Below are 72,089 nucleotides of genomic sequence, written 5' to 3'. Positions count from 1 at the left end.
CTTTCTAGTATACCGAACGCCTAGTGTTGCAATCAGATAATAATAAAGATATCATTAAATTAAGCAATTGAAGCTTATGTAAAGTCTACAGGGTAATTCGATCTGGCTTAAATGGAAATGCCTTAATAAGTACTATTAATATACACTGACTTAATAAGTCTTAGGCTGTGTTGACACCAAACGCCATGTGCAGTAAACATGTTTACAATAAGTTTAATGTAATGGACACCGGTTTCACATTAGATTTGTTCACAACAATACACCTAGTTTAATTACCTGTACTTAAGATCTGTTTACACTTGTAAACTATATGTCATTTAAATGCTGATTACATCGAATCGAAGTTTTGAAGTTTAATGATTGCTCCTTTATAAAAGCAATTTCGATTTTTTGTAGTACTTGAAGATACTGAAGATGTCACGATTATGCAATGAAAAACGTAGGTTGCAGCATAGTGCTTACAGACGAGGAAAAGGGATTGAGATGTATAGGATTACTGCATTTATTTCTTTTCTGTTTGTTTCAAATACTACATTTCCTCCAAGAAGTATTAAGAATAGACAAAGGAGTGACAACAATACCACATCTGTTTGCTTTTGGCAGTCGATGTGTAGCAAACTTTCAAAATGAACCAAGAACAATGACGAAATAATACCATGCCAATACTTCATAAAAACTACGACTTGGGCTTTAAAATAACAATGAAAAGTAATGTTGTTTTATTTCAATGCATTTTGACCGGATTGGAAGTACTTGCTAAATGATGCAATTTTTCGCACACTCTTTTTATAATGCATTTATGAGTGAATCGCAGAACGAGTTAAAATCAGTGGCAAATATTTCTTCGTACTTCCAGTCGATTCGGGAAGACATTTTCAAATAAATTTTGTGTTTGGCAATGATGATGATTGAGTCTTGAAAAGAGGTTGATAATTTGATAAAAGCTATATAAAGTTTTTTTTTTTATAACAAAGCAAATTCTGTAAAGAGTTTTATTAATAATTGTTATGAATATCAATTTTATTCAAAAAACGTTTCTTCTTTGAATAAACATGGTAAAATTCATGTTCTAACTACCTAGTTTTATATACACTTATCTCACACAAGGCCTACTTTGACTATTGACTGCATGTAGAAAAAAACATGATTTAAACTACATGTACACATTGAGTTTTATCAATTGGAACATAATTGTATTTTGTTTACGTGTGAATAATTCACTTTCACAACACCGAGTTTAAGTCAATGTGAACACGGCCTTAATGTGTTCACAATAACTTGGGATTTTGTACACCAGACACTCTTTTCGTCTACCGGAAACGCGTTTGTGTTTTTTTACTGGTGTTTGTCCTGTAGTTCTTTTTTGTTTGTTTGTTTGCCATGTCAGTTTGTTTTGGACATATGACGTGGATATTTATGTTGGTATATTCCGTCTGTCTTTGAACGAGGGTTGATCTTATATAAACTGATTAGGTATTATCAACACAATCTGTAGCTAATCGGTTTACTTCCAGTTTAAACGAAACATATAAAAGTGTTCTATCATAAATGAAACAGTGACAACACAGATGATTGCATGTCTTGATGATCACTTTGGTGGTATTTTATCACAAACGAGAAAGGTAAGGATTGTCTTATTTTTCCTTGATCATATCTCCATATCAAATATTAGGCAATTTGATTAAAAAATCTTTCATATTAACTTTGAGCATTTATTGAGAGTGTCAAATAGTTACAATAATTAAATTTGAACTTGCATTCTGACATTAAAATCACTTTTCAAAATGAAATGTCACAACTGCATCCATTAAACCGAAAACATTAAGTTGAAATACCACCAAATTATGGTACGTCACATCAAATTGCATACGAAAAATGGTCGAAAAAACATTCCCTTGAATTTTACAGTTATAGATAATTAATCCTACATTTTATTGAAGTAAATAAAGGCAACAGTAGTATACCGCTGTTCAAAACTCGTAAATCTATTGACAAAAAACAAAATTGGGGTAACAAACTAAAACTGAGGGAAACGCATTAAATATAAGAGGAGAACAACGACACAACATTAAAATGTAACATACACAGAAACGGACTAAGCATAAGACAAAAATCCGATGAGAATAACAAATATAACATCAAAACATTTCTGGGTCATTAACATATATCTTTGGTATTTCAAAAAACCATATCCTTTTCATTTTGGGTTTCTATAGAATATTTTGGAAACTTGAGGTTACATGGTTACTAATGCTTACATGTACATGTACACAGGTCAAATAAGGGGGACATTTTGATTGGTTAACTTCCAGTGATTGTTTTTCTCTTATATACAATGGAATGTTATGTGAATTTTTTTATTTAATACTAAACAGGATAAACCTTTACTCATGACAAGTATTTCTTTCTTTGAAACAAAGATAAATTCTGCAGAATTTTTTGAAAAGTGCAAATTTAACAAATACCTTTACAGGAAAATCAATGGTGGCATTCCTCCTTAAGATTTAAAATACAATTTTAAGTTCTTGATTGATTATTTTCCAAATTATCTACATCAAAATGTTTTTGTCTAAATGACTTGCCTATATTCTACTTGTGTTTGTATGTTTTTTTTGTTAATTTTCCGTGTTAATTTCTTAATTGACTTTGTTAATGGGCCAATAAATTTAATATAAAATTGAGAATAGAAACGGGGATGTGTTAACAAGACAACAATCCAACCAAGTAGCAGAAAACAGCCCAAGGCCACCAATGGTGTTTCACCACACCGATAAAATCCCTTTACCCGGTGGCGGCCTTCAGCTTTCAATGTTTTGTATACCTTGAAAATACCGTTTCGGTATGCCCAACCCAAATATATAATGTATATAACAAGTTAATTAACACTCGCGTACACAGATCATTTACGTTCGTCGGTTAAAATCAATAGTTTATACAGAGATACAAATTGACAATCTAAATTTACATGTTGCCTGGTCGATACGGATTCTATTTAAGGTAAGCCATGTTTTCTTTAATGATTCTTTTTTCGTTGCTATAAATATTCTTTATGTATATTACAATCTTTTGGTGGTTTTCGAATAAAATACGATTCTTCACTTTTTTCATTTCGAATAAATAGTCTTAAAATCTAGAACAAAAAGACTTTTGCATATTGCAAATTTGTTTTGATTTCGTGAAAGCAAAAACAAAACATAATAGTTAAAAAAAAAATCAAACCCAAACATACGATAACGACTGTTCAAATCACGACTTAGACATTCAAACAGTGAATACATAAATTATAAACACAAAAGCGATACCAATTTCACGAAATAAAACTATACATAAATTATAAACACAAAAGCGCAACCAAATTCACGAAATAAAACAGTCAAAAGGAAATGCAAAAACTGGGTTTGAGACGATGAAAACTTAGCTGTATTTTTCCAATTCCTGGACCTTATGGATAATTGAAAAAAAAACAATAAAAAAACACTGTATTTGTTAGTCTTGTATGATTTTTACAAGGTACCGTAAATACCTATCTAACACTATCTTTGAAATTAAACAATAAGTAGATAAATAGAAAAAAACACTATTCTTTTAATTTTATGAAACGTAAAATCAATACAGAATCTTTGATGAAAATCTATGATAGAGAATATGGGTAGAACAGAGTGGCGAAAGACACCAGAGTAATATTCAAACTCATAGATCCCAAAAAAATTGACAACGAAATGGATAAAAAGAAAAAGACGAACAGAAAAAAATGTTACACAAGACACAACATAGAAAACAAAAGACTAAGCAACGCGAACCTCTCCTAAAACTGGGGGTGATTTCAGGTGCTTCGGAAGGGTAAGCAGATTCTGCTTCTGATGTGGCTACCCTCGTGTCGGTAATGTCATTGCATGTTTTAACTCTCTCCTTGTTGTACTGTCATACACATGTGACTTAGAATCAACTTAAAAGGATTATGCACGCTGTATCTGCAACTTATACTTAATTAGAGCTTAGATTTAAAGTGTGCACTTATGTAAAATAAGACTACTTTTACGGCTAAAGCTATGCCACTTTTATTATGAACTTTCATATCACAGAATGAAAAGTGTATATGCACCACTATTTTTCTTACAGGTCAGGAGATAGGAATGTGCGGTATATGTCAACATCTATATGTCTCAAACTTCTAGGATTTTAAACTTATAGTAAATAATGTTGTTCCTCCACCCTCCCCTGTCACGTTGGGTCAAGCTAGAATTCAATTTAGCCGCTATCCATTTGTATTTATTTTGTTCCTGTATATATTGTGAAAATACATTAAATACTATTGCATGTATTCATATATTTACATGTTTCTTTTTGGAAATGCATGGCTTAGCTTCATTTTATAACACATCGTCTTATTAAAATTTATATTAAACATTCAATAAGCTTTTTTAGAATCTCTTTGTGAACTATGTATGTCATAATACATGCTTGATAAAGGACTCCTAGAAAGAAAGCTTTGTCATTTTAAGCAGAGTAACTTTCGCTCCATGACAAAACAGCTGCTATACTGATTTTCTTTTAAGTTAAGTCCTTTTGAAATGATAGAAATCTTATTTAATATATTTTCTTGTTGTTTTCATTCTATTACATTCATGTCTTCGCCTTAAACCATTATAAATTCTTCAAAGGAATGAAAAAAAATCTTCAATCCCAAAAAAATTTGTTTGTAATAAGACCTAAAGAGACTACAACATGTTAACATCCGGAACAATGTTCTATTCTGATATAATACACAAGTATATCGTGTTTTATGATATGAGTCATACTCAATTGACACATCTATTCCAATTAACTGAATAACACTAATAACGAATTCAAAAACAAAGCTATTAGTAAACCAACACTGCAGACTACAGTATATTGGTCGTGTTAAATCAAATTCAGATTAAAATAGTGTCCGTAGTGAAGTATTGATTATTCAATCTAGCAGTATTTCAAATATTTATTCAAACGAAATAAAAAATTACAGCTTTTACCATGTCGTTAAAATTCCATGTTTGTAGAACCATTAAATTTTATATCATGTAGCTGTTTTCAAAGGAAACTTTATTGGTGAAAGCTTACAACGTAATGCATTGTTTCGATATAACTCATCATACAGAAAGTGCTTGAGTTAATTTAAAATTATTTTTTTTTACTTAGAGGATAATAAAAGCAACTAGTACATATTACAACACAACGTGATTATGTAAGTAAAATAAGAAGACTTGTACTGCAAATAGAACACCTATTAATGTAAAAAATAAATCCGATACAATTGACTAAACGTCATCGTGCAGCCTTCAACAATGTGCCAACCCCAAACGAAAATCAGCCTTCAAAAGGTATCGACAATCAAATGCAAACCGATTTAAAAAGCACGTGCAGCAGACCAATTTTAGACAATAAAGAAGGTAAAATAAAAATTACATCAGCAACAAGCGACAATAACATACTTACAGTATCCTAGTTACTTTGGACAGAGACTAGATGTATAGGGGGACACAACATTACATTCGGAACAAGATAGTTTTTTTCAAAGTACATCCAATCTCAATGATTACATCCATTGTTTCGATACTTATGCAAATATGATAACAAATAGGAAAATTAGAAACAAACATAAATAATGTCAACATGGTAATATCTATCATGTCTGTATTTAATAGACGTATTTACACTTGTATGCAAATTTGTCCGCCATTACGTAAAATCACACAGGTTCCCGTAAACTTTGACATCATAATTCAAAATATTTGACGTCACAATTTAAAAGTGATTGTTGCTTGACGTCAAAAGGTGATTCGGAGTAGATCTAAGGTCATTCGGAGGCAAGATTCAGCTAAATACCAAAAGTGTAAATACGTTTATTAGTTTCTAGAATAAATCTTTTTATCATCTAACACAAAGAACACACTCCCAATAGATTTGTTCTTTGGATTTTAGTGTAGGTCTTTTCTAATGTTGGCTTTGTTTACTATAACAAAATAAAACACCTAATGACCGATATCTTTTTATAATGAAGGGCGTAATAAATTAATCATTGATGTCTTGTTTAATCCTCATTACAGACTTATTTGCTAGGAAGATTAGTTATATAATTAGGGCTGTCAAATCCCTAATCATGTAGATCGTGTGAATATATATAGATTTGTATAAATTATTTAATTATGACTTTCATACGCACTATAATAATATCTATATGTGTCCATAATAAGCCGATTTTGTTGACAGAATGAGCATGATGAGCAAGTAAAGAAATGTCAAAATAATTTAATTTTGGATGTTACACTTTAAAAATTATCTGATTGGCTAAATTTTTTTTTCGTCTTTCAGCTTATGAACATAATGCTGACATGTGACCATGAAATCAATAAAATGATTTTATGATTTACTGGAAAATAAAGGCGAAAGATACACGAGGAACGTTCAAACTCCTAACTCGAAAATAAACTGACAAAGCTATGGTAAAAAAGCAAAAAAAGACCAACAGACAAACAATAGTACACAAAAAACAACATAGGAAACTAAAGATAAAGCAACTGGAACCCCATCAAAAACTTGGTGGTGATATCGAGTGCTCCGTACGGGTTAGAAGATCCTGCTCCACAAGTGGCACCCGTCGTGTTGCTCATGTTAGTATAAACTAAGTCACATAGGTCACATACGATAAAAGGGAACGAAATTATAGTTCATTAAGATCATTTCATTCCGACAAAGCAAACTATTGTCAGCGTATTCGATTAAAGATCGCTAGAACGAATGCCGAAGAACACACATTTAAAGTAAAGCCATATCAATGTTTAAATTTATTAAATACAAAATCAGTACTAGAAGCAAAAAAAAAAACCCAAACATTTCAGATAATTATTCTTCATGCGTTAGTTTATTAAAGAATGATGAGTTGTTTTGGAATTTTACTTTTCTGGTAGGTTTATAGACAACATTAACATAAAAACAAGGATGTAAAGCCCTGGTTTTTGTTATCAAAATCTAAATATATTGAAGCACAACTAAAAAAACCAAAATTCATTGTATTTGATTCTAAGAAGAAATTAAGGAATAAGGAAAATAAGGAGAGCCGTAGTGCAGTGGTTAGCGCATCTTACTACTAACGCAAAGGTTCATGGGTGAAAATTTCAGGGACTGAATTTTTGCCTCTCCCTTAACACCATTTGCGAGTATTATCTTGAGAAACGATGATAGTCCGTCGGAATGGGGCGATTAATGGCTTATCCGTGATAAGAGAGAGCCATATCTCTTGCACGCAAAAGATACCCCTGTAAATTTCGAAAAAAAGAGCAGGCTAATTCCGCTTCAAGGCAGTACTCGCACTCGCAAAGTTGAAAGAAATTAATATTAGTTACAATAACTGGTTTTCCAATCCACTATAAATAAATATGTTTAAACTAAGAAGAAATTAAGAAAATTTAGACAACAACAGTTTCATTGATATATTCCTAATTATAAATCAACTGTTAACAAAACTTTGAATTTTTGAAATACTAAGGCCTTTCTACCTAAGCAATATATTTCCTTAGCTGTATTTGGCCAAATTTATAGGAATTCTTGGTCATCAATGCTCTTCAACTTCGATCTGTATTCTGCCTTTTAACATTTTATTTATTCGAGCGTCACTGATGAGTCTTTTGTAGACGAAACGCGCGTCTGGCTTACATATAAAATTTCAATTCTGGTATATATGATGATTTTATTTACCAATGTTCAAATCTCGAAAATAGATTAGAAGACAAACAGATATAATTCAAAATGTCAAAATCAGAAAGGGGACACAAAATATATAATTACAGATAAGTCGAGAAGTCTTTTGTCTGAAGATCTAAGACTGCCAAAACGTGTCATTAGTTATTCTAAAAATAACTATATTGTTTCAGTCAACCATTTCGCGATGTTGACTGTAAAAGAATATGGAGTGTTAATTTTAGTCGTTCTACAACATAGGTTTGTTTAAGCAGTTTTGTGATAAACCGAAGATACATGTATGTTGCTGTTTAGAAAAAGGACTTTGATATCAAGAGTGTCATAAGTTTTACTTTGATGCCGTCCAACGTTGTCAGTATATATCGAGGGGGACGTGGTGCGGGTGCGGTTGTTGCGAATTGAATTAACTATCATTTAGTTTCGCTTTTAGTTTATTCAAACTACCGGTTCGGTCCAATCTAGTAAGGCAAAATTTTGCCCTGGAGATTTTAACGCTATTTGACGGTATTTTGTCACATATCAGCGTACAATATCCGAAAATTTCAACAAAAAGACGAACTTTCTTGTTGTATATAGTATATATTCATTGCGTAAAATTTATACCTCTTTTAAATTTCAGCAAACGAATTCAATTCCGCTAAACTTATGAATAATTGCGCCACATCAACGCCATGATACAAATGACGGTATATACATGAAAACAATTCCTTAAAATTGCTGGTTTAAAAAATAAATAAATTCGATCTTTATTATTTAATTTGTGATAAAACTTTTCATAATAGTTATCAAAGGTACCAGGATTATAATTTAATACGTTTATGCGTTTCGTCTACATAAGACCCATCAGTAACGCTCAGATCAAAATATTAGTAAAGCCAAACAAGTACAAAGTTGAAGAGCATTGAGGACCAAAATTCACAAAAAAATGTGCCTAAACTAGTAAAAAAGGCCTGTGAAAATATGAGTTTTATCACTACAAGTTTACAGCTTATGTGACGGAAAACTGTTATCATACGCGTAAACTAATATAGTAAACTGAAAAACGATATTCTACCACACTCGACCGACCGGGTTTAACTATAGCTTTGGGTACCCTTTTGTTTTATCAGCTGTTCAATTCTTTAGATTTTTCAAACGTTGTGGCTTTAAGTATTTCAGAAGAGAAATAAATAGTTTAAAAGCAAACACCACATAAAATCAATAACAAAAACATCATTAATTACTAATAATTTGGTAAAGCCATATAAGAACAGTGACATTTGTTTTAAACCCATTGCTAAACAAATGCAACAAGTAAAATATATAGGTAGCGTAACGAGGTCAGTGGATACACGAAGGGCATTAAAAAAAGCATAACAGTTGTATATAATTGTTTTTCTTTCATTTGAGGACAACCACAGTGAGAAGCCCTACAACCATTTAGGAATAAAATGAATGTAGGTATCTTTATTGTTAATATATTAAAACATTATATATATTATATACGGTTTATTGTTAATGAATAGGGGGTAAATGATGGAACGTGAGTACGAAAATTTGTGCAAAGAATTCTATTTTTTGTTGACAGTAATACTAATGATTTTTTTTAATCCCAACTGGAAAACCGTAGCTGTATTTGATGAATCAGACTTCTAGTGTCCAAAATTATAAGCATACTATCTCTGATAAGTTTATTTTCTTATTGTATAGTTGTTTCATCACACTATCCTATATATTCTTAAATGCTTTTTATTTTAATGTCAACTTAAATAATACGGTTTTTACATTTTTTGGAGCGCAGAAAAGAAGTAAAATTCACTTAAACAAAAGAATGCATGATATTACGCATATGAATGAATGAATACTTTATTCTTTTTCTCTTTAAACAATTGTTACTAACACCCTCTAATATTTCTTCCAATAACACACGGCACTAAGAAATTGTGCAAAGAATTGTATGTTTTGTTGACAGTAATACTGATGATTTTTTTAAATCCCAACTGGAAAACCGTAGCTGTATTTGATGAATCAGACTTTTAGTGTCCAAAACTATAAGCATACTATCTCTGATAAGTTTATTTGTTTAATAGAATTTATAGAATAAAGCTTTATATTTTTTTTTACCAGGCAACAGATATCATACTAAAGGAGCCAAATGTAAGCAATGCGATCTCGACAGTATTTTCTTCTTTAGCTGGAGTGACAGTTTTAGTGGACATCAGTTATATCATTGTCTGTTTTAAGGCATTGAAGAAAACATTTCACACTCTTACAATTTTAGCTATATTTTTTAGCGACATTATTTTGGGTGTTTCAGCAGCGCTCTTTTCGCTAGGATCTGTATTTAAACATGAAACAGTTGGATCTTGTGTTCTACAGATATTTCTTTTTTCATTTGGCATTCAATCAAACTATTGTTTGATATTTCTGCTGTGTTTGCAAAGATACTTAGTAGTGAGGTCATTCAACTTTGGGACCATTGGACATTTTGAAAAGAACAAATTTATTTATATTGGAGGATCAATGGGCTTCACATTCATACTTTCGCTTTGTGCATTGATACTGATACCACAAGAGGAAAATATACAGGTTTGCAGACCCCAGACTGTATATGGAGATAGATTTTACATTGTTGTACTTGTTATATGTTTACCAGTTACCGTAATTATATTTCTGTTATTTATAATGTCTATTATCACTAGTTGTCGTTTATGGAAAATATATTTCAAAGGAACGATTGCACCGATGCACGGAATAAGAGAGGGACCAAATATAACAGGGCAGGTAAGGTCCCCTCACATTACAATAGGACAAAGTTGTCAGACTTTACAGAACAATATTTCACTTGTTCCAAGACAAAGGAACAGCAAGGAAGAAATTACTTCAATTCATGATATATTTATTCAACAAATTAATTTGAAACCCGTAAACAGGGGAGATAACATTAACAAGGAAAAAGGAGAATCAAGTAAGATGATTTGCAGTCAAAATCGCCGTGCCTTTGACGATCCAAACTGTTCGAACTGCAAAAGAGCTGAAAAGAAAATAGACAGTGTCCGAAGTGAAAGTTTACGCGTTGAAGAAAGAAACTATATGGCGTTTCAAATGACAAAAGAAATTCCAAAAAATCCATCGAAGTCCATATCAACGAAAAATGATTGCATTCACAAAGAAAATATGGAAACAGATACGGTTGGTTTGAATCACAACGTTTCTATAGTATCCACTGAATCCGTGAATTCATTTGATGTCAACACACATTTCAAAAAAACGTGGGAGATGCGTGCATTTGTAACAACACTCATTATTGCTATTCAAACTGTAATATTAACCGGACCTTTTGTGGCGTCGTATTGGATAGAGATTTTATCGAGTTTATCTTTAACATTGCAGACAAAAATTATACTTTTGAATCCATTGCTTCTCAACTCATTTTCAAACCCTTTTCTATATGCTTGGAGAATTCCAGAAATTCGACAGGAATTCGGTAAACTTTTTAGAGTAAACACCTAATCATGTAAAAATTAGAAAAATACAGTAAATGATTTACTGCCTTGAAATGTTTAAAAGGTATTTACATTTTTCAAGGTTGTCTGTTTTGAACAATCAATCATGTGAAAATTAAGGTAAAACATTACAGTATATGATGTACTGTCTTGAAATGTTTAAAAGGTATTTACATTTTACAAGGTTGTCTGTTTTGAACAATAAATCATGTTTAAATTAAGGTAAAACATTACAGTATATGGTGTACTGCCTTCAAATATTTAAATTGTATCTAATTTTACAAGGTTGTCTGTTTTGAACAATAAATCATGTTTAAATTAAGGTAAAACATTACAGTATATGATGTACTGCCTTCAAATGTTTAAAAGGTATTTACATTTTACAAGATTGTCTGTTTTGAACAATAAATTATGTTAAAATTAAGGTAAAACATTACAGTATATGATGAACTGCCTTCAAATGTTTAAATGGTATTTACATTTTACAAGATTGTCTGTTTTGAACAATAAATTATGTTAAAATTAAGGTAAAACATTACAGTATATGATGAACTGCCTTGAAATGTGTAAAAGGTATTTAAATTTTACAAAGTTGTCTGTTTTGAACAACTAATCATGTTAAAATTAAGGTAAAACATTACAGTATATGCTATACTGCCTTGAAATGTTTAAAAAGTATTTACATTTTACAAGGTTGTCTGTTTTGAACAATTGATCATGTTAAAATTAAGGTAAAACATTACAGTATATGATGTACTGCCTTGAAATGTGTAAAAAGTATTTACATTTTACAAGGTTGTCTGTTTTGAACAATTGATCATGTTAAAATTAAGGTAAAACATTACAGTATATGATGTACTGCCTTGAAATGTGTAAAAGGTATTTAAATTTTACAAGGTTGTCTGTTTTGAACAACTAATCATGTTAAAATTAAGGTAAAACATTACAGTATATGATATACTGCCTTGAAATGTTTAAAAAGTATTTACGTTTTACAAGGTTGTCTGTTTTGAACAATTGATCATGTTAAAATTAAGGTAAACATTACAGTATATGATGTACTGCCTTAAAATGTTTAAAAGGTATTTACATTTTGCAAAGTTGTCAGTTTTTAACACGTAACCAAGTAGAAATTAAGGTAAAAAAAAAATACAGTATATGATTTACTGCTTTGAAATGTTTTTCCATTTTGCAAAGATTTTTGTATTGAATGTATTATGACTTCAGCATATGTGATCATTGTCTGTTGATCAATATCAAAAGGGAAAGTATATATCATAAAAAATACACAAAACAGATTATTATACATTACGAAACAAATTCAGAGTGTGGCATCAATTGAAAGATAACATTTCCAAAGATGTATGTGAACCACTCGAGTCGGAAGTGTATTAATCTATTAAGTTACATCTGGCCAACCCAGAACAAATTTATAGATCATTGAGGACGCAAAATTCCAAAAAGTTGTGCCAAATACGGCTTAGGTTATCTATTATATTACGAGGATAAGAAAATTCTTAGTTTTTCGAAAATTCAAAGTTTTGCTTCAGAAAATTTATAAAAATGACCATATTATTGATATTCATGTCAACACCGATGTGCTGACTACTGGGCTGGTGATTCCCGCGGGACGAAACGTCCATCAGCGGTGGCATCGACCCATTTAGTGGTGTAAATAGTTATCAAAGGTTCCAGGATTATAATTTAATACGCCAGACGCATGTTTCGTCTACATAAGACTCATCAGTGACGCTCAGAAAAAAGGTATGAAAATATCAATTCGAAAATCATTTCATGTAAAAAGAAAAAGAAAAAAAACTTTTCAGCCAAATTTCAAATCTTTCTAAATTTATATTTGAAATACATGCAAGCCTCTATCTTTCTTATTTTTAAGAATTTATCAATTATTAATCACATCATTTTTCTAAAAAAAGACGTTAGCATTATGATTTTGTTTATTACCCGTTGAGCTGAATGTGGAATATCTTTATTATTTACACTCATTAATAAGAAAACAATAAACAGCGATTAAAAGCATTAACTTACAATAATAATGTATCCCAGCTCCCTTGCAGAGCTTTGGCTATATTGGTTTTTACTTTTTTGGTTAACACGGTCTTAATCTGTTTATCCCCTTTGGGTTTTCAAAACGATTTGCCTCGAACATCATTGTAAAAACATTGAATGTCGAAATGCGCATCTGGTGCAGAAAAAAAATGATATTGTTTATGTAACGCGCTTCTAGCGTATCAAATTATAAGCTTGATACTTTTGATTACTGTTATGTTATTACTTTTTTTTATATATTTGTGACCTTTTTCCTTTGTAAATTATTTTTGATTTTGAAGTATACCTGTACATATTCCATGTATTGCTATGAAATGTTCATCGATAAAATGATTTAAGTGTTCCTTGTTTTATTGTATTGAAATAGAATGTCTCATGATTAATTGTTAATACTAGTATTTACAATTTCTTCCCTTATGCAATTTTGCATATTTTTATAAAACCGGAAACACGTGTTATATTTTCAAAACATTTGTTTTTGAGTTTTTAATAATGAATCATGAGTTGTGAATTTTGAACGATCCTTCTCGGCTTTCGTACATATTGTCTTGACTTGGTTAATTCGATCAATCAAAACATGTTCAAACTAAACTGTAAACTTTACAGGTAATATGGAGAAGGTTTTTTCAAAGACCAGGAAGGTACAATTTGTATGTCAAAATGACTATGCTAACTAATAGTATGTTTTGGATACGCAGGTACAACCTGTACGTTATATTGTTCTCACTCCGAAAGTATGTCTTTTAAACTTTAAGCTTACTGTTAAAAACTTCAATCCCTCTCTATCGGGGTAAAGTGTGTGGACTATAAGTTACACGCCGTTTCTCAAACCACGCCTCTTTTGGGGAGATATATGATATTCATAGATAATTTCATTTGTTGACATACAGGTTCCTAGATATGATCTCTATTTTTTCATCTCATAACATAACTTGGGTCTGTTACCACTATAAAACATACTATTGCGGTTAAAAATGAATTCTTAAGTGGCAAAAAGTAAAGGTAGGCATATTATATAATTGTAGTATAAGTTTATACTCTAAAAAGTTCAGGGCATATACATGTTGAAAACATGCCGCACAGCCCTATTGGTTGACCTCTGTATCAAATAGTAGTGCATAACCATTTCCTATTCTAGGATAAACATTTTCACGAAACTTCATAGTAAAAATGTCACAGTTTAAGCCGCAAAGGGAGTTCCTATGAGAAATTAAATTTTGTCTATATTTTCAGAAATGCAACCTATATGTGTTTATTTATTTTACATTATATCGTTATTTAACATTTAAGGATGTACTTAGGTTAGGTAAAGCGATTTTTTTGTCAGATATTCGGGGTTAAACATGCTAGCGGGATCCCCCCTCCCCCTAACCTGGGACAGTGGTATAACAGTACAACATAAGAACCTTATTTGACAAGGCATGTTACCCATTATGATTATAAATAGAGGAAAGTAAAGAACCAATTATGGGAAGAATACTGACAATATAAAAGACTTTAACAGTTCCTTTCTAATTGTGAAAACATTTTTTAACAAATCGATTCACAGTATTGCATATGTAATCGTGTTCTTTTAAGACAGGCAGTTAGTTATTTCAATAAGCAAATAAACTAGGTATAAAAACGAACAGTTAGATACCATAAACATACTTATGTACAGAGTCGGTAGTCTGATCTTGTTTTATAAAATGATACAAAAAGCTAGATTAACGAAAAAAATTCAAAATCATAAAATAAAAAAATACCTTCTGCATATAAGATTTTTGACACACCAGTTCATAATAAAAATCCAAATATAATAGGTAATTAATACAAAATTACATCATCTAAAATCATATTAGTTTAATAAACGATAAAGAATATAATAAGTGTGGATATAAATCTTCCACAACTACACTCTTTGGTTGAGAGAGTGGACCCCCTTCTTTTTTAGCTCAATTTTCAGTTATTAAACTAAATTGGTTATGTGAATGTAGGTCTTCAGAATCGACGTGTTGAATCATGTGAGAAACACATCATTGTATATTGCAGTGGAATGTGGTCAATGGATTTTCTTATTGAGAGTTATAGTAATTTGAAGGACATATATTTGTCACTTCCACAAGTTAAACTCAAAGAAAATAAATAATAGAGGAACTGCTCATTTAGTCTGGCGATTTTAACTGACAGTTAAATCTTGTTTTACTATGAGTTGTGCTTACAACGATTGATGCCTTAGTATTATAACATAACCACAAATATGTATGAATAAAGGCAACAGTAGACTACCGCTGTTCGTAATTTATAGATCGATTGAGAAAAAAAAAATCCGGGTTACAAACTAAAACTGAGGAAAACACATCAAATATAAGAGGAAAACTACGACACAACAGCAACACAACACTAAAATGTATCACACACACACACACACACACACACCTACACACCTACACACACACACACACACACACACACACACACACACACACACACACACACACACACACACACACACACACACACACACACACACACACACACACACACACACACACACACACACACACACACACACACACACACACACACACATGAAGTTATGTTCTGTAAGAAACGGATAATACTGTCCGTATTTCTACAAAATTGTCATAACGATGTTGTGCAATCGTATTTTGTCTTGTGTACGTAAATCATAAACGTCATCTTTTTCATCGAAAATTACATTTATTTAAGAATTGAATGCTTCTTTTTGTAAATTTATTGGGGTGTAAAAGCGTTGACCGAAGTACATTTTGTATGCAGCGGAAGCGCTTCATGCAAAAAATGTACGCACGGTCAACGCTTTTACAACCCTATAAAGTTACAAAAAGAAGCATTCAATACTTATAATTACATTTTTTTTATCTAGGATCATGAAAAGACGATTTCTATCAAGTTTTATTTAATTCACCTGTGCACTTTATTGTGAGACCTCGTGTCATCATGAATGATACATTTTATTGTCTAATGCAATTGTTTACGGAATAACATGTGATGTTCAGTTAGCCAATCAGAATAACGATTTATAATGAAATATACATCTAATGTTATTATAACAGAATAATACATCAGACAGGAGTGATTTTAAGTAAGTGAATTAACAAATGCTGTCTTACATGCGAAAGGTTTAACTAGCTATACAGCCAGGTTTAATACACCATTGTCAACATAAGGATATGCCTGTACCAAGTCAGGAATATGATAGCTGTATTTTGTTCGTCTAATATATATGTTAGATTTTTTGATTGTTCGATTTGATAAAAGTCTTTCCATTTTTGTTTTCCCTAGAATTTGATATTTTGTTATATTTAACTTTTAAAAATCGTTTGCTGTGTGTGTATTTCTTCTATATTATTTCACAGTTTAGTGGTAATCTTAAATATAACTGAACAATAAACAACTGACATACATATATATGAGGTTAAGGTAGCTGCAAATCAAGGTTTTATTCTAATAATACCTGAACCAAGTCCGCAATAGGCCAGCTGTATATCTGGTAGCTACCTATGTCTGGAACCACTTAAGCGGTTGTCTTCTAAATAAAGGCAACAGTAGTATACCGCTGTTCAAACTCATAAATCCATGGACAAAAAACAAAATCGGGGTAACAAACTAAAACTGAGGGAAACGCATAAATATAAGAGGAGAACAACGACACAACACTACACTGTAACACACACAGAAACGGACCAAGCGTCAGACAAAATCCCACGAGAATAACAAATATAACATCAAAACCAAATACATGAATTTGGGATAGACAAGTACCGTGACACGTCATATCGTAATGTCAATTTACACTCAAAAATAAGAGAAAACAAACGACGCAACGTTAAATTGTAACACACACAAAAACGAACTATAATATAACAATGGCCATGATTAACTGTATTTTCAATTTCCTGCATATGTTATATCCGTTTCATACGTGCTTCGCAATACGAGGGTAGGGTTACGTAATATAGACATGAACGGATATGTGATGTCTACGCCGGAGATTGCTCTATTTGTTGTATTGAACATTTATGTGTGGGTAGATGGCAAATCTTTGATCGTTACTTTTTATTATAATTAAACACATTATTATTAGACCTTGCACGATTTATAACAGTTTAAGACATATGGTATAGTACAGGTCTTTTATCGAAGACGGTAATTGCCAACTTAATGCTTTCTAGATTCTCCGTTAATTATGTTTCTATATTATTAAAATATACCACATTACTTCTTTCTGCTATATCTAGGTTAAGAGTACTCAAAGTTTTTGGTAGATTAATGTATCATGCAATGATTTTTTTTTAATATCACGTTTTATAAAAGCTTTTTCATATTTAAATTTATAGTGTCAAAAGATGATCGGACAAAGTTTACGACATAAATGGTTAGTAATTTATATTCGATATCCACATCAACAACAGTAGACGAATTGGGTGTTTCATGTACTACAAAAACATTTTTGTTTAAACCAGGAGACTCAACAATGGTACTGCTTCGTACAAATGTTTTACATCTTCTAACTCTACTGTTCAAACTAGTGTTTGTGTTTAAAGTAAACTGTTATGTATTTGTCGCATCTCGTTATAGGTAACATGACAGTAAATAACATTGGGGATTGAAATAGTGAATGTTGTCAAAAAGACAACCACCCAACAAAGAGTAGAAAACAGCAGAAGGCCACCCGTGGGTCTCCAATACAGCGCGGAAGTCCGGCACCCGGAAGCGTGCTTCAGCTTGACACCTAACAAAAATGTGTATTAGTTCAATGAAAATGGAGGTCATACTAAACTCCGAAATATATAAAGGAAACTAAAATTAAAAATCAAACAAGACTATCAAAGGCCAGAGGCTCCTGACTTCTTAAACAGTACATACATAAAAATAGAAAGAGGCTGAAGATGCCAAATATTTCATAACTTCTGACAGAAAAGGGAAGAACACACACATGACGCTATAAGTCACTTACAATAATTAAGCCATCAATTACAAATGTACAATGGAAACACTGAAACATAGAGAAAAGTTTATTTAATTGTTTCCGGAATATTTTTCTGTTTCTTAGACAGGCGGATATTGGTAGTTGGTGTTGTCCAATCTGATATCAAATGATACTGGTATTTCATGTTATTTTTGTTTTTCTTTTAAAATAATTAGTCCTTGAACGTTATTTCACATTTTCTGAAATTTAACTCCGTTATTATAGTCTATAAGCATGATGCTCTTTTGTTCTTAAAAGGGCATTACTTATTAAGTGATTAATAATTTAATCTTCGATGCATGATTTTGTTTATTAGTTGTTATTAGCTTTGAACTAGCGGTCAGTAACTGCGAATTCTCTCAGATCTGTACTTAGTGTCTTTTTGTTATTGATATGTACAAGTAGTCGGCAACGTCCATGCTGTGCTATTGTTAGATGTATTTTTATATGTATCCATATGATGAGTTAATTATTTTTCAGCTAAATTGTTACACCATTGTCCCATGTTAGATGGAGGGGAGTGATTCTGTCAACATGTTTAAAACCGCCCGGACATTTTACTTTCGTTTTAATCCATTGCTATGTGTAACGTTAAATCCTGAGCCATTCGAAAAAAATATGACACCATGTTAATTGCTAATAGGATAAACGCAGAGAAGATCGAAATGTTTTCATCAACACGTGCACTTTTTCAGCAACGAAAATTTCAACAGGGACCCATTTCAACTACTTGATGCAATGCTCTATTTTCCGATTATAAATATTATGATAGATTTAAGCGACGACTATGTAATAGATACGGGTAAATAATGCACACGACAGCGAATAAAAGCGTTAAGAATTGGGTATAACTCCTTTGCATGAATTGGGTTTTTGAACGCAGCAAGGAACAATTGCATTGGGTTTTTAATTATTTTTATTGCGTGATGACGCAAATACGCAGCGTATCTGGAGCTCTGAATCCTCCATATCACCACATCTGCCATATACGTAGCAACCTAAGCCACTGTATCCATCGTATTTGTAGCAACCTAAGCCACCATATATATCCATCACATCCGCCATATCCGTAGCAACCTAAACCACCATATCCGTAGCAAACTAAGCCACCATATCCTAAACTTTAGCCGCCTAAACCGCCAATTCCACCATAGCCGCCATCCTGCAGCCACTATGCCCATATCCATATTCATAGCCGTTGCCAAGGTACGGAAGATGTGCGTTTGTATCCACTGCTGAAAAGGGAAAAGAAGAGCAATAGGCTAGCGAGATTCATTTTTAGCAGGAAAAAAAATATCCATAAAAGTGGATATAAACAGAAGTAAACTACCGCATTTTGTCAGGATCTAGATTGCTACCATGATGAAACTGTTACAGTAGTGTTCATTAAATCATGTATTATGTTATTTGTCAGTTCACGTTCGGTCCATATTACTACCCTTGAGAAACATGTTCTTTGAAGGAGTTTTAAAAGCATAAGTCACTCAATATGTTGGCTATTACTATTCATTTTAGTACATCTGAGATAGGTTCAATGGTCTTGCGTATTTAGCTGAAATAATAACACCACAACCAACAAAATGCTTTTAACAATATCGTGGATTATTTTCAATCAAACTATCACATTATAAATGCCTGAAGATATTAAAAAAACAACACCATGAGACAGCTGGTTTTATAAATTGTTTTTCCAAACCTATGGTCATCGTTATCCATATCCAGAACTCTGTAGGATGAAAAAATATAAAAGCGGTATTCCTTTGCTTGTTGTGTGTTCTTTTGCTGTGTATGTCAGGAATGTAATATTTCTAGTAAATATTAGAGACTCGTTTGAAAATGTTTAAATTCAATGAGGATTTGAATAGCTACAGATTTGAACGTGAGTGAAACAAATATTGGCGTTTCACTTTCCTTCCGCTATAATTATAGACGTTCTTATACAACCTTGGTACATGTACCTTTGTCAATGAGATAACTATCCGCTACATGTCAAATGAAGCGGATGTAACCAAACATAGGCAACTGTACAGCCTTCATTATGAGAAAAAACCTACCCCGTATAGTCGAATAAAAAGACATGAACAACATATGAAATAATTCTATTGAGAAGTTTTACACCTTATTTCATAACAAAACAATTTATGAAAAACATGAATGACAGACAAGTACCAACGACGATCACTGAATTTCAGGCTCTCGACTTGGACAGGCACATAAAGAATACGGCGCGAGTAAAACATATATGTGAGCGTTCAACCCTCCTCTTGTTATGTTATTTTTTTCCTGCTCTCGATGTTTCGGTTTTGTGTCTTGTAGACCGGTATAATTCAATGTCTTGCAATTAGTGGTTTAAACTATTAAAATCTATTAAATTTAAATAATAATTATGTACATGATGTAAGAATGTCATGAATACGGCAGAATTTCTATTTTACTTGTGTTAAGAAATATACATTATCTAAACTTTGTAATTGTTCTTATGTACCATTATCAATTGCATAGAGGAGCAGTAGCTACGAGATACATTAAAAATTTAAATTATGATTTTTATTTTTCACCCATTAATGAAAGTGAAATAGTGAAATAGTAATTCGCTAATAGCAGCCAGTATGGTTCAATTTTGTCAAAAAATGCTTAGAATCATCGATGATGAATTATTCACTTACAAGGGAATAATTCGACCGCATTGAATCAGTATTCGTGTGAACTTCAATTTAACCCCCTAGCTATAGATGGATTATGCATGATTGATGCATGCTATTTTTATATAGATTAGACCGTTGGTTTTCCCGTTTGAATGGTTTTAAATTACTAATTTTTGGGGTCTTTTATAGCTTGCTGTTCGGTGTGAGCCAAGGCTCCGTGTTGAAGGTCGTACCTTGACGTTTAATGGTTTACGTTTATAAATAGTTATTTGAATGGAGAGCTGTCTCATTGGCACTCATACCACATCTTCCTATATATAGACTATTAAAAGAAAAGAATGTCAACATTAAAAGTGAAACAAAAGTTAATCATTAAATTGACCAATTCAATCCATAAAAAATCATTCTTATACAGTTAAAATCGAAAATTAACTCTTTTATTTTATCTTTAAATTGAAAACAAACAGACATAGAATAGTCCTATTTATAGTAATGCATATGTTTATAAAGTGTTCTGTGACTGTCGGTTGTGTTCGTGGTCATTTCGATATTTAATAAGATGGCATCCAGACTTAAATACACACAAAACGAAGGCCATGCCAAGTAAATTGTTTATTTTAGACTTTATTAATTTTGATAAATATTTCACATTGTTATAATTCTAATAATAGAATTTGAGTAAAATCGGTGAACATTGACAGCTATTGCCACTTTAAACCAAGAATACTTGATTCCATTGTCTGATCCAGGAAAGGGCGTAGAGGGTTTAGCCTCCTTTTAAATCAAGGTGTTCTGTTGATGCCTTTATTCTTATCCTTGTACTCCAGAAAATCTTGGCGACTAGTTCTGTCTGTTCTTTCAAAAGCTATACATGTATTAATGATGTTGTAAGTGTTTCTTCAAACACCTAGATGTGTAGGGTGTTGTATAGGTTTCGCATTTTTTTAATTCTCGGTAGATATAAAAAAAAAAAAGAAGTTGGGGAATGATTGTCAAAGAGACAACTCTCCACAAGAGACCAAATGACACAGAAATTAACAACTATAGGTCACCGTACGGCCTTCAACAATGGACAATGCCCATACCGCATAGTCAGCAGTAAAAGGCCCCGAAATGACTAATGTAAAACAATCCAAACGAGAAAACTAATGGCCTAATTTATGTACAAAAAAAGAACAAAAAACAAATGTATAACACATCAACTAATGATAAGCGCTTAGTAATAGGCTAATGACTTGGGACAGGCACATAAATACAGAATGTGGCGGGGTTAAATATGTTAGCGGGATGACAACCCTCCCCTTACTTGGGACATAGGTGTAACAGTACAACATAAGAACGAACTATTAAAATCAGTTGAAAAAGTCATTAACTCATCAGATAGATACAAATACAAATACAAATAACCAAAACAGAGTGGATGTGGCCGGGTACTTGTATATCCCAACAACAAAAAGACACTAAGTTCGGATCTGAGAGTTCTTGCAGTTACTGACAGTTATTTCAAAGACACTAACAACTAATAAAAAAATCATGCATTTAAGATTAAATTATCGAACAATGCACATCCAACATCCAATTGATTTAGTGTAAAGACGTCATAAACAGTCAGTGAAAAAATATTACCTTGCGTAATGCCAAGATACAGGTATCAACAGAATGTAGATCAATATTCTCTTGATTCGCAATGCCTGGCTGAATGGGATACCACATGAGCAGTGTTTAGGGTGACAACTTTAAGAAAGAAAGAAATTGATGTTTGCCCGTTGTTTTCGTATGCAGGTCCGTTATAATGGTTCGTTCTGGATGTAACTCGTAATATCAAGGATGTTTATTTTCTGCATAGATGTTTCGAGTGTAAATTCAATTGAATGGCGAAAAGAGTTACAGCCTTCTAGAAATTCTTTCTGATGCTCTTGTGAATCTGTCCATTTAAAATCAAAATCGTCAATAAAAGGAAACCATGATAATGGCTGGTATGGAGCACTAGCCGAGAGACGTTTTACAAGTTGGCCCATAAATATGTTGACAAATAACGGGGCCATTTATGTGTATTTGTTATTGAAAAAGAAGTTATTTTTCTCCAGCACTAGTTTCAGAAGTGTAACAAGGCACTCAGTTGGAGGATTTTTATCACTACGAGTTTTCCATGCCTATTGTAGAATGTTGGTATACATTGTCCATGGATGTGAAAATAGTATATATATATTGTTTTGTAGAGGATAGAGGCATTTCATTTTCTTTAAATAGTTAGTCTTAGACCAATTCGATAGACTTTTATGCTTGAAAGATTGTTTTTCTACAACTGGTGCAAGAAGAACAAGTTTGTTCTGTGTGCGTCTTTGAAAGCCCAGTGCGGATTAATTAGTTAGTATAATGTTATATAATTTTACAATTGTATTGTATACCTTTAGCGTGAAATGGCGTTATAGATGTTTTCAATTGTTAGAGAAAGAAGATCGCCAGAAGAGCTTCGATAGGGAAGAGAAAAAAATGTCCGAATTAGCTGTTCTATCCGTACAAACACTTTCTGTCCCCCCTTAATAAGATAAAAACGGATGAAAATGGATGAAAATGAATTTTAACAATATCAGAAAATGTATAGCGATTCTCTAAAAGGAGAAATTTGTATGTATTTCCATTAGGCGGCCATCCTTGATACCGATCGGCTACAAAGTAACAACACTTGGTCAGCACCTCATGAGAAACATTCATGCTATGTTTGGTTTCATTCCATTTAGTGGTTCTCTAAAAGAAGTCATTTGTATGTATCACCTAGGGTCCTATGTTGAACTAAGTCCCCCGCTGGTGACCATCCTTGATGATGGATTGGCTTCAAAGTAACAACACTAGGACAGCACCTCATACGAAACATTTATGCTATATTTGGTTTCATCCCATTCAGTGGTTCTCTAAATTAAGACATGTGTATTTATTTCCAATTGGGTCCAAGTTAACCTAAGCCCCCGATGGCGGCCAGCTTGGATGATGGATCTGCTACAAAGTATCAACACTTGGTCAGAACCTCATAAGGGACATTCTTGTCATGTTTGGTTTCATTCCATTTAGTGGTTCTCTAGAAGAATTTTCAAAACGTTAAAGGTTAACGACGACGACGACGACGGTAGACGGACGCCAAACGATGAGAATATTTTTTTTTCAATTTTGAATTTTGATCTGCTGTTAATCTAAAAAGCGACCTCTTCAACCTGTCCTTGGGTCTCGGTTGCCATGTGGTCTAAGTAGTTCTACAATGTACTACTGTAATCACTAGCCAATCAACACTTCGTTGTGAGTTCGAACGCTGCCCGGGCGTGTGCACTCGACTCCAATCTTAATTGTTTAGGATTGTCAGTTTTTCTATCGAAGGTCGGGCGTTAAACACCAACAATCAATCAACCTCTCCTTGTTTCCAATGTATACAACGAAGCATGGAACGACTCAAACTTATTTCTTTTACAATTGTTGGAAAAACACATTTCACTTATTAATATTTTTTGTTTGAACATATAAATCATTATGTTTTATGAATATTGTTGATGTTTTAGTCCATACTCAAATGGATTCATTCACCATCGATTGGTTTCAACAGCTAATGTACACTTGATTGTGGTGTATATTTCTCCACCAGATGTGAGGCCTTTTTACAGTTTCCCCCCCAATATTTAAATCCAATAAACTACAACTGAAAATATTCTTTTTCTGGATTGCAGTATGAAGACAATAATAGTGTATTGACTTGACACAGAAATGGCGAAATGTGAGGGTCTGCCGAGTTTTTTCACCATATTGGGCCGAATCCATATGTCAAGTACACTAATACTGTCTAAGGCTGCGTATTTCTTTTTCAAACTTAATGCACATTTTTTATAAAGCTTTTCGTTAGAGATTTTTATTTTATATACTTTCCATAAAATCATATTTGATGTTTAGAATTGTGGACTTATATACGAGTATAACCTGATAAAGTTAATACTATGAACTATAATACAAGTGTAAGCCGCTTTTTCCTTTTTTTTTTAACAAAAGAAATAGAGAAATTACCAACAAACAAGTAGAAACGTATAACTGCGGGAAAGAGACAGAAATAAGAAACGAAATATTAACAATTACCACTAGCTAGGATTGGAGGCGTCTTCTGGCAAAGAGAACATTGATTTAGGTTAAGGAAGAAAAACAACTAATACTTATACACAAATGATAAAAGAAAATTAAGAAAATAAGACATCGAAGATTGTAAGCAAGCACAGTCAATGTGATATGTTGGGAGCACGCTAAATATAGCCACAGTTTTATAGTAAAAGACGCTAAATAATATACAAAACAGAATTTAACTCAATTCAAAAGACATCAAAATGTTATTCAGCGCTAAACATTATTGTTGGAGACTATTTATCGCATAATCTAAAATTTTGCATGTGTTTAAAATGTTTTAATTCAATGGATTTTTTAATTTATTAATTCCACACACGGCTTGAAAAAATGAAAGCATATAAAAAGCAACTTTGAAAATCTTTGCAAAATGAATACTTGTTAGTAGAATGGAAATTCTACGGTCACTTAAAGCTTCATTTTCACATAAGTAGGTAATTATAAACTTTAACGTTTGAAACAACGTCAAAATCGTCATGTAACGCTGAGTGGTGGTACTTATACCGTGCGTAACGTCTAAAATATGAAGACACTGCTATTTTTAGTGTTTGGTACAGGTTAAATGTCACTGTGCACCACAGTTCAACATAGAAATCTATTGTGAAAAAGAGAGAGCTCTTTATGTCCGAAAACATTGTAAACATTCAAACATACTATCCACACTTATCTGTGTCCACACTTGTAAATAATAACAATTTAAACGTCAATAAAGTCTCACTTTCAGCTGAGTATAACAGACAGTAAGAACACTGATGAAGCAAAGTTTATAACCAAGGTATAAGTTATATGGATCGCTATTGACCCCCTACGGATCCATAGAAGCTTAGTAAAATCCATAGGAGGTGAGGTCAAAGGCCGAATCTCCTATGGATTTTATTCACCCTCTATGGTTCGTAGGAGGTAAGTAGTGAACCGTATAAAGAATTTAACGCATATCGCACGCGGAACTTTTTCTGCTATGTTTTGTAGAGCAATAAACAATGAAACACAACAACATTAATAGAAGACGTTACCATTAAAAGTAGACGTGACGTCGTGAACCCACTATGAAATTTACAACCCCCTACGGATTCATATGGGTCACTTCGTGACGGCGTACACCAATCACAACATGATAATTTACCCGCGGTACGATATAGGCAATTAAAGGCTATCGTACGATCTTCAACAATGACACAAACCCATACTGTGAATCAAACTACGTGTATATGTATTTATAAACGTCCCATTTTAGAGAAAATGTTAAACAATTCATACAAGAAAATTAACGACTTACATGTAATGTATTACATGTGTACAAAACAATTTACGAAAAACAAATATAACAGACACAAGCCAACTAAAACGGTAGTTAAACAAAATGTGACGCTTCTACAAAAGAATAAACTGTAAAAGTGTAAAATTTAACAAAAAGTGAATTTACACTGGCCTCTATGATTGTAATTATATCATTAAACTATATATCTCCTTTCTCTTTGAAAAATACAGGGTATTTCCCAACTGTAAACAGCTCAGTGACTTAGTATTACACAATATTTTTAAATATAAGGTAGTTTAATTGATATTTATTTATAAGTTTATCAGTTATAATTTTATATAATTATATATACATGTAGTTACAAATTAATTTACACACGAATATATATATGTATACATAGATTAGATTTATGCGTATATAGCTAAGTGAATATAAATATATTGATGGATCTTTTCAAGTCCAAACTAGATTTACCGATTTTGTCACTTGTCAAAATCTCGTGTTCTATCGTTGGTCAGAAATTCATACGGAATTTATGTTTTAAAGTATATCGCAGTAATACATTGCATCAGCCGTATTGCGCCGCTCGTAAGTATTTAGTTTAGTTAGAAGATTCTAATTCTTTAAAATGAAATTGTAATTGTATATATCTTGTAAACACTCATCGATCATTTATCTTTTTGTATTTTTGTGTGCTAGACGGGGGATTGGCGTGGCTATTTTTTAACTGCAAACTGACAAAAGAAGATATAAACAAAATTTGTAAACAAATATAGTCTTGTGTATGTGTAATATATAGAAATGTGTTCGTCTTTTACCAAGTCAATACAGTTCTGTTTGAAATTTCAAAAAAAGGTGTAAAATATTTTTATGCCCCACCTACGATAGTAGAGGGGCATTATGTTTTCTGGTCTGTGCCTCCGTTCGTTCGTTCGTCTGTTCGTCCGTGCGTCCGTCGTTCGTCCGTGCGTCCGTTCGTCCGTGCGTCCGTTCGTCCGTGCGTCCGTTCGTCCGTGCGTCCGTTCGTCCATGCGTCCGTTCCTCCGTGCGTTCGTTCTTCCCGCTTCAGGTTAAAGTTTTTGGTCAAGGTAGTTTTTGATGTAGTTGCAGTCCAATCAACTTGAAACTTAGTACACATGTTCCCCATGGTATGATCTTTCTAATTTTAATGCCAAATTAAAGTTTTGACCCCAATTTCACGGTCCACTGAACAAAGAAAAACATAGTGCGAAGCTCAGGTTACAGTTTTGGTTAAAGTTTTTGGTCAAGATAGTTTTTGATGAAGTTGAAGTCCAATCAACTTGAAACTTAGTACACATGTTCTCTATGATATGATCTTTTAAGTATTGACCCAATTCCACTGTCCACTGAACATGTAAAATGATAGTGCGAGTGGGGCATCCGTATACTATGGACACATTCTTGTTTATATATATTTAGGTCTAGTTATACAGTCGAAATTTCAGTAACATACACAAAAAGTCATCGTTGGAAGTTTGAATTCAAATGCATTGAACATTCTAGAAATAATTAGCATCCTTGTACTAAGGTAAATTAATCAAAAATTATTGAATTAAATATTGCAAATCAACACATTTAGATATGGCTTATTGCCAAAATGAATAAAGCTACATGCATGTATTGAAATAATAAACCTGTAATTATTATTAGCGAAACGTAAAGACCTACATGTACTGCATTGTATTTAAACTCAATAATAACCAGACAGAATTTTAGTTCATCAAAATTATCAAAACACCACCTAATCTTTTAATCATGAAAAAAACGATGCAATAATAAGGATGACGCATGTCGATTATCAGCCCATTGTATGATAAGTTCTCACTTGTCAATTCACACGAAAAAACTAATGGCCTAATCAATGTACAAAAAATTGAACGTAAAAAAACGGTAACACAGCAACCAATGAACATAGGTCGGTTTCACAAAAAAATATTACGATTAAGATTGAGATTGATCGTTAAGTCATGAACAATCCAGTTTTTGTTTAAACATATTTATTTATGGTGGATTGGGAAACAAGTTTTACAACTTATATTAATCCCTTTCCACTTTGCGGGTGCGAGTTCTGCCTTGTAGCGGCATTATCCTGCTCTTTTTTTGAAATCTACAATGATGTCTTTTATGTGCAAGTTGTATGGCTCTCTATTAACACGGGGCAGCCATTTATCGTCCCCTCCGACGGACTATCATCGTTTCCTTAAGACCATACTCACAAATGGTGTTTGTATAGTACTTACGATAAATCTCTGACTTGCAGGGGGACAGGCACATACATACAGAATAAGTTGTTCAAGATCGTTAAGATTAATTACCATAGGTAATACAGACAAACAATGATTTATTCTTGAAGTTATGTATTTATAGATTCAGAGATAAAGTCTGTCGTCAAGGAATTTTAGTGAATATTTTAAGGTTGTGATTGAACGAATTTGTTAGTACAGCAATAGATAATAATAAATGTTTCATTTTTTTTAATTTTTTAATTGAGAACTAGTAAACGAATAAAAGTAAAAATAAACCCAAAGAATACACATTGTATAAAAATCGAATCCTTTGGATTTTCAAACGTGAAACTTACTCTATTATGACTAATTTTAAAATACTTCACTTGACCCACATGATTAATATCTGTGTACTATGATATTTTAGGTATAATATAGTAGGTCTGAAGCGAAATGATTTTGTTTGGATGATGCTTATTCAGGACAAACAATAAACTCAAACACACCTGAACGTGAAAAAGTGTACTCAGTGTAAATAGTATAATTTCTAATTTTTAGGACCCCTCTAATATTCTATCACCATGAGAAGAAATGTAGATGAATTCCCTAAAAAGATCAATCTTTTATCTTTCTTGTGAAAGTTTTCGGTTACATTTATGGTAATAAATATCATTAATATATTACATATTTTTTTTCTGTCTATTTTCTCCTCTGATAGATGGACATGATTGTATCCAGACTGTTAAATACATGAATACAATATGAAATTTTAAATATTTGTAACAGACATTATTAGTTACATAGTGTGCTAGTGACCTAATACGGTATATATGGGGTCAGTAAATTCCATATGGGGTGAGAGCGAAGCTCGAATCCCCATATGGAATTTACTGACCCCATATATACCGTATTACGTCACTAGCACACTATGTAACGAATTTATCTTACCGACTATCTTAACGTGTGAAATTAAGACTAGTGATTCTCAAAATGAGCAAGTCTTCAATACTGTTAGCACTAAGAAAATACTTCCATTGATCTTACAAAAACAGATGCCAACAATAACGACTTATAAGGTTTAAATGTGTTTTATGAATTTGTTTCAATCTTAATCATCAATTTCTTCGTCTTTTGGAACTTTTAAGATTTTTCTTAGTACCGTTTTGTTTTTTTATAAAGCGACATAACACCATTACTAACCGTGTATGAAATAAGCCCCTCCCCCTTCTTACCTAATAAGGATTATAAAGGGACGTAACTCCACTACTAACCGTGTATGAGATAAGCCCCGCCTCCCTACTAACCTAATATCAAATATACACGGTTTGCACGCGGACGCTTTTAACCAATCATATTCCTGGAAATGTATAGGAGGTAAGATAAAATGCTGTTACATGTGTTTAGAAAGTCAATTAAATCAAAGCTGTAAGATATTTTGTAAAATCAAGTTTTATGCAGAGTTTACATTTACTATTATCAAAATTAAGTTGACCCCGCCATGTTGGTTCAAGGTTTTGAAAACAATCGATAGACATTTGGGTGACAATGCTATCTAAAATCAAGTTTTAAGCGCTCTCTTCTTAATAAATGATTTGCATCAAATGCGGCGCGGGGCATATACACGGGGCCTATAGGTCTAATAATATGACAAAAATAGGAGAGCCATATCGGCCTTCACCTAAAAAATCCGTATCAGCCATCTTCCAGATTGAAGAGTAATGTACAATCTTTGCGACTAACTTGCTTATAAAGTAATTCTGCCGGTTTTTAAAAATAGTTTGAAGGAATTGACTCATTTTTTTCATTTATGTGACATCCTATATTATGACAGGACAATTATCTGCATGAATCACTATAAGCCTTACAGCAAGCAATGTCATGTTCGTACCAAGTGCCAAAATGCATATGGATAGCTCTTGCATTTTCGTACGTTGTTCAAGGATCTTACAGAACAGGTAACCTACTTTTGTTTGCTTATTTTACAAGCGCCAATAAAACAAATAGAGCAATTATCTAATACTTCCGATAATGCATACATGCACATCCGAATACAACATGCTTTAAAGAGTTGTCACATATAAAGAGAATACTTCTTTCTCTGCACCTTAAAGACCAAAAACGACAACAGTTGGAAGGGTTCGTATAAAAGCTACTATATGTTAAAATATTTCCTCCTATCCTACACACACTATTTGTTTGTCTATCACTTTTCTAAAGCAAGGTCTTAATACAGACTCGTATATTTATAGATTATCGTTGATTATAATCTCAACGAGATTAATTTTCTTGCTTTAGTCTGTACAGCAATCGAGTTGAGATGACCAATGATAATCTGTTTATCGCTATTTTACCTATGACGAAGTTGTTAATTTATTGATAACGGGCACCTGCGGTCTTATTTTCTAGCGATAATGTTTCATATCATTGGACTCCGCTGAGAAAGAAAATAACCAATCAGCAAGATCAAAGGAAAATTTTGTAAAATAGCGATACATATTGATAAACTTCAATATTCATTTATATGATATACTGTACACCATTCAGCACATTCAATCTAGAAGTTCAGATCTCAAGCATATATCTTATTACAAATGTATTGATAGTAAATCATAGTTTTACATTATTTATAAATAAATTTATTTCGTTTTAAGTATATATTTATCAAAGAGTGCGTATACAACTGTTTAATTATAAAAGCTATTACTTTTTTATAGTGTTTTTTGAGATATTACCAGACCCCATTATCTTCGGTGATAGTGTCGTTCTAAGATGCTATGTTTCAGAAAAAATTTGCGATACAATCATACGGAAAGCATGGGGTATTGGCCCAAGCAACAGCGTTATCTGTAGTAATGGAGAGTCGTATAGGAAGAATAAATACAAGATGATTTCAAATAACATCAGTGGAAACTATGACTTGGAAATCTTTAGATTTAATGAAAAAGACATGGAAAATCTTTACACTTATTCGTGTGGAGCTAAAACATTTTCTAAACGTATCACACCAAGTGATTATTTGTGTAAGTAAAAATTTTAAACGAAAATGACGACATCAACCACGGACATCGACAATAAATCTCACTAAAATTACCTCGAATTTCGCTGTTTTGCCCTAACAAGTTTTGTCGCACACAAGATGTATTGTGTAGACACACTCTTCATAGATTACAGGATTGAAATTTGTATTTGCGTCAGACGCGCGTTTCGTCTACAGAAACTCATCAGTGATGCTCGAATGAAAAAAAGGTTTAAAAGCCCAAATGAAGTACGTAGTTGAAGAGCATTAAAGACCAAATATTCCTTAAAGTTTTTCCAAATACAGCTAAGGTAATCTAGTTCTGAGGAAGAAAATCCTTAGTATTTCACAATTCAAAGTTTTGTAAACAGTTAATTTATAATTATGACCATATCAATGATGATGCATGTCAGTAGTGCTGACTACTGGGCCGATAGAGTGTTCTTTAATTTCAAGTAGCTAAATTTTTCAATGCCACCACACAATGATTGTCAATTGTGTAATTTTCTACAGCCTAACCTATATATCCAAAATGTTCTAGAAAATAATGTACTACTTGAAACTAGAAGGTGTACTTCATATACTTTTCTCGATATGCACGAAGATGAACGAATTCTCACTCTAATCAATGACACAAGAGATGATGTCAACTTTTCAGGTGTCAACTTCCCAATTCTTAGCAGTAAAATGCCTTCTGCATCATCATATGGCGTTTATCAAACTACGAACTTCATTAAAACTGGTCTTCTTCATACACAAAAATATGCCAATAGAGAAGATGAACGACTGACATGGACACTACATATCATATACAATCATCATAACAAATATGTCTATGTCTAAATCACTTACAACATATTTTTGCAGTGTTAGGTATTTATTTGTTATTTTCTCTCCTTTTTCGGTGCATGCGATTCACCCAGTTTTCATTTTATTACTTTGATGGATTCTCGGAATAAATTTATGAAATTTGAACGCGGTAAATTAATGTTGCCCTAATGAAGGCATTTTTATATTATATACATATGATTTTGTCTTATAAAACTGACACACATTTTTCATTTGTATATAATTTTGCAATTCTAAGCAATTAACAGTTGTTTTAAGGGTATGAATATTTGCATTGTAGACTATCCATCGTTATTTTCTGCATCAAAGGTACACATTGATAGAGGAATCATTAGAGGAAGTGTTAAAATGGAAAATGTTTTCCCAATTCCCAATTGTACTGTGATTTCGGGGGTAAGCTAATGTATATGGTACACATATTAGGTAGTGCCAATTTCCCCTGCTTTACTTTATTCAAATTAGATTACTACAAGCTAAATATTGAAGCTATATATTATCCATGTACTGTACAAATTCTGCTTTTGAAGACAGTTTTGAATCATTACATTTTTTTTAATTTAATATAAAATGGATATTTTTGGTGCAATATGGTACTAGAAATATAAAACATAAAACAAATTGCCTAAAAGAATATCAATATACATGTATATACATCTAAACAAATGATAGAAGTATTTTTATTTAAGCACAAACTAGCAAATATTTTATTTTATTAATGAACTTTGAAAAGAAACCTCCCTTTTTTACAATATTTCGGTTTGTATTTGAGCAGAAAAGTTATAATGCAAAATACATTGATTTACTAGGTAAGAGAAAGGATAAGGGATTACAAACATTATAAATCTCACCACATTATGTATGCGCTAAATGAATAGTCAAACTTGAATGTCGAAAACGAACTGACAATGCCCTGGCAAAAAAGAACACCGATAAAAAAGACAAAATGTCTACAGATAGAAAACACAAGCCTCAACAACAGGCACCCACAACAAACTAGGGCGATCTCAGATTGCTCCGGAATGGTAAGCTAATCGTGGTACTTATTTGGCTCCTGTTGTGTTGCGAATTGTATAACAAACTCGGCGATAAGTCTTATTTAAAAGGTCAAAACGATTAAAAGAGTAGAATTTTGTTTACGACCCCTTATTTTCCTAATGAAAACTTCATGGGAACTCCATATTGTGATTTTCCTTTATTTTTCAGGAAATTGTTCAGAAAGTCGTCCTTTATGTCCCAGGAGGTTATTTTAAATTTAAGTACAAAGAGATAAATGCTAAATATATCATTAACGCAGTAGGAAAAATGTGTGACAACAAAGTTACTATTGTTTGTCGTCTAGGACAAAAAACATACGAGGTTGCAAGGAAGATAAACAACAACATGCATTGTAAAAGTATGTAATTTAATATCATTTTTTTACCAGAAGTAAATAAAGGCAATAGCAGTTTACCGCAGATCAGTAGGCATAAACCCATTTAACTGACACAAATCCGGGTCAAACACCAAAACAAAAAGGAAAGACATCAATCATAAGAGACAAACAACGGAACAGCAAAAACACTGACTGCTACAAACACAGACGCCAACATAAACAGAAACGGGCCACTTGGCAACCACTGCCATATTCCTGACTTGGCACAAGACATGTCAAGAAAAACATTGTGAGCTGAACCTTGCCCCACGGCCATCCAAACTTACCGCCAATACGGCAACGTAAAAATACTGCCAAAATGACAATACGCGACAGGAATACAGCACACAATAAGTACAGCAGGGTTTCCGCTGGCAATTTGCGAAAAAATAATGATTGTGGCGATTAAAATTCGTCATTGGCGAAAGAATTTGGCGACAGAAATATATATATAACGATATATTTTCCTCCATCTTGTTTATTTACTTTTTTCGAGTTTCTTGGACTTTACCCGATCAGACAATACTCGGAATTCACCTTGACCTCATTAAGATTTGGACAGAAAATCAATAATCAGCTGATTGCATTTTATACCTATCGACAACAAAGGACTAATTAATAAAGGTGTTGATTGAATTGTTTGACATAATGATATGCTTAATTAGCTTCCGCTAAATGTCATATACATAATTTATTTACCACTTTGCGACGCACGTGTTTGAAGCAAACTTTTGACGTCGCCTCTCCTTTTAAAGATAGTTTAGCAAAGAAAGCTGTTGTGACAAAAAATGTTCAAAAGCAAGAAAAATCTCTGATTAAAAATTTAAATTATCCTTTGACTTTAATATAAGTTATTGATTAGGGAGACTACTTTAAAGTCGTTTTAGTGACACACGTGTTTCAGACATAGTTTTACGTCTCAACTTTTTCATTTACGATGGTCAAGAAAAGAAAACTGTCGTTATGAAGAAATCAATCCAAAGGTTTAGAACAACCCCTCGAATGAGAGTAACTCTTCAACGTAATGACTACACATGAAATGAGGGATCAATTTCATGTGAGACAAGCTTTTGTTTTGTTGTAAAAGCCACTTCTTAGTACAAAAGGGCACATCAGTATTTTTCTTTTAAAGAAACTTTCCCTACTACGAACTATACTGGTACTATATTATCAAAATATGTCCATTAATTATGTTATATTCCAGGACTTATATCTTCTTCATTATTAAAAGTATAGTTGCCCCCTCATTTAGAAATTTAGAAAAGTTGTTTAAAATACAATGAAAATTTTTCCCTTTTACTAAGTTAAAAAAAATTCTGTTGTTTTAAAGTAAATGTTTAGTGTTTATTCATTCAAATGTAGACTCTAAAATAAGTTTGAGAGAATAATCATAGACACTATGGCACAAAATCATCTTAATTAAGGGAAAGGGGGGGGGGGGTAGAAAAAAAGGTAAATTTCAAACGAAAAATATATTTATGTTACTTGGGAAAAAAATAATAAAGTGGCGAAAAATATATTGTTTTGGCGAAAGAGGTGGCGAAAGAAATAATTGACCCAGGGGAAACCCTGAAGTACAGTGTCAGTTGAAAATTAGAAGTGAATTGAAAAAACCATGAAAAAAATGAAGCTTATTGAGTCGGAAAAAGTAAAATAAAAAATACTGAACTCCGAGGAAAATTCAAAAAGAAAAGTCCCTAATCAAATGACAAAATCAAAAGCTCAAACACATCAAAGGAATTGATACCAATTTTCATTTTCCTGACTATGGTCAAGCATTTTCTTGTGTAAAAAGGGTGGATTAAACCTAAAGCTAGTTAAACCTCACACTTGTTTGACTGTCGCAACAAGTTTCATTATATTGACAACCATGTGCAAACAAAATAAACAGACATAATAGGTTAAGTGTTAACATAAGGACAGCAGTCAACATTGTGTTCTTTTCTTAATCACTATAAAAACTAACAAGTATGTAACAACGAAGCACAAAATGACATATAGAACAAGCAAATTAGCAAAATTGGAGTGTCACTGATGAGTCTTTTGTAAACGAAACCTCGCGTCTGGCGTAGAAATAAAATTTTATTTCTGGTATCTATGATGAGTTTATTTACAACCACTGGCTCGATGCCACTGCTGGTTGAGATTTATTCCCCCGGGGGAATTAACAGCCCAGTAGTCAGCATTTCTGTGTTGACTTGAGTTATCATTGATATGTTCATAATAATAAATAAACCTTTAACAAAACTTAGAATTTTTGAAATACTAAGACTTTTCTACCTCAGGAATAGATTACCTTAGCTGTATATGGCAAGAATTTTAAGACATTTATGGTGTACAATGCTCTTCAACTTTGTACTTTATTTGGCCTTTTAACTATATAAATATATAAATCTTTTGAAGACGAAACGCGCCTCTGACGTAAATATCAAATTTTAATCCTGGTATCTATGATGAGTTTATTTTCAAAGACAAGAATATACAAACTTACCATAATACAAGATGTATAGGTGCAGTACCACGCCATATATGTACCAAAGAAGTATAAAAAGGTATAAAGAAAAGTACAATAGCAAACATGAAAGACACGAATGCAGAAATGTTTTACCAGAGCACAATAACGAAATGAATAAGTACAGAGCTACGTTAAATGTATCAAAGAAATACGAAATAACATATATACAAAAGCACTTTAATAAAAGACAAGAATACGAGAATTATAATAGAACAAAACCCCAATGACAGGATGTGCAAGTAAAAACGGATAAGAATGAAAACAGACTAAACAGTTAACTTAATATTCATGAAGACAAATAAGAGAATAGTATAACACATTATTAAGATGATAAACAATCCAGAATCTATACTTCAAGACCATCGCGTATTTTTTTCTTAATGCGGATTATTTATCAACATGGTATCTTGATACCTACCGATGAATGTTTTTAGAAAAATGACGAGACGTTCTTTGACATACATGTAGCACTGGTTCATCAACTTTCTGCTCAAACACTGGTGACGTTTAACAAAGTCTGAGTAGGAGCTGTAAGTTCTTGAATACCGAATAAGTTGGGAAATGTATATTCCATATGCAGGAGAAGTTGGCATATTGCTACTAAGGTGGGGATAATTTGTCTCGTTTATTATAGATTCTGGTACTGAGATTGCCGTGTATGTCAATTTTGAGGTATAGGTTTCAAATTAGACGGAGGAAGCCGTGTCTGTTGATTCTTTAAGTTCAGGTTCTGGGGGATATATCAATGGAACTCAATCAGAAAAATTTGAATTGTTAATGGAAAAACATTATCTATATATCTGAAAGTAAAATTAAATGATCTGGCTTCTTTGATCTTCTTGTTTTTAACAAGTGTCTGATGGAAATTTGAATCATATGAAAATAAGAAGAGGAGGGAAATGGTTCTTTCTTTGTTCCGTCGAGAGTATAACCGCAAGCTAATTATATTGTTTAGCACTTTAACTCAAAATTAGAAAATGCATTACTTTCAGGATGTTCTTTTATCATTATGTAGACAGGTGTTATAGTTATGACTACATGTTTTCATTATGATTAAAGATATGTAGGCCAAATGCAGTTTTGAGGTATTAAGAGATAAGGTAATTTTTTTCTGCATTTATTCTACTTATGAAACTCATCGAAAGTTCAAACGATTGGGAATAACCTATATATAAAGATGTCTAATACAACTATTGTATTGTTTTGTAAATGTGTTCAGGGCAATAACTATATATGACATTTCTTTTTCAATGCAAGTGTGAGGAAATATTTTAAAATTAATTCTGACTAATTGATATTTTCTTTTTTTCTGTTTCAGATACTATACTTCGAACACAACATTTAAATAAAACGTATTAAAACATCCGATTAATTACAGTTTAAAAAAAAAATGTTTCAGAGATCCACTTACACACATATAAATATGAATCGTTAAAATATCTGCTTTTGATAAATATTTCAGGTAACTACATTATTCCTGTCCTTATTGTAACCGGTGTCATAATCACAATTGCTTCAATAATTTGGATGATATTCCACCGATATAGCTGTAGTAAGTTTTAGATATTATCATACATAAAAATGCCCCCAATACAAAAATGTGTACTTGTACAATGAAAATGAACGTCAAACTAAACTCCAAGGCATTCAAAGAACTAAAATAAAGAAAATCATACAAGAGGCTTCTGATTTTGGACTGTAATAAATTGTGATGTCAGGTTTTATCTTACGTGTAATTATTACGTCACATTAAAAATAGTAAAGAAAGTAGTTGTTGCAACCAAGAAACTAAGCAATCACAACCACAACAAAAAACAGAAGATACTGCTCAACTGATTTCTAAAAGAACACCCATCATTTTATAAACCATCATACATACCCGTAGCTGTATTTGACAAGACTGTTGAAGATGAAACGCCAACTGAAACAAATTCAAAATTTCAATCCTTGTATATACAATGAGTTTATTTACAACCACATTGTCGATGCGACTGCTGGTGGGGTTTTTATTCACCTAGGATATCACCAGCTCAGTAGTCAGCACTTCTGTGTTGACATGAATTATCATTGCTATGGTCATAATTATAAATTAACTGTTTACAAAACTTTTTTTTTTTCGAAATACCAAGGATTATGTACTTCATGATTAGATTACTTTATCTGTATTTGGTAAAAGGTTTAGCAATTTTCGGTCCTCAATGCTCTCCAAATTCGTACTTCTATTTGGCCTTCTCAACCTCCGTTTCGAGTGTCACTGATGGATCTTGGTAGACGAAACGCGCGTCTGACGCAAATACAAAATCCCAATCCTGGTATCTATGATGAGGTTTTTTTAACAACCACTAGGTCGATGCCACTGTTGATAGAGTGTTATTCCCCGAGGGTATCACCAGCTCAAAAGTCTGCACTTCTGTGTTGACATGAATCATCATTGATATGGTCATAAGTATAAGTTAACTGTTACGGCTTGTCTACTTCATGATTAGATTACTTTAGCTGAATTTTGTAAAAGGTTTAGGAATGTTCGGTCCACAATGCTCTTCAAATTCGTACTTCTATTTGGCCTTCTCAAGCTTTTTCTCGAGTGTCACTGATGCATCTTGGTAGACGAAACGCGCGTCTGGTGCAAATACAAAATTCCAATCCTGGTATTTATAATGAGTTGAGTTACAGTCACTAGGTCAATGTCACTGCTGGTTGAGTTTTTATTCCTCACAGGAATCACCAACCAAGTGGTCAGCACTTGTGTTGACATGAGTTATAAATGATATGAGTATACATATAAATCAACTGTTTACAAAATTTTGAATGTTTCACATTTCAAGGCATATTTCCTTCCGGAATAGACTGCCTTAGCGATATTTGACAAAACGTTTTGGTCCTCAATGCTCTTAAACTTCGAACTTTTTTGGACTTGTTAACTTTTTATAATCCAAGCGTCACAGATGAGTCTTTAATTTATAGACGTAATGCGCGTCTGGTGCCAATATAAAATTTTGATACTGGTATCTATGATGAGTTAATTTGCAACCACTTGGTCGATGCCAGTGCTGTTAGAGTTTTTATGAGGAGTGTTTATTATATCGTAATATATTATTTACTTACAGATATAACATACATTAAGAACGCTTGCATATGCAGAGGAAAAATCCAAGCCAGCAGCGTTTAGAGAGTTGAGCTTTTAATATACAAGGAAAGATATCAGCCGTCGTACTGTAAAAATTATAAATGTAAAAAAATGTGTACTCTTGTCTCTCTTTTTTGCTAATGGCTTTGTCTATATACATTAAGGCGTTTCTTTGATACATATGACGTGGCTCTGTACTTCACGTCATTGTGTAATTGTGCTATGGTACATTTTTTCCATTCTTGTCTTAAATTTCAGCTACTGTGTATTCACTTATTTTCGTGGGTACCAATTTTCGAGGTTTGAGGAAAACTTACACATTCGTGGATATTTAATTTCGTGGTTTTGACAAAATATGCACATATTCCTTTGTAAAATTTGTAATTTGTTGAATATTTGAATACGTGGTTTTCCTGTACCCACGAAATCCATGAAAATTAGTATCCAACGAATATTAATGAATTCACAGTAATATGCTTGGTCTATATGCCTTTTTGTGTTTCTTTGTTTCATATTTATTTGTTTTCAAACAATCATCATAAATTGCCAAAGATTGCCCACTTTGAACATATGTAGCTAAACTAACGATTTTAATTTGTCACCATACACAATGAAATGAACGTCATTCGACGACCTTTGTTCTAGTTTTCCTTGTTCGAACCATAATTGTCATAAATTAAAAAAACCTCTTACCTACACTTTGAAAATGAAACCTGTTTAAAAGATGAACGTTTTGTTTTTTACTTCATATCTTTTGCTTAATTTCCTTTTCGTAAATCAGTGATATTGAGGTCCGACTATGAGTGTTGGTTTTATTCTAAAACTGAATGAGTCCGCGATGAAAGGGTTTGAAGGTATATGCATTCTTTTAAATTTCTTTTATTTTTTTCTGTTTTCGTCTGTTCAACAAACATTTAAGACAAGGGACGTATTTTCAGGGACAATTAAATTAGATTGATTTTGAACTTGATATCAGATACAGTGAAGTTTGCTTCATATCTCGATTTACAAATGAAAACCGATAATAAGTTTAGGGTCTAATCTTTCAATTTCTTACAGCAACTGCGTCTGTGTACCTCTATATTTGTTGAATCGATATTTTAGAACATTTTCTTCCTATAGTGATATCTTTGAAACAATAGTTCCCAATCGGAAAGTCATCCCTTTAAAATCTCTGTCGTTCAAAAAAGGTTGTATCCAAAATCAGTCCGCTTTTCTTGATTACAGAAGACAACTCGAATTATGAAAATATATATTACTTGTCATATGCAGAACCACAGGTGAACCTCTTTACTATAAATTAGTTTGTCGTTGTCCCTTTGAACTATTAAGCATTTTGAGTTTTTCCTCCCAGGCACAGGTTGCCGAAAACGTATTTTTTGTTATTTGAAAATTTCGGTTCTTTATACTCGTCATTTTCGTACTTGATTTGGATTTCTGACTGTTTTGATTTGAGTGCTACTGATTAGTCAAATGATAACCAACTGTGTTTTTTTTTTAAATATACCTCATTATGATTAAAGTACAATTTGAAGACACGAAACATGCAAAATGTTAAACATGTTATTAATTAATCAAGATATTTTTGTATAAAATATTCATTAACTATAAATAGAAAATATTTGTATGGTTTTGTACCTTTGTTGTTTTCATTACATGTTTGAATTTGCAAAAATTTGCTCTACTTTCCGTCGATAAGTTTAAAAGATTGTTTTTTTAATTCTTTTTTGACGTTATAATTGGTATAAGAGCTATTGTTTGCTGCTCACGCTTATTCTTATTTAGTTTTAGCTAAAGTATGTTTAAATGATATGATAATTATACTTTAAATACAATTGAGAATATGTCAGAGTCAACAAACCGACCAAAGAGTAAAAAACAACCGATGACCACCAATGGGTCTTCAGAACGGGGAGAAAATCCCGCACCATAAAATGCCAAAGGCGTGCGTCAGCTCGTCCATAAACACAAATGTGTACTAGTCCACTTATAATGGAGGCCCACCATATACCTCTAGCCAATGTAGCAAAAACAAACACAGAGCAATGCATGCAGTAAAACGGAGTTTATAAGAAGTCCAAGTACACACTGTTAGAAAAGGTAACAAAATAAACTAAAGAAAATGACAATAGTACAAAAATTAACAAAGAACTACTATCAGTTACTGTAGTGCTAGCTCCAGACCTTAATTAAACTGATTAGAAAATTATGTGTTCATCATATCAAAATCAAGCGCAATCCCTCCCGTTAGGCATAAAAATAGAACCAGTATGAGAAGAACATAACCCGAATGTTTTCGTTAAGTTTTGCATTGCTATGTAGAACGGAAATTGAAGTAATAATATAAATACGGCAATTTACAGAGAAAACACTTTTAGAAAAATCTCATTATTAACCTAATAAATCATTTATTCTTTTTTTAAATATTTTATTTATTTATCCACTACGGGAAATTTAGTACTGTAAATAGAATTTGCTTGTGGTCAGTAAGTTTAAAACAAAGTGGTATAATTGCCATTAAGACAACTCTTCACAAGAGACAAAATGACAAAGTAATTAACAACTACAGGTAACCTTAAGCTTACTGTCTATAACAATGAGCAAAACCCTAACCGCATAGTCAACTTTAACAGCCCCGAAATGACAAATGTAAAACAATGATATGAGAAAACAAACGGCCTAACTAATGGACCAAAAAAACAAAAAAAAACGAAAATAAATATGTAACACAGCAACAATCGACTACCTCTAAATTACAGGCTCCTGACTTTAGACAATAAAATTGAGAATGGAAATGGGGAATGTGTCAAAGAGACAACAACCCGACCATAGACAAAACAACAGCAGAAGGTCACCAATAGGTCTTCAATGTAGCGAGAAATTCCAACACGTGGAGGCGTCCTTCAGCTGGCCCCTAAACAAATATATACTAGTTCAGTGACAATGAACGCCATACTAATTTCCAAATTGTACACAAGAAACTAAAATTAAAATAATACAAGACTAACAAAGTCCAGAGGCTCCTGACTTGGGACAGGCGCAAAAATGCGGCGGGGTTAAACATGTTTATGAGATCTCAACCCGCCCCCTATACCTCTAGCCAATGTCGAAAAGTAAACGCATTACAGTACGCACATTTAAAATTCAGTTCAAGAGAAGTCCGAGTCTGATGTTAGAAGATGTAACCAAAGAAAATAAACAAAATAACAATAATACATAAATAACAACAGACTACTAGCAGTTAACTGACATGCCAGCTCCAGACTTCAATTAAACTGATTGAAAGATTATGATTTCATCATATGAATATCAGGCACAATCCTTCCCGTTAGGGGTTTAGTATCATACCATCATAACATATATGAGAAGAACATAACCCGTGTCATGACAACATCTCGTTTTTGAATAAGCACAAACATATATAATGTGGTGGGGTCAACATTATGAGCTGGATCCCATTATACCCCTAACATAGGATAGCGGTGTAACAGTACAACCTAAGATCTCTATACAAATCAGTTAGACAGGCTTAATTCAGCAGATGGATAAGCAAAATACATCTAACAAAAACAAAGAGTGGACGTAGCCGTGTATATATCTACATCCCAACAACAAAAAGACAATAATATAATTGAGAATGGAAATAGGGAACATGTCAAAGAGACAAAAACCCGACAAAGGAGAAGATAACAGCCGAAGGTCACCAATAGATCGTCAACTCAGCTGGCCCCTAATAAAAATATTCTAGTACTATGAAAATGGACGTCGTACCTAAATTTGTAACTCAAAAACATAAAGATGTTAATTTTCAAATTTTTCAGTATCTTGTCATTTACTAGTTCACATCAAAATCTCCTGAATTATTTGGAAAGCTACCGAAGAAAACATATTTGATATCAAGCGAATAATCTAAAAATTAATGGATTAACCGCAGTCGAATAGTCTGAAAAATTATTGTTCAGACTTTTCTTAAGATGTCAGGATTAAATTTTTTTCTCAGATTAAATATGATTTACTAATGTTAGATCTTTTGTTTGTGTTTCACTTCAAAGTCGTCGTAAAATGGAGCCTACGAATATTTTGGTTCAAGTGCCCTCGATGAGTTTTATAGAGAAGAAACAAGCACCGGCGGATACGAAATTTATAACGTAGTATAAATGATAAATATGCATTTATGAGGAAATCAATAACAGTCCTATGTCTGTGTCACGATCTTTTTTATATAATATTTTAACAAATAAAATATTGCCCATTAATCTAATGAATACTCTTACTATATGAGGTACATTTTTTTGTAAGTGTCCTTGAAAATATCGATATAGGTCTACACAATTATTCACGGGAAGGTATTGTGACCAGCGATATTTCTTTAACAACTTTAACAGCAGATTATTGTCGATAACGATGACTCGTTTGATAATTTTCAAATCACAGATATTATACAATTACTTTGATTTAGATCACGTTTTATCTGAATGTCCAACTGAATTGATATGATTGAAATTGCATACGTCAACTTAGCTGCTACGATTATCACAATTTTCCACGGAATATCATTACCTATATTGAAATGCAACTTGTTTTCAATTGGTTTGGTTTATTTCGTTAAGCAGCGTTTACATACAAACTTCAAAAACAAGAAAAATTAGAAGGAAACTAAGATAGCAATAATTTCAAACTTTATTTTCAGGTATAGAGATAACGTCTTTTCTTAATAAATCAAACTTCATTGTCTACGTTGACCCCATCTATCCTTTAAACTTCAAAATAAACTGTAAAGGATACTAAATTTAATTTATATTTTAACCTACGTCTATTAAACAACCTCGAGAACTAAATACTATTTCACAAGAATTAATTTCAACGTTCCCATTCTGTTCATTGTGTTTAGAATGTTACAGCAGCGTCTGCTTAATTCTTTTATCATTATTTGCATACTTCTTTCATTTTCATGTTTTATTTTTTCTATCTTATGGTACTCGAATTAGATGGGAACTTTCCATAACAATATATAGTCATGAAATAAAAAAAAAACCATAAGAACAGACTATACTTATCAGTTGAAAAGAAAAATATATATCACAAAAAACAGACGGGACGTGGAATCGAAAAAGTATAAAGGCACTATGTAAAGATTTAAAATATTTGGCAGTTACTAAAAAGTTATCAATCTGGGACAAATATATCAACCAGTAAACATCCAACATTCAATGTATCTACCAAAAAACGTCATTAACAATCAGTTACAGTCAACATGACGTTGTGCCATTTCAAGATGCAGATATCAATAGATTGTAGAACCATGATTGCGTATTTATATACAAATATTGATTTTGATTTTAATTTAATGGTAACGGAATCAATATTTATTGTTAGTTTTTCACTGTCTCCTACATTTGTTAATGTTTAAACATGTATACAAAAATATATAGTTAAACTAACAGTCTTTTTTTAAGGTTTATCAATTTAATATGGACAATATTACATGTATACTGTGTAATGTACTGTCAACAATGGTCAACTACTTGTTTTCTTATGAAAAACATGACAGAAAAGTTGCTGATACGACGGTTACAGTTTGTTTTTAGAACTAGTATTGAATTTCAAATTGCATAATGATAAATAACCCTTCCAATTTATAAGAATATCATATATATACACAGTTTAAAAAAAAGAGGAACGAAAGATACCAAAGGGACAGTCAAACTCATAAAACGAAAATAAACTGACAACGCCTGGCTAAAAATAAAAGAAGACAAATGGTCAAACAATAGAACACATACAATGTAACACAAGATAGAAAACTAAAGAATAAGCAACACGAAAAACTAGGGGTGATCTCAAGTGCTCCGGAAGAGTAAGCAGATCCTGCTTCACATGTGGCACCCGTCGTGTTGCTTACGTGATAACAAATCCGGTAAATAGTCTAATTCGGTAGGTCACATTCATGAAAGGGAGACATAAACAAAATAAAAAAAATATCAAAATAAGTAGAAAAGTATTGAAATAAAATGAAAGAGAGAACATAAGTAAATTATTCTTATTTAATTTGCACATCGATGAATACTTGAATTGAATTGGTCAATTAGATCCCCCCTTTTGTTGACATTTCGATAAACTTTGTTACGAATGAAAATTTAAAGCGAAAGGATGTTTCATTACTTGTACAAATTGCACGCTTCAAATTCGGATCATATCTAATTAAAATGACGTAGGTAGATTATATTTCAGTTTAGATTCTGTTGCATTTAAACAACATTATTTAGGATTTTAGAAAGTGAGTTTGACGGCTTACTCCTTAGTTACGACATGTCGATTGTTTATTTGATGGTAAATATAGCAGGCACAAAATGTTACTAAAAATTACTAGCATTTAGTTTAAGACTAAACACACTTAACATAAAAGTCCATTGGTCCTCCATACTTTTATTGATTTTTGAGATAATCGACCCGTTTTAAACATCAATAACCTCTAATTAAAACATGTTTTCAATCTTATAAGAAGATATAGGAAGATGTGGTATGAGTGCCAATGAGACAACTCTCCATCCAAATAGCAATTTATAAAAAACTTGAATAGATAAAAATATATAACTGTCAGAAACTTTTTAGAAATAGAAATTCCAGGACGTTTTAGGAGTATAACTGTTAAAATCTGTTTTGGAAGGGAACTGTCATTAAATCGGGTTTTATATAAAGAAAGTGCACAAATGTTTAATGTTAAAACACCAAAATGAGTTAAAAATATATAGAAGAGAAAATGGTTAAAATTCCAAAATTCTTGTGAGCTAATCAATTGACTAATTGATTAACAGTTCGTTTAAATATTTTTTGAAGTTGTTTTCAAAAGCCGACATACTGCGTTTCGTATAAGAATGTAAGATTAATCAAAATTTTACATCAAAGAAATGATTTTATAATGATTTCTTTTTTTTTTCAGTAAAATTCACAATATTTCATTAATAATGTATCAATGATTACAATATGTTTGAATAAGTAAACATTTCGTTTAAGAAACTAAGTACAAAAAAATGTATGAGACACCTTTTCAGAGTTCCTACTGTTTATTAACTGGACCTTACGCGCATGGTTGGACCATATGAATATTTACACATATGTTCATGACCATACACATATAGTCCAAATACTCATATGGGTCATAACATATATAGAAAATATTGAACACAGCTGTACATGTAGAATGTGAAACAAATGACATACGAGTAAACAACTTGTTTGTTAAAAGGTATCAATACATGTCGTAGACATTTACACTACCGATTATAACAGTTATATATGATTATACAATATGTTTAGCTAGACAGGTTTTGCTATAGAAAATAAAAGGCAGATGCAAATTTGAAGAAATGTTTTATCATTTTGGAAATAACCAGACATATGCCGTGTATAAACAGAAATGTACTAGTCACCAACTGCTAGTTGCTACAGGATATCGGTACCTAAAAATTTAACAGGAATTTTTGCGTTCGTGGCAATTGAATTTTAAAATCATGTATCATATACAAGGAAGCTATCTATTAAAATTTTCGATGAATAATGATTTACGTATAGATTCTCTGTGGAAATACGCACAAATATTTCCGCAATTAAAATCAATGAAATATCATTGTTTCTGGTTTGTAATTTTCAGAAGAAACTCTGAAATTTATACCTTGTGATTATTTTCATACACAGGTAAATAATGTCTTATTATCTCTAACACAACGCAAATTATTGTTGCAACTCAGATGTAAAGAAACTAACGAGATAAAAAAAAATCAGCGAGACAAGTGTAGAATAAACAAGACCAATCGGGATAAACATGGGCTACTGACCCTCTACCCTCCAAAAAAATTAATAAAAGCAACCTGTCATTTAAGTGGGGATTTAATTAAAAAATACACTTGTTAGTCTTATAACATCAGTTTGCTTTAGTTTTGAATTTTCATGTGTCTGCTTAAAGACAGGTACCTTTTCAGGAGTTCTCGTATCTCTTATCTGTTTTTTTTTTAGTTATTTTTTTTTAGTATTTGGTATTGATTTTTCGTTAAATTTATTAAAAAGTTTTACAGAATCGGAACAATTCAAGGTCTACTCATTGTATATAATTTCTTTATTGTAGTACTAGTTATGTTGCCACCATGATGCCTTTTGGCTAATATAAGTCAGCTTTCTGTTTCATTGACATATAACCAACATCACCAATAGTTCAACGAACGCCCTAACTATATAAATTGTATTTAACATTACTGTGTCATGTATTGTTTTTGACATATTTGAATTATGAATATTTCATTTTCTATTTTGTGTACTTTAGGATACAAATTTTGAATGCAGAAACAAAAATGGATAATTTGGCATGTGTATTTACAGCGTGCGTAGCACTATATATCTTGCAACAAGGTACAATTCATCGATATTTTATTCTAAAACAAAGGATTAAGTAATAGAGTTCTTCAAATAAAGAACCTTGCAAGAATCTTATAATTGGTATTTAAAAAGATTTGTGAATGAATTTACTTCAAATTACATGAACATCAGTAGGAAAAAAACACGTTAACTAGTAGGTATGCAAAAGACTTACCTTTCAGAATACAATTCGCCTGTTGCGATAGCGATCCTCTAAACTAAAAATTTGTTTGTCGATTGAAAAGTCATGCATATTGATGATATCATCATCTGGTAAATGAGCCATTGTTTAAATCTTTCAATTGAGACTGCAGATTAGTATAAATAAGCGTAGAAAAAACAAAATGTTGATACATTTGAAATATTGTCATCGAAGATCTTCAGTAGTTATTAGATTGTATAAATGCAAAATTGTAAACATTAGAATGGCAGACTTTGCATTTCATGTTTAGAATATTTTAGCAAAATAGCTCTTGAAAATTATTTTTACAAACCTGCACAATTGTTTATAGTTAATACAAACGCCAACAGGGTTAAGCATTTGTATACTCTCCCTTACTTTACAAATAGAATCGGGTTGAAATGTTAGCTTTGATATACATTGCCCTTTTATAGTTTATGTTTAGTGCTAGGTTATTATTATTCCATGCATATACAGGTCGATTGTAAAGTTATGAAAGTCAATTGGAACGCATCAAGCAATATGATTTTTGTTGTAGTTTATACAGACACAAACTCGATGTTATATGTGGAAGAAGGTTTAACAGCTATTATTGAATGTCCAATGAAACCTGTATTGTATTGGAAAGACCATAAAGGAACTATTTATTCTTTCGATTTGACTGCAAATGACCAAGACAAGAGAATTAATATAACGAATGATTACAATTTGGTTATTTAAAATGTCTCCTTAGTAGATGAACGAACGTTTACATGTGAAACGCTGGATGAAAACAGAATCGTCAAACTTTTTAACATTTCACTTTTTATAAGTAGTATGTATTGTTTATGACTATGGTTTTAAAAAAAGTTGCCTCTTGTTTTCAACAGCCGAAAAAGGCTTGACAGAAAGATTTAAAACAAAAATGATTATTTGGCCAACAAAAAGAACCGATAATTTTTTACGCATTAAACTTGACACAACTGGCTCTTCATGCAAACACCCTTTTAATACATGTTCTTCAATACGAATTTTAAAGGAATTGTTAAACCATATCAATCGAATCCAAAATCATTTAGAGGCGATTTTCCAGAGTAAAAACATTTGATATCTCAATAAAGACAACAGTAGTAAACTGCTTTTCAAGAGACCAAACATTAAAAAAAGAATAATCTCTACTTTTGTGGTATTTCTACGCCAGACTTTATATTGGTAACATTATTGCGACTTATATTTCTTTGTCCTTTAAAATTACATAACACGATTTGTATTTAAAATTACTTTCAGAGGAACCGACACATATGAGAATTCAAAATAACACAAATCTAAAAGAAGTTTTTACAAACGAAGGTGAAAAATTCAAGATCACATGTACAGTTAACACTGGTATACCAGCAGAAACATTAAAATGGTTTTCAGATCAACATATGATAGCAGTTGGTGGACCTAAAATGTTAATATACGAGTTTACTCCAAACAAATCTAACGATGGACAAAACTTCACATGTCTTGCAAGAAATAACATTACAAATACATCTTTAAAAAAGACAATCAGCCTTCGCCTTTATTGTAAGCGTCATATCATTTATTTTATTTGATATCTTTATGAACTATTTACATTGAACATTCTTGATGTCTTGTTCATGGTTTAGTTTGTTGTCAATGGAAATAAATAAAAAAATATCACTTATGATAACAACAAAAAAATTAATATAAGCCTGGTACCTATGATAACTATATTAGAAAAAGGGAATAGAATTATACATTACAAACGTTTTGGAATATAACTCGAACAATATTGTTGAATTTTCGTTGTAATTAAAACGATTTTAACTGTTATTCTAAGTTCTTGTATGAATAAAAACATTAAATGATTGTTTACTTTCGTAAAGTACTGTAGTAAGCACTTAATGATATGTATCCACAATTGAGCAAGACCTACTTAACAAAGATCAACTAAAGATATTCTATAGTTGATCAAAGATTTGAAGTGCATGCCATATATGGCAGATAAACTTAAAAACTAGAATCTTGAATTGTATTTTTATTTATTACCAATCTTTATATCCATGGGCCTACATATTAGTTAATCAAAGTAACAGCCCGTATTTCAACAAAACTATGTACTCTGACCACTATGTAAAAAAAAACCATGTGCCTTTTTAAAACACAAGGGAACACTACCATCAGTAAATTTATCCTTAATAATCTCAGAATAAATGAAGTGGTAAGCATCTCGGTCTACATATATAAGGCACATTGTCGTTTACTGTGTGTATAGAGGATTTGGAGAGAAAAACAATACTACTGTATAACATTGCATGGTCAATCTATAAGTGCTATATATGATTTTGATCAATACATTGTGTGCATTGTATCAGTTGACGTTTGCTATATATATTTTAGTATAGTTGATACTTGGTTGATAACGTTTGATTTTGTCAGTTTGTTTGGAATTTCCTTTTATTGAATTCAGCTTGGGGCTCGTCTTTTTTGGTTAAACTTTTGTCTTTTTTTCTCTCAGTAAAACCAAAGGTTTATGTGAAAGCAAGTCCATCGACAAATGTAGACGAAGGAAAGCAACTCAATTTATCATGTTATTATGAAAGTAATATCGCACATGACAGTGTTTACTGGTATAATTTTCGGTATGAACAAATTAATGTTTCCAGAAATAGATCCTTCAACTTATTTATTTCTAATTCATCCAAAGACGACAGAGGAACTTATTTTTGTAAGGTTAAAAATAGAGTTGGCATTGGAGTTGCTAACATAACAGTAACCGTAAATTGTAAGTATGATATCATATTTTATCTTAAAACTTTAAAAAAAAAAAAAATTAGAATGGTAATGGGGAATGTGTCCAAGAAACAAGAACCCAACCGAACAGCAGAAAATAGCCACCGATGTGTTTTCAACACAGCGAAAAAATCCCGCATCGGGAGAAGCGCTTCAGCTTGCCCCCAAACAAAAATGTGTAAAAGTTCAGTGATATTGGACGTAATACTAAACCTCGAAATGTATAAATGAAGGAAAATTAAAATAATACAAGACTAAAGAAGGCCTGTCTTGAGACAGGCACAAAAACAATGTGGCGGGTTTCAACATATTTTGTGAGATCTCCAGCCTGATCCAATACATCTACATGTAGCAAATGTAGAACAAACAAATACACACCAATACGCTCAGTAAAACTCAGTTTGAAAGAAGCCCAATTCCGATATCAGGAAAAGTACCAAATGAAACTAAACAAAAAGATATTGATACAGACATTAACAAAGGACTACTACTATAAGTTCTATTTTCCAATGAATGGGAGAAGGAAGATGATATGAAACGGCAAATGTTTTGACTATTGAGTTTTAAATAATAAAAATTTTCCAAATCTACCAACTTTAATTTAAGATTTTGAAAAGACATAGCCTGTCCAAATCTCAAAAATCCACCAAGGAGATACGAATCAAAATTAATTGTTCAGTTTGCGGATTTCGATTAAAAAATATCAAGATAACAGAAATCGAATGTACTTAAAACGGGAGTGAGACCAGCTATGTGCCGATACATGTGTGCCGACAGCGTAAAGAGTAAAAAAGATACCAAAGTGATATTAAAATTCAAATGTCCAAAAAATTCCGATCCTTAGACAAAACACAGAAAAAATAAAATATGATCAATACTTGAAATTTCTCCATATCAAAGGGCTGATTTTAGGTGTTCTGGAAGAGTTAGCATATCCTGATTCATAGGTTGCACTTGAACGCCATGTACACGTGGTTTGCTATGCAAAGATCCACCACCATGCGTATTCACGTCCATTTAAAATGTTACAATTGGGAATAGGAAACGCACACAATTAATCGAATAATTTGTGATAATGGCCGTAAAACTTAGTAAAGATTTCAGTTATTTTTGTTCTTAGTTAATCAAATCTTATTTTGATGTCAATCACACCTTATCATCACCTTTAGTTTGGCTGTTTTTTAGAATGACAACACAATGAAATAAAAAAGATATAAGAGAAGCCTGAAGATTCAAGGACAGTTGAAAACAAACCCGAGAATTTGTAAATGAAATATATACAGTGAACAAAAAACAAAAACACCAAAATGACAATATCATACAGGGAATCACTATAGTAATTATTAGGCAACTCAGGTACTATATATGAGGCATCCATGGTGTTGCAAATATATGTAAGAACCCTGTACTGTGGAAAGTTCAATAAAGTATGTGTCTTTATAGAAGAATGATAACATTAACGGACTCGTTTTACTAATCCAGATGCATATTTTGACAATAAAGTACTTAACATAGAATATAGCCAACCCTGGAAAGGAATCAGAGTTATTAACGAGGGAAATACATATTTAAAAAAAAAAATTATAAAATTTTAAGATATCATATTTAATTCAAACTATAATTTTTATCTATGACAAACGTACGATTTCATAGAAACAATGGATACCTTGTAATATTTCTTTATTATAACTGATTTTATTTGGTTTACAAAATAATCACTGAATTTCCATTTCGTTTCAGTTTGACCGACAGTAATTGTTCATCATAAAAATTATACAACTCAATTGGAAAAAGCAATGCGAATTTTACTCAAAGTTGAGTCCTACCCAGAACCATCCGCGTCTTGGGCAAAATCCGCAGGAGGTAAACTGGGTGTCTGGAATTTATTAAAATACGAAAATCTGCAATTGCTTAACACATATGACAGTACGTTTTATTTAGAATCAAGCATAAAACCAACAAACGAAAAACATTTTGGACTTTACATGGTGGCTATCAGGAACGACATAGGAAGTATAGAATTGCCTGTACAGTTGCATATCGAACATATTTTAGGTATATATTCAGCAAAGAAAGTTCTTGAATATGAAAAATGATATCAGTTTGAAGATCAAATATTAACTGTCAAATTTGATCTGTACAACTCTCAAAAGACTGAACAGTAATTGTTAAGTAATTTTCAATCTTTCAGTTGATTTCAGTCTTTAGAAGACTAAATAGGACTAAATGATTTATTGTGTAGACTTGTTAAATAATTTTAATTTGAAATAACCGTTTGCAACTTTTTTTAACTTGTGCTATGTTTATTTCGTATTGTCGCATGCTCCATATCTCAATTTAGTAATCTATTAATAAAAAAGAGGATGTGGTATGATTGCCAAAGAAGCAATTCTCTGACGAGCAAAAAAAACTCTATCTGTATATACAATGATATGAGCACCATATGAAAAAAAATCAACCAACGGAACAAACAGAAAACAACTGTCATATTGCTAACGTCTGACTGGAATTTACATAAGATGTAAGATTTCTGTCACTTTGTTTGTTCACCTGTGTATCAATTGATACATTAATGCATTCTATTTTAAACTTCTATGTTCCAGGTTGAACCAGAATTGTCTTGTCTTTTATTAAACATGTTAAACGATGCCTCTTGAAAGTGGTAAATATATTCCGTTTAAAGAATCAAAATAATGACCGATGTATTCAGTTGGTTGCTTGTTGTAAATTGTTGGTGTGTTAACGCCAATTCAAGCACAGCATTCAGACTATTTCGTGGCGGACAGTTTTTTATTGGTGAAGGAAGCCGGAATGCCCGGAGAAAACCACCTATCTTGCATAGGAAAACTGACAGTCCTAGTCAATTAAGATTGGAGTCGAATGCACCCGCACGAGCGGGGTTAGAACTCACAACCTCAGTGTTGACTGGCTAATGATTACAGTAGTAACTACTTAGAACACTCTGCTACCGTATTCCTTTGACGATAAGTCGACCAAGCCAATTGATATACCTTAATGAAATATATAAAAGTACTAAATTGATATTTTGTGATATACCTTAATTTTCCCTGTCTTAAGGCATGTCAAAAGTTGCATGTTAAACCAAACGATATGAATTGTCTTCGTCAATCTTTCTCAAAAACTGCTAACAAAAAGAATGTTTTATATCTAAGACCATTCTTTTTAACCCATGACTATATCAATAACATGTGATATTCTCTCTTTTTTAAATGTCCTGTACCATGTCAAGAATATGGCATTTGTTGCACCACTGTGTTATTTCGTTCTTTTCCTTTTATAGTTTATTTGTTTCCACCGGTTTTAGTTTGTATCCCAGATTTTTTCACTCAATCGATGTATGACTCTTTTGAAAGGCGGTATACCACTAATGCCAGTACTTTTATTTGACCACAATTCTTAAGCAAACTGCAGACTAAATTCACAATGGCGTGCCAAATTGCCTTGACATGTTAGTCTGACACAAACCAGTCTTAAATGAGACAGTATTTGCAGAAACTATCAAAAAGAAAAAAACAGACTGCTTTTAACAATTTTCATTTTCAGATTCTGATAAAAGAATGATACAAAAGTAACAGTTTTTTTATAATTTATATAGCGTTTAAAGGACATTTCAATTTTTTATCAAATTTCTTTTTTCCATTAGGGTATAATGTCTCTGTTGAGACAGGAAGGACAAAATGCATTGCTTCGTCGTCCGTAAATATCACATGCAGTTCTTTAAATGTGGATAACAATACCGTGGATGTGAAATGGAAACATTACTTTCATGATGAACTTGTACAAACATTCCAAGGAAAATCTACGTTAGATATAAGTCATTGTGATTATCGAGACGAGGGAGATTATGTTTGTGAATGGATGTCAAATGGTACAAGATTGTCTGCAAGGTCATCTCTAGTCATTATTGGTAAGACACATTTGATTATGACATAATTTAATACAAAGATGTTTGTAACACACTTGAAATCAAATTTTTATAGATTGATATTCAACTTCAGTGCAACATAAAAGTAAATGTACATCGGATTTGTGTCTGTTTAATTCTGACAATTGTCAAATTGACTCTTCAAAATTAGTTGGTTTACATGAAATATATTGTCTCAAGATATAAAATGTATCGCATACTTGTTCAAGCTTTCTATATGTATTTTCCAAGACTTTTTGTATCAAAAGACCTTCTAGGTTAACTCGGTGATCTGAGAGAGATATACTGTATTATTATCGTAAAACGTAGTAAAAGTGAATGACGCTTCCTGAAAATTGTCAATAAAGTTGGTCGAGCATGAGGTTTTCTGTAGCAAACATTGAAGTCGTTCATACTTAAAAGTCATAATATAATTAACATATTTTAGGTCCCCCAGTTATTTCTCAACAGACTATTTCCATTCGAGATGAATTTGTTTGTATATCAGTTGATTTTTACTGCGAAGGAGGTGCTCCCGAGATTAGTTGGTATATGAATGACGTAAGATTAGATTTCAACAGTATAGACCACCGGATAGCCATAAAAGCTTCAAACATCAGCGTCAAAGTCCATAGACATACGATAAATATTACAGGCTTTATTGCAACATTGGTTTTCAACAGAAATCACATACCCAATATAAACAAGATTAACTGTCAAGTTTGAAAATATTCGTATAGTTCAGAGGTCGTTGTCAGTAAGGAAGAGTTACTGGAAGTCATGTATATTTCAATTGCAAACAGAACAGACACAAACATCTATCAAAACGTCGCCAATGTCACGTTTTCGTCAAAACATTTTGGTTTGTATATTTATTAATACAGTGAATGCTTTTGCAATTTAGTTGAAAGCTCATTTTAGAAAATAAGATAATGCAAATTAATCGTTGTCGAAAGATAATTAAAAGCATGAATTCGTTATTCATAGTGCTTTCATATAGTGAAAGTAGTTATACTTAATTTGACCTCAGAATAATGAGATTCTAGACACGTTTGCATGGTGCATTGAAGTATAATGAAACACAAGTGCACATACAACATTTCTTGAGTACACACACATGATATATCTGAATTTTCTTAAGCAATGCATGGTATGTGTGTGAGTTTCAAATCTTAAACATATTGAGAATTACAATTAGGACTACATCCCTAATGCGCCTCGAAACGAGGAACTCAAAAGTCACGTGTAAGAACAAATCTCTGTGTAGTGATATTGGACATGTTTCTATTTTTTTTTTACAAATGACTGAGCTTAACCATTTGTGGTGATTAGGAAAGTAGAGGAACATAGAATAAATGTGTAAACACTATGGAGCTATTAAATGGGTTCAAAGTATTAATTTTTTAAAGAACTTATTGTGTTAAAAAAGGGATATTTTACCACAAGGAGCCGCATCACATAAAGATGTTCGGGGTATGCTAATTTACGGAAAAAGTAATCTCACTTCGTACCCCGAAAATTTAACCACATATGTGAAAATGTCACAGCTTCGAAAACGAGCTATCATACATATCCAAGTTTACAATATGGACTGAGCTACAGGTAAAAACGTTACCATTAGCGCCTATGTAAAACAATTAAAGATATTGACCCAATTGTGGTTACAATCACATTAGACTTCAATCTATTTGATATATTAATTGTGAATATAATGACATAAAATCATTCATTGCATACAGGTATGTTGTTCCTTGTTTAAAAAAAAACCCAAAAAAACACCAACACGATTATCTTACGAATTTATATATTACAGAGAAATCACGATCTACCTTATACATTTTTGTCCCGTTGACTACGGTATTTTTATTGATATTAGTCTTTGGAGTTGGTTATAGGATGTGGCGATCAAATAAAGGTAATTACTCAGTAATAAATGAATGAAAACATTTCTAAGCAGCAAATACGTATCTAAACGTTTGTTTTTCCTTACAAAATACATAAACAGATTAATGTATGTACTGTACATGTGGTGATTGCCATGTATAAATTCAAAGTATCAATCTCATTTTGATTACTGTTCACTCTATCGTTTTGAAATAATATTGCAATGAATATTTACAAATGTATGCTATAAAATTTATGGAAGAGAAGACTCATATCGGATTATTTTGGTAAAGTTAATCGGGGGAAAATCGTTGAATTTTTATTTTTAAACATAATGAATACATGTAGCCATTGAAAGTAAAACGAGACAACAGAAATTAATAATGTTCAATTTGCTAATGTCATAAATTCCTATCATATGGATAAAAGAAAAATAACGAAAATCCATAAATCCAAGAAAGACTCAAACAGAAAAGTTCCTTATAATATTGCCATGTAAAAAGCTCAAATACATCAAACGAATAGAAAACATATGTTCTAACTTGGAACAGGTACATGTATATCCTTATGTAGAAAATGATAAATGATCCTAGTTTAACTGCTAGCTACAATTCTTCATATGTATGTTTGACAGACGCATTAAACTTTACAATAACGTGCGAACAAAACAAACTGACAGGAAACGATGCCAAAATTTGGAGTACATAAGTCAACATCTTAATCACTATTAAAACATAACAATGTTAAAACAAAAATAGTGTATAGCACATAAACAAAAATGTTTAATACGATGCAACATTTTACCATAACACAACTACACAATGACGGGATGTGCAGGTACCAAATCAAAAAGATAACACAAAACTGGACTAAACAGTAAAGGTATTCATGTAAAAAGACAGATAACAGAACAATATTACATGTAATTAAGAAAATACCACGTCAAAACTAGAATCTGTAATATTTCAAAATAAAAAAATACAGAAAACAATCAAAACAGGAATTCCACAAACTGCAAGCATAACAAGACTAATATATATCAATTACATGCGACGTGATTGATACGTATAGTCGTTAGTTCTTTGGTACTGACATGACTGATACATGTATAACAAACTGTTTTAAATTGTTAATTTTTAAAATAAAAAATGATTAACAAACTAATTTTTGACTGTGTCAATTATCAACGAATTTCATACACGTGAAAGGTCTACCTAGCTATAAAACCAGGTTTAATTCAGCATTATCCATATACAAAATGTCGGTACCGAGTCAGAAATACTACAGTTGTTATCAATTCATTTGATGTTTTTGAGCTTTTGATTATGTCATTTGATTAGGGACATTAATTTATGAATTTTCCTCGGAGTACAGCAATTTTGGGATATCACTTTTAAGAGAAATATTTTCTGTCATTCTTTGGTTATGATCTGTGATTCATTAACATGCAAAAAAAAAAAGTCTGCCCCAACCTGTGTGAAAAATGTATTGCCGAAATAATTAATGGTGTTGTCCCGGGAAACACTTAAATCTTAATTATTTCAATACACTACCAGAACATAATAACAAGCGTGTTCACCCTTTCCCTTACAGAAGATTACGGAAATAATTTTGCAATCAGATTCATTTCGAAGGATCATTCAACTGAATAGCAAAACCTTTATATGATAAGATTGTGTGGAAGAATAGTGTAGAGAGCCGAATGAAAAAAATAACTTAACAACCGAAGACATTTTGACACTACAGGGAAAACTAATTTTGTGTATTTTTCAGCAATGTTATTTTAGTACAGCAGTTAGTTCGTTAACAACGACAAACTCATCAAAATTACTAACAAATCATGACTTTTCTTATTTTTAAGGATTAGAAAAAGTCTTACAACAGATGGAAATGTAAGTACATTAAGTCATATAAAACAAGAAACAGAGTTTGAATCACACTTGCTTACCCTTCCGGAGCACCTGAATTCACCCCTAGTTTTTTAGTAGGGTTCATGTTGTTTGTTCTTTAGTTTTCTATGTTGTGTCATGTGTACTGTTGTTTGTTTGTCTTTTTCTTTTTTAGCCATGGCGTTGTCAGTTTGTTTTGGATTTGTGAGTTTGACTGTTCCTTTGGTATCTATCGTCCCTCTTTGATATTTGCAGAAATACTATTCATATAAATATGAATACCAGACAGTCAATACAAATGGATTGTCTATCACATTAAGACATCGGTTACATAATTACTTAGTAAGTTAAAAATGTGTATATGGTAACGAACTGTGATTCCAAATGGATGTTAATCAATTATCGAACCTAACGAACAAATTTGCATGCACGATGCAACATGCCAAAATAATTGCCATTACGAGAAATTAAAAGAATAAGTTTACTCTTCAGGCAAAACAGTGGACATGTTAATATTCCTGTTCAAATGAGGGCGTTGATCATTGCAACTGAAGACCATTATGATGAAATATCCAGTGAAATAGGAAATACATACAATCCTGCTGTAGAATGGAACAATACAGTAACTGTTATAGATAGTGATGATTAAAACAGTCCTTCTTCATAACTGGTGGAGAGTATACAGACATGTACTTTTCATGATATGTTTATAATACACATATATTATTTATTAAACCGTGCCAACAACATATTGAAAGTAAAAAGACAACAAATATGTTTTAAAATAATCATTTGAGACAATCAGGTTACAAAATAGCCAACAAAAAAATAATTATGATGGATGTTCAGTTTTAAAAAAATAAATATATTTGTACATTTGCAATTCTTGTAGATAACGATTTGCCAACATCCTATGTGGGCAAATGTAATGTATTGGCCTCCATCATAGACGACTTACTTGACTATACTATGTTATCTTAAAATCACTCACAAGAAAAATATGTGGCATAAAAAAAATGTTGCAAACTTAATCCCACGATACAGATATAATAAAAATAAAATAAAAATAAAATGTTTGTCTTTACATTTTGATGATCATTTCAAAACAGTTACCGTGGTCTGAGTATGTTTTCAAGTTTCTCTTATTATCGTTTGAAGTAGTAACATGGTAAAAACTGTCCTCGCCTTAATTGGCCGAGATGTCATGCATTTGTATAAAGTAAACATCGTTTATTACATAGGATATCATAAATAGACAAATATAAATACCAAGTTATAAATTGCATGCGTCTTTAGCGGTTTTCGGGAAAAAGCTTTGCAATGATCACCCAAAGCCCGAAATTGAAAAACAAGGATGTACCGAAGCACTGACTACTGCGATGATGATCACCTCAGAGGCTGATAGTCAATCAGTCCTATGTGCTTTTCTTGATTTACCTTTATTATGGTCGTTCAAAGCCAAATATTAAAAAATCAAGGATTTGTCAGAACCAAAACAGTTGGAGCAGCTATGATACAAAAATGGACACTTAGATAAAAAAAAACATCATTATTGGAACGGCCAGAATCACCTTTAAATTGTAGCCAACAAAAGACACATATCGATTATAAAATTTAACAAGATTTGTTATACAAAAGTTTACAAGAAGTATTACACATGTATTAATGTCAACTTAACTATAAAAATATGAGTCAAATCGTTTATCTTTATCTGTATCCGGAAATCTTCTCAGAATTCAATCTGAATATTGTGTTCACTACTAAGGTCACAATCCAGTATGACGTTGTTTGTAGAATAAAAGTGTCAATCCAAATGCTGTGGATACTAATGCCTATCGATGTCTAAGTCTGAAAGTTTAACTTTATTGTCTGTATATATATAGATTAAAATTTAGAAGTTTAAATTAGCATCTTTTATTAAGATCATTCTGTAATCATTATGTAAGTCAAATGGAAAGTTCCAATCATTCTGTGATTTTCCCAGTAATTTCTAAACTGAACAGTTATAACATTATTTTATAAACAACTATCAGGCCACACAAAACAAATTAGGCCAACATAAATAAACATAATAATAAAAATATCATAACAATATGATGTGCACTTTGTTAGAGTTATTTATAGATATACATTCTTAAAATATAGCCGGTGGTCGTTTAGTTCGTTTTGGGTAGCGTGAATTTGAAAAGAGCAAAAGCATTTTTGGTATAGGAAAATCACGAGAAATGATCAATTGGTATTTTTATTCAGGAAATTATCTGGTCTGTTTGAAAATAAAAAAAAAATGTTTATTATTGATTGTTTATAAAAAACAGAAACAAAGAAGGGTCCGTGCTGTTGTGTATGAGACCTAAAAAAACAAATCAACGCATAAGCAATTTAAAAGGTGGGGGAAAACCGTTTTCTCTAGATTCTTATTCATTCAATGTTGGCACCTTTTTTTGTTTTAAAAAACTATAAAAAGAAAACAAACAAGGATTTCATATGATTTTAAAAATTGCTTTTAAAACTACATGTAATAAAAGAAAAACAAGTACGTGTAATGTTTTTAAATGCACAACATGCTTAATACATTTTATAGAAGAAGATAATCTAACGAAAAGACAAAAACCAGAGAAGCAAAAACACCCTCAATATAAAAATATGTAGTGTGATTTGTAATGAGAAAATTATACACGAATAGTCAAATGAAATAGATGTAAGTAATTATTAGGAAACGTAAAGCACTCAATAATGATCAACAAAATAAGTTGACTATGTAAGACTCGACATAAAACATATGAAACAATTCAAATAAGAAAATTAAAGGCCTAATCTATAAAAGAATAATTTACGAAAAATAAATATGACACACATGACACAACGACAACCAATTGACTTCAGGCTTCTTACTTGGAAAAAGTACAAAAATAATGCAAGTGGATAATAATTGTTCGATTTTCCCCATTAAATACATTACTGTAGTAATGACATTCTACAATACTATTCGAATAAACTTAGCTTGTTTCCAACTTATTAAAAATCAATATTTTTTTTTATCTTATTTGAAAGATTGATATTAGTATTTTGATATTGCAATTGTTGTATCATGTGTTTCAAGTAATTTCATCTATTAAAATATATATTCCTGATGAGCATTATAAAATTTGTTTATGTTTTGAAAAATTTTGTAGCATGATAAGATATATCTATGCATACAACAAACATATCTCTAGAATCAAATTATCAAATAGAGAGAAAGAGACTCTATCGTCTTTTCAATTGTCAAATAATACTGAATTAATTTCATGGTAAAATTATATATTTAGGTTGATCCATGTAGTCATTACCGGAAGTTCGATTTGTCTCATAATTGGTCTGACTTTGTATGACCAAGTAGTTATGTATACGTATTGAACTAGCATCTTTCAATTTCTGAATAAGCTTTTCTACAGTGAGAATCACGATGGGGTAGATAATATGTTATAAACAGAAAAGAAAGTTATAGGAATTGTAATATAAATAAGCATGACGACATTATCGAACAAACCAAGTTACTTGAGCACCGGTGTTATTGCTATAGCATTGTATTATTGGTGTGGCTGTATAATCTCCCCATTGCAGATACCTAAAGAAAGTACTGCTGCCACAGCCGATATCGTGAAATATACCAATGTAGTCAGTAATTGGTGTCCAACCTTTACAGCATACAGATGCAACCGTGGTCGACTCTGAGGTGACAGATGTGATCTGATAGAAGACTTGAGACCCGAAGGAACCGGAAATCTCTGTGGGTGACCTAGAAAATACAGATAAAATGAACTATTCGGCACTGCTCAGTATCATTTTAGACTTTTCGGTATGATGGTGATGTGTTCAGGAAAAAAACGTCTACAGATTTGAGTTAAATGCAATTGATTTATCTGAAGAAAAAAACTCAATCAACCTTAGTAATTATATATATAAGTAAGTCTGAAATTTGAAAGAAAGAAAATATTAAAATAATTTATTGTTCACTTTTCGAAGAGCTTTCAAATTAATATTAGTTTTTTTTTAGATCAAAGTGTGTTTCCAATGTATTATTTGACTTATAAGAATAATTGATTTGAATAAATTAAATCAAATACGAATGCGTTACTGTTATTATTTTATAGAACTTATTGTGGCGACTTTAATATGTCATAAACGGAGTTAAAAATTGTATGCTTCCGTGTGATGAAAAGAAATCTGTATTGTTCTTTTACTTGGCCTATGGTCCATAAACAATGTGTTACATCCTTAAATAAAGCTTACCGACACTGAGCACCATAGTTAAATTGTGGCGCATGGCATTGAAATCCTTTGCTAAATACAAGTCTATAACTGGAGCCGAGAGACATTTCCAACATCATAACAGCTGTAAACAGGGTGACGCATGTCTTTGTATGACTCATTTTCCTAAATAATAATAGACAAAAATGAACATCTTTAGTTAAAGCTTTCTTTATAAAAATATTGAAATAATTTTCACAAAAGTTCATATGAAGTGGATGTAACGAAGATATGCAACCGTACGGCCCTCAACAAACTCATACCGAATACTTGGCAATAAAAGGCCCCGAAATGAAAAATTTGAAACAATTCAATTGAGAATACAAACGGCCTAATGTATAACAAAACAACATACGAAAAACGAACATGACAGACATGAAACACCGACAACAATTGAACTACAGTCCCCTTTCTTGGAATAGGCACATAAAGGGTATGTCAAGGTTAAAGATGTTCTCTCCCCTAAACTGGGACAGTAGTGTAACAGTACAACTATTGAAAAAACTATAAAAATCAGTTGAAAAGGCTTAACTCATCAAAAGGATACAAATTAAATTATAACCAACTAGAACACATAATGCACGTGGACTGGTACTTATACATCCCAACAACAACAACAAAAAACCCTACTTAGTACAGATCTGAGAGTAATTGCTTTACGGACAGCAAGTTCAAAGCTAATAACAACTAATAAAAAATCATGTTTCTTAGACATCAATCAGTACACGTCGACCATCACCTTGATTCAGCAAAAAGAAGTTATTAACTGCCAGCAATTGTTTTTACCTAGTAAACTGTCAAACTTGTATTGACAGATTAAACATGCTAAATACCGTGAAGGAAACATATGTGCAATATTCAGTTTGATGTTAATTTACCGACAACAAATTCAATAGTTATATCAATGCAAACATTAATAATAATACTTTATTCCGAAAGCAATACAGCTTATAGGATACATATACACAATTTTACACCAATATAAGAATTTTACAAGAGATACATAATATATATAAATATAAGGTGTGCATGAAAGAACATATAATACATAATACATAATACATAATACAAAATACGAAATACGAGCGGAGAATGATATAATGATATAACACTTAAATAAAGTGAGAACAAAAATATTATTTACTGCAATTAAATTGTAAGTTTTTCTGCAGATTTTAAAAATATACCTAAGTTATTCAATTCTTTAATATTTCTGACAGATAACAACTGGATAAGTTTGTATGTAGAAGGATTTCTCCAATAATACTTTTTTATATACTTTTCTCGAATTTGACTATATTTTTTACATTCAAGTATAAAATGGTATTCATCTTCAATAGAGCTAGTATTACAATTTGTACATAGTCTATTATTTTTATCAACATTATAATATCTACCTGTTTCTATACTTAATATATGAGCTGATATACGATATTTATGGTTGGTATATATAATTTACAGGTCTATCTAAATAAAATTGCAATGTGTGTGTACTATACATGTATCTATACAAATGACATTTATTTGAATTCTCAAAAAACATAGTTACTTCACTAATGAATACACCAAGCATTCTTTCTTTTAATTGCGATAGAAAAATGTCTTTACCAACTACACTTTGGTTTAACCAAACATAATTAAATCCATATCTAAACAAAATATCTCTAATTTTACAACACCAGTTTTGTTTATCTTTCTTTTTTAATAAAACTTCTGTCATACATCTCATCATAGCAATTCTTTAATATACAATTTTCTGTACTCAAAATTTTTAACCAGTATTTGACCATTCTAGACTGCCTTTCAATGTACATTGGCAATCTACCTAATTCACAATAAATCATATTAGTTACAGCATTCATTTTGACTTTAAGAACACGTTTTAAAAAATACAAATGAACTTTTTCGATATTAGGTGCCATATGAAATCCCCATATTTCCGAGCAATAATTCAGTATACTTGCTACATAAGTTTCAAATAATGACAACAAAGTTTCAGGATTATAATAATCATCATGTATTTTATTGAATATACTAAACACAGCCTTTTAACCCTGTTCTGATAGTTTCTTTTGAGTATTTGCAAAGTTACCAGTATAATAAAATAAATTCCCAAATACATAAACTCGTTACATATATCAATAGCCTTTCCATTTATATACCATTGCTCTTCTGGTCTAATTTTCCCTCTGTTTCTAAAAACTACAATTTTGGTTTTTGACAAATTTATGTACAAAGCATACTTATTTGAATAAACATTTACATCATCGATCATCTTTTGTAGATCGGTAATACTTTCACTAAATAAAACCATATCGTCAGCGTACATTAACAAGTACAGATTTAACATTTTAAGTTCATATGATTTACAATTTTTGTGTAATAAGTTCTATCTCCATATCATTGACATATAATTAGTACAACAGAGGAGATAAGGATTCCCCTTGCATTAGACCAACAGTACATTCAAAAAATTCATAAACTTTTCTATTAAGTTTTACACAAGTTTTTAATTTGCTATACATAGATTTAATGACATTTAAAAGTCTACCAGTTACTCCACATCTGACTAATCTTTGCCATAATTTGTAATGTGTGACACTATCAAAAGCTCTAGTGTAATCTACAAAGCAACAGTATAAACGTTTACCTTTACTCAAAGAATTAGTGATAAGGGAATAAAGGGCAAAGACGGCATCGACGGTTCCAAATCCAGGACGGAAACCAAATTGTGCATCTGTCAACACATTATTCTTAGTTTGTTTGGTAGTGTTGAATAGAAAAAAGTAAAATCACAAAAGCTCTAAACTCCGAGGAAAATTTAAAAGGAAATTCCCTAATCAAATGCTAAAATCAAAAGCTCAAACACATCAAACGAATGGAAAACAACTGTTATATTCCTGATTTGGAACAGGTATTTTATTATGTGTAAATAGTGGATTAATCCTGGTTTAACGTATCTTGCAGTTTAGTTTGCAGCCATCTGATTTATATATAGTGTTGATGGACATGTTATACGTAGAACTACGAAACGACAGTCAGTCAAGTTAAGTTTAAAATATAAACATTGGTAAATCAACTGATTGCACAGCCCTTCCCCCGCACCATAGTCTTTTTCCACGTTCTGACATCATGAAAAAAATAGAAAACAACACGTTTATAATGTCATTCGTCTGAAGCGCTTTTCTGGACTTACCGCCAAACATTTGAAACAACCCTTTTTGATTTTTATAATTTTACCTTTTGATTGGGAACTTTCAGTATTGATTTTTCCTCAGAGTTCGGTGTTTTTATTATTTTACTTTCATATACGTTATACCTCGAAAGAAATTTTAGCTAACGCACAATATCAAACACTGCTGAAAAATGTTGAACACATTCGAACTTAAATCAAGCTATAATAGCATATTCAAATATGTCTGAATGAACAAGAGCATTAACTTTGTGGTACTTATTTATAAACGGGGAATTTAAACAAGGTGCGATTGTCCATAATTGCTTAAAGTCACTTCATTTAAAATATAGTGGAACGTTGTCTCATTGGCAATCATATCACATCTCCTTATTTTAAAAGATTTTCGGAAGACAGGGAAAGCTTCTTCCATTTACAACAAAAAGTGTAAAACTTAGTTAAACAATGCAAGATAAACTTTTCCTGGCAAATTTATACCCCATTTTGTAAACTTGACGGAAAGTTTCAAAGTAAAAAATAAAAGTCATATTGAGTTCAACACACGATAATATTGTATACATGGTATATTTACAGTGAGTTTCACAAATTAATAGAAAGAGAATAAACAAGACAAAATGATACCAGGTACAATTAACGGTAATGTTAACTTACCTGATATAAGTAATTAGGCGTTATAACTACTTCAAGTATGAATAACTTTTCGTTATAGATTTGATACAGGTATGCGGATCTTATATTATCCTATAAAATTCTATATTTAAAGGAAGTCTTCCTGGTGTATTGTCATTCGTTTAAAGTTGAAGTTATAATTTCAGTGTTTGATTTTATTACTTGGTGGATAATTTATTGGACATCAGAAAAGATTGAATAGGATCTTCATGGGTGATTTATAAAATATCTCCATGCAAAAGATAGCAGACGAAACAACCTCATGTTCATAGTACTATTCCTTAACATACAGTTTAGAAAGTTTATACTTTCAATCTCTTAAATGTAAAAGCGAGTGTCTTTTTTCAAAAAGATGACTTTAATACAGCCGCTTAACATAGGGCTATATAACATTTCATTCGAAAGATAATGTTCTGTACTTTCTGTTTTGCCCGGTCGTCAATTCGTACGGTACAGATTTTGTTAAATATAGTTTCAAAGGTTAATAATGAACATTTCAAGCGATAATCAAACAATATAGTCTATGGACTATGATCAAACTGAACCATTACAACAGAAGTGTACTGTAAGTTGTAAATTAATCTAAACACACTCTTGCGATAGTTTGTCTTTTAATAGATACATGCCACGTACGTGTCTTGTTGTTAGCCTCACCGAGAAATCTTTTCTGTATGTTTTACGGAAAATCGGTAGGAGTGCACGATTAATTGGTTATTACCCACTACATATTGTTATTTCTAGCTATCTTGATTGTGTTTTCTTTATTGTGTTTCTGTCATTGTCTATTTTTATCGCAGACGTATGTTTCTAATGTGGTCTATTGTTCTGTACAATATGTTTGTTGCTGTTATACTTTTATTCATTATAAAAAGTTTTATGAATATCGGCTCTCGTGTTTGTATCCATTTTTTCTTCTTTATGAAATGCAGCACTCATATCAATGTTACATGCTTAAAATTAATGTTGTTTTCGATAAGAAATGAGAATATTGACTTTATCATTTTCCACGTTTATTCAGTCTGATTAAAATCACTCGACTTTTAAATTTTGATCACGTACATTTTAATTATTCTGTTGCTTTTTTCCTTTCTTTAAATTTATTATTTGAAATAAACTAGATCATGACATTTTGTTTAAATTATTTACCTTGTAATACATCTCGCTTGCATTGCGCATTTCACATTGATAGCTCTTTATCTGTGTTCCCTCACAATATGATTTTAATTGAATGTTGAAATGTTTGTAATTTTATCGTTAATTACAACAATTATATGTAAAATGATTTCTATTTAGAATATAATGTTCACATTACAGTTAATAATTAACCATATACAATTTATCTTATATCTGTTATAATAATAAACACTGTTAATTTGGCCACGATTACAAATGTCCATATTAGTCAAGTGCGATACATTATGTAGTTTTTGGAGACAAATGACATATTCTACTTATGATATTCAACAGTTGACGACAAGAAAAGGGAGGGGGTTAAAGTTTAATTTCATGCAAAATAAAGAAAAAAAGATACACGGTATGATAGCCAATGAGACAACTATCCACCAAAGTATAATTAAATTGGAAGAAGGCAATTATAAGTAACTGTATGGCTTTCAACAATAAAACATAAATCCGTATCGAACATACATATGTATTATCGGCTGTAAAAAATCCTGACATGAAAAATATAAAACAATGCAATTGAGAAAACTAACTAAATTAATATTGTTCAATCATTATTCGTTACTGAACATATACATGTGTACGTGCATGTGGTGTTTTGTTCTATTGTAATATCTTGGACCTTGTTGTATGGATATACATGTCACCCTAACTGGACTTATAAATCTGACACCAAGCTGGCCAGTGTTTGTTGTTACTTTCGCGCGTGCCTCACGCCTTGAGGTAAAACCGACGACATCTTAAAATAGAAGCTATCACAATACTACAAAACCATCAAAATGGTTAATATTGAAATGACATCAACGGCATGTACTGGTATACAACTCGAAATTCTACTGACGAGGAAAGAAAACACTATGCCAAAGCAAAGCATTAGTTCAAATCCCAACGAGGGAACCTTCCAGAACGAAATTGCAGATTTAACATTATTGTGCTTATATTTAGAGTAAGCATGAATACTTGCTTTGCAAAATACGACAGGAGGGTAAAAACAGAGATATCCTAGCGGATGAAATACATATATGAATAACTTTAATCAGAGAAAAGGAAATACACGTTTATCAATCATCATAAATATTTAAAAACAAACGTAAGAACGCTATGTGCATCTTTGGAATTTTGTATTTTTGTTTGTCCGTGTACATTTACGTCAAACATTTTTCATTTTAAAAAGAAAAATAATTTTTCAAATTGCTCTGCAAATTTTAAAGGTATTTGGTTTGAAAAAAGTAACAAAAATCTGTTGAAATCACTTTCGAAAAACCATTTTCTCTATGAGATTTGAAATTTGTTATATTCATGAAATTATATTTTTGGTTTTACGAAGATATTTAAACAAATAACAATAAGTTTGTGTTAACAATGAATTGATTTTGTCAAAAGTTTAAATATATGAAAACATTTTTATTTGCTTGCTTTAGAAAACAAAACATATTTCAATCTCATTCTTAAAAGCTAATATTGAAAATACTGACCTTTAGCATTTTTCAATTTAGTTTACAATATTGAAAAATGAAAAATGCTCTATCGTGGAGCAATTTTCAATTTGACTTCAAATATTGAAAAATTAAAAAATGCTCCGACGTGGAGCATTTTTCAATTTGACGTTTGATATTGAAAAATGAAAAATTCTCTTACTTTTCATTTTTTATTTTACTGTGCAATATTCAAATTTGAAAAATGTTCATTATTTTAATGTCTAATAATGAGGACGAAATGTAATTTGTTTCAATATAGGCGTTTTAAATGTTTAAATTGTTGACACATTTTATTAAATGTTTTACAATTTCTGTTTTTTGTTTTCTCGTTTAAGCGCAATATATCTTGAAGATCTTTTTAAGGTGTCTGTGTGTTTGAACTATTTGTGGTATCAACAAATTCCGAACAAGAATGGTACACTGACAAGTAAGATGATGATCCCAAAAAATCATTCTTTCTTTTCATCTATATAATCTAGCTGTCTTTGTAGTTACATGTTTATATCTATCTTACGATCTATCAATCTGTCATTCATTGTATATAACTATCTGTCTATCTATCTGACATTTGTTTTTCTTTGTCCTTTCTTTATTTGAATTGTCGGGGTTGAAATCTTTAATCTAGTTCTCTCGAAGTGAAGAAGTCACTTGTTTACATACATGTACATGTTGTAAGAATAGAAGAACTTTTAGACCATCGATTTTTGATTCAACAAATGATACTTGACGGAAGAACACACCAAGACATTTTTCAACACTTGACTTCTTTAGGAATCAAGCATGCAACAGCGCGACCAATAAGCCGTTTTTGTTCTGAAAATGGAATTACTAGGCGATGCGGAGTAAACGAAGGAGCATTAAACCATATCGTGGCTGAATGTGTCAAACATGTTGTTTATTCTTTAGTTTTCTATTTTGTTTCATGTGTACTTTTGTTTGTCTGTTTGTCCTTTTCATTTTTAGCTATGGCGTTGTCAGTTTTTTTTCCGATTGATGCGTTTGACTGTCCCTCTGGTATTTTTCGTCCCTCTTTTAGAAAAGAAGGGAAAATACTAGAATATTATAGTCCATGTCAGTTTCTGTATATGCTTAAGGAGCAGGGTTCGCGGGTGGAGTGGGATGGGAGGGGTGGGTGTAGATGTTATATTATTCTGATCACTGCGCTAGTATTTGTTTTCAAATTTATATTTTTCTGCATTGAACAGCATTTCTTATTTTTAATCTGTTTAATACAAACTTGTTTTCCCAATATAAACTCCTAACAATAAAATAAAGTTTTCACAAACTTGCCACAACTTCTATGTGTTTTCAAGAGCAGGCATAATTATACTTTGATAAACATAAAGCAAACAGATGGAATTTTTTACTTTTTACAGAAGTTTACAAATGTTTTGAACCGATGCAAATGCTAAATTTGGGAGTAAAAATAAATATCTTTATCAATGAATTTAACATACCAATATCTATTTGATTTAACAGATATATAGAGAATATTAAGTTAACCTGAATGTAAATAACAAAATAGGGAAATAAAATAAATTCATGGTTTTAAACAAGGGAAATTACAATTGCATAACAATCCGGTGCCATATCACAAAATGTTGCTGGTGCGTTGTTGTTCTCCTATCTTTTCTGGGTAAGGTAATAAATGTGTATATACGGGTCCACACGTACACACATGTGTATTATATTTAAAGCATAAAAACAAAACTTCTAAAGTGTAAACAATGAATGAAAAAATAATTTCATTATCTATTCTTCAATATCTTTGATTGAAAAAAATGAAAAATGCTCCACACAAAAACATTTTAAAGATGAAAATTCAACCAATACGGGACATTCTTCAATTTTCAATATTTAAAGGCAAATTGAAAAACGCTCCACGTTGGAGCATTTTTTTTATGTTTCAATTTTTAAAGGCGAATTGAAAAATTCTTCAGGTTGGAGCATGTTTCATTTTTCAATTTTTAAAGGCAAATTAAAAAATGCTCCACGTTTTAGCATTTTCCCTTTTTCAATATTTTAAGTCAAATTGAAAAATGCTTAAGGTTAGCAATTTCATTATTTTGTTCTTTAGAAGGAGATTGAAATTTGTTTTTTTTCTAAAACAATCAAATTCAAATGTTTGAATTCATTCAAACTGTTGATAAGATGAAATCTTTTAAAGACAAACTTATCATTACTTTTTATATTATCCTCGTGAAATCAAAAAATGTAATCTCATGAAAATTACAAATTTCAAATCTCATAACGATTTCTTTTTCAGAAGGGATTTCAACAGATTTTTGTTACATTTATCAAACCAATTAACTTTAAAATTTGCAAAATCTATTTTCCAGCTTAAAATGAAAAATGTTTGGCGTAAATATACACGGTCATTTGTTAAAGTGTGGGGTTAATATTTTCTAGGAAAATTAACTGTTTGAATTTTATAAGACCACATAATTGCATTTCTTTTTTTATAATACAACAATGAATTATGATCTTTTTTATGCCACTTCAGTTTAATCATGTATATCTATTACATAGTCATTTTAATTTAATTTACTGTTTGCAAAACTATGTATTATTCTTGATAATAATGATGTTTTTGTCTCAGGCGGATAGCCTCACAACTTTTTGAAACTTTTGGTTCTCGGCGATCTTCAACTTTGTAGTTGTTATTGCTTTCAAACTTTTTACATCTGAGCATAGTTTTGTGTGGACGAAGCGC

At 31.6% G+C, this 72,089-nt stretch overlaps 2 protein-coding genes and 1 long non-coding RNA gene across 4 annotated transcripts; 2 read left to right on the top strand and 1 right to left on the bottom strand.

Annotated features, from left to right (window-relative positions):
- Positions 1 to 26,797: 26,797 nt before the first annotated feature.
- On the top strand, positions 26,798 to 41,915 carry LOC139491346 (uncharacterized). Of its 2 annotated transcripts, XM_071278976.1 has the most exons (8): positions 26,798 to 26,922; positions 27,775 to 27,883; positions 30,412 to 30,535; positions 31,295 to 31,600; positions 32,726 to 32,838; positions 33,649 to 33,838; positions 37,834 to 37,923; positions 39,479 to 41,915. In XM_071278976.1, the coding sequence occupies exons 3-8, from the start codon at positions 30,454 to 30,456 to the stop codon at positions 39,538 to 39,540; spliced, it is 843 nt and encodes a 280-aa protein (XP_071135077.1). In that variant the 5' UTR covers positions 26,798 to 26,922; positions 27,775 to 27,883; positions 30,412 to 30,453; the 3' UTR covers positions 39,541 to 41,915. The 2 variants fall into 2 exon arrangements, with proteins under 2 accessions (XP_071135077.1, XP_071135079.1); XM_071278978.1 differs by lacking the exon at positions 27,775 to 27,883 and having other exon boundaries at positions 26,805 to 26,922.
- Positions 41,916 to 50,630: 8,715 nt separating this feature from the next.
- On the top strand, positions 50,631 to 59,226 carry LOC139491344 (uncharacterized). Its single transcript, XM_071278975.1, has 7 exons — positions 50,631 to 50,858; positions 52,607 to 52,921; positions 54,531 to 54,794; positions 55,240 to 55,653; positions 56,605 to 56,706; positions 58,537 to 58,567; positions 59,057 to 59,226. Exons 4-7 carry the CDS (start codon positions 55,572 to 55,574, stop codon positions 59,211 to 59,213), a joined length of 372 nt encoding a protein of 123 aa, XP_071135076.1. The 5' UTR covers positions 50,631 to 50,858; positions 52,607 to 52,921; positions 54,531 to 54,794; positions 55,240 to 55,571; the 3' UTR covers positions 59,214 to 59,226.
- A 111-nt stretch (positions 59,227 to 59,337) lies between these two features.
- Positions 59,338 to 66,798, bottom strand: LOC139491345 (uncharacterized). Its single transcript, XR_011656522.1, has 3 exons — positions 66,699 to 66,798; positions 62,837 to 62,980; positions 59,338 to 62,342 (listed from the first exon to the last, which is right to left on the bottom strand). It is a non-coding gene; the product is annotated as an uncharacterized lncRNA (long non-coding RNA).
- Between the last annotated feature and the right edge of the window lie 5,291 nt (positions 66,799 to 72,089).

Source organism: Mytilus edulis, chromosome 10 (assembly GCF_963676685.1).
Source record: "Mytilus edulis chromosome 10, xbMytEdul2.2, whole genome shotgun sequence".
NCBI lineage: Eukaryota > Metazoa > Mollusca > Bivalvia > Mytilida > Mytilidae > Mytilus > Mytilus edulis.
The sequence above is the reverse complement of the archived record's forward strand: the minus strand, read 5'-3'. Positions and strand labels throughout refer to the sequence as shown.

What these genes read in the sequence shown, in the direction of transcription:
- LOC139491346 (XM_071278976.1), top strand. Translation starts at nt 30,454, where the DNA reads ATGTCATGTTCGTACCAAGTGCCAAAATGCATATGGATAGCTCTTGCA. An exon ending in TCAAGGATCTTACAGAACAG is followed by an intron (nt 30,536 to 31,294) that starts GTAACCTACTTT and finishes ACTTTTTTATAG; the next exon opens with TGTTTTTTGAGATATTACCA. An exon ending in ATTGTACTGTGATTTCGGGG is followed by an intron (nt 32,839 to 33,648) that starts GTAAGCTAATGT and finishes TTTATTTTTCAG; the next exon opens with GAAATTGTTCAGAAAGTCGT.
- LOC139491344 (XM_071278975.1), top strand. Translation starts at nt 55,572, where the DNA reads ATGTATATTTCAATTGCAAACAGAACAGACACAAACATCTATCAAAAC. An exon ending in GATGTGGCGATCAAATAAAG is followed by an intron (nt 56,707 to 58,536) that starts GTAATTACTCAG and finishes CTTATTTTTAAG; the next exon opens with GATTAGAAAAAGTCTTACAA. An exon ending in GTCTTACAACAGATGGAAAT is followed by an intron (nt 58,568 to 59,056) that starts GTAAGTACATTA and finishes TTTACTCTTCAG; the next exon opens with GCAAAACAGTGGACATGTTA.